The 72,089-nt window shown below is 39.6% G+C and overlaps 1 pseudogene; it reads right to left on the bottom strand.

Moving 5' to 3' along the window:
• Window positions 1-33,441: 33,441 nt before the first annotated feature.
• LOC145049727 (alcohol dehydrogenase-like 6) lies at window positions 33,442-55,791 on the bottom strand (annotated as a pseudogene).
• Between the last annotated feature and the right edge of the window lie 16,298 nt (window positions 55,792-72,089).

The raw sequence follows: 72,089 nt of genomic DNA, 5'->3' as shown, positions 1-72,089 counted from the left end.
CTGACGCGTGACAGTTGGCGTGGCCGATGATCACGCATGAGAGAGAATGTCAGTCCCTAATTACACGCCTTCCCATCAGGCGCCGTTTGGAGATGAAACGGTTCCTATTCACACGCTTTCCCTCTAGCGCCGTTTGAAGTCAAATCGATTGGACTCCCGCCTGAGTCATCATGCCGTCGTCTTATCCCTTTAAATTGAAACGACGTCTTTGAAAATTCTCCCACGTGGATTAAAATTCACCACAATCTTTTATAACAACCAAGCCAAGTAAAACTCCTTGAAATGAATGAAACCAGAATTTTGGAAAATCAAAAAGATTTTCGTGCTGAGTGTGTAAAAAATAAAAAGAAATAAAACAACACTTTTTGAGGGATTTTGTGATGTCAATAATGACACGAAACAAAAGATCCCGGACACGAATCTCTTCCTTCAAATTCAAGAGAGACTTTAAAGTGTTTGTGTGGTTTCCCTTTGAATAACGATCAGACACTTATTAAGAAGTGTTGAAAGGCTTCTTTTAATTTAGGCTTATGAGGGTGGCTTCCGCTTCGATTCAAAATTCCTAAGCTTGATATAAGACAGAAATCGAACGAAGTACTTGTGAGACCGGGGTAGTCTGTTGAACAAGTAGGTTGAAGATAATTTAATTTGGCTAGGGAATGTATAAAATCTCAACAAAAATTAAAACTGGATCCAAAGGGAAGAAATGTTATGGGTGTTAACAATTTCATAGGAATCACTCAAAAGAAAAATAGAGATTTCATGTTGTACGTTCGTCAATTCATTAGTGAAAGCTTGAGCAAATTAATTGTTCACCAACAATTCGTATTGGGTATTGAATTTTGGGTTTCACTTAGCGCGCAGTGGCATGACACTAAGATCATCAACGCAGAAATTGTGTAACCATAAACTTCAGTGGTAATTTCTGATAGTCTCAAGGGTTACATTTGTGAATCGAATGTGATGGAGAAATGCAATGTAGATGGTGTAAAGAAACCAAAGTACCTCTGCTGTAAAAATAGGACCAAGCAGAAAACTCTTATCTCATGTGAGAAGAGAGTTAGGTAGCTCATGATTAGAATAAATATGATAGCCTAATTGGGAAGACAAGGTTTGTTTATACCAGGTCAGTAAGGCTATTATTCAGAATCAGGTGAGGGTTTGGACACATACAACAACATGCTTCTAGGGACATTTAGCTTTGAGTGATAAGCGAAGATCAGATGATACAACCGAACCCGAGCATTCGGTTCATTTCGGTACATGAGCACAAGACCCGAACCCGAACATTCGGTCTATTTCGCTTCTTACTTTTGATCGTGAGAGGTAATTTTTGGTACTGACTTCGATTCCATCATACCTAGCCCTTGTAGTATTTTGTTAAAAGATGCTTCAGGAAGAGCTTTGGTGAAGATGTCAGCCAGTTGATCAATGGTTCGAACAAAGTGAATTTCGACATTCCCATCTTCCACATGATCCTTAATGAAGTGATACCTCAGTGCTATGTGCTTAGTCTTCGAGTGTTGCACTAGGTTATGACAGATCTTAATTGCACTTTCAGAGTCGCAATATAGTGGGATCTTTTTCATACTGAGTCCATAGTGCCGGAGTTGGCTTTGGATCCAAATCACTTGAGATGTACACGAGGCAGCTGCGATGTATTCTGCTTCAGTGGTAGACAGAGATACATAGGTCTGTTTCTTTGATTGCCAACTAACCAACTTCCCATCAAGGAATTGGCATCCTCCAGTGGTGCTTTTCCTGTCTAGTCCACAACCTCCAAGGTCTGCATCTGAATAGGCTTGAACGAAGAAACCTGAGTTGGATGGATACCATAAGCCGAGAGAGGTAGTTCGCTTGAGATACCAGAGTATGTTCTTCACTGCAAGCATGTGAGGTTCACAAGGATTTGCCTGAAATCTAGCACAGTAACAAACAGAAAACATTATATCAGGCCTGCTAGCAGTAAGCTACATTAAAGAACCGATCATTTGGCGATATAGCGTAATATCGACTGCTGGCTTATCCAAGGATGGAGTGAGCTTGGTGTCGAACGCCATTGGAACTTTAACCTTTGAGTCACCCATCATGCCGAATTTCGCAAGGAGAGTCTTGGTGTAAGCTTCCTGGTTAATAAAGATGCCTTCGGGTCCCTGTCTAATATTTAAACCAAGAAAAAAGTTAATCGGACCCATTGAGCTCATTTCAAATTTAGTCTCCATTAGCTTTCTGAATTCAGCCGTTAAGCTAGGATTCGTTGAGCCAAAGATGATATCATCGACATAGATTTGAACAATCATAAGGTGGTTACCTTCCTTCTTACGAAAGAAGGTTGGGTCAACTGAACCTTGTTTGAATTTGGACATCTTTAAAAACTTGGTTAGCGTTTCATACCAAGCCCTCAGTGCTTGTTTCAGTCCATATACCGCTTTGTCCAGAATATAACAGTGGTTGGGATATTTTTCATTGATGAATCCAGGAGGTTGCTCCACGTACACCGTTTCTTCGAGTTCTCCATTTAGAAATGCACACTTTATGTTCATTTGGTACACCTCAAAGTTCTTGTGTGCAGCATAGGTAAGAAATATTCGAACAGATTCCAGCCTAGCCACAGGAGCAAAAGTTTCCTCGTAGTTGATTCCTTCCTCCTGGCAGTATCCTTTCACCACTAGACGAGCTTTGCTTCTTATCACATTGCCTTCCTTGTCCATCTTATTTCTAAAGACCCATTTGAGACCAACAACCGAGGCATCTTGAGGAGTTGGAATGAGGCGCCAAACTTTATTTCTTTCGAATTCATTAAGTTCGTCTTGCATAGCTTGAACCCAATCGGAGTGATCAAGAGCAGTGTTAACTGTCTTTGGTTCAACTTTTGAGACGAAGGAGTTAAACATACAGAACTCTACTTTTGAAAATAAGGAAGTTTGCTTTGCCTTTAGTTGAGATCGGGTCTGGACCTTTTCAGAGACATTACCGACAACCTGTGAAACAGGATGATCTCTGGTCCATTTGACAAAAGGAGGGTAATTTGGATCATAGGATGGATCCAATTCAGTATTTACCATCTCTTCTAGTTCAGATTGACTATCATCATCATAAGACATATCGGCATTCTCCCCCTCGACAGATGAGCTTTCAGGTGTATCTTGACTTTCCGGAGCTACAGGAGTTTCGGGTGGTGTTGAGCTATCGGGTGTTGCAGTACCTTTGGGTGTTTTTGAGCTTTCGGGTACCACAGGACTTTCAGGTGCAGATAGGCTTTCGGGAGCAGCTGAAGAATAGTTCTCCCCCTCAACATGTGAGCCTGGCTGTGTTGAAGAAGGTGGATCCTCCCCCTCAACTGAAGCACCGTGTTGCAACGGGTCGTTTGGACTTGATCCTCCTTCATTCATTTGCTTGGAAGCATCTTCGATTAGTTGCTTTAGATGATCTACTTTGTTGTCTGCTGCACTGGCTTCCGAGAGAGTAGCCTTCTCTGGTTCATCGAATAACTCAACAAACTTCTCAAACAGATTTGCAATCGAGGCTGTGACTTGGCCTGTTTGAGAAAAAGTTTCTCCAACTGTGTCTTCACTGGCCTTCAACTTTTTGACACAGCTATCATCAAAAGTCACATAATAAGTTTCTTCTATCTTCCTCGAACGCTTGTTTAATACTCGATAGGCTTTCGAAGTGAGAGAATATCCCAGGAAAATTCCTTCATCGGCTTTGACGTCGAACTTGTTACGATGTTCTTTAGAATTGAAGATAAAGCATCGTGAGCCGAATACGTGGAAGAATTTGACGTTTGGCTTTCTGTTGTTGATGATCTCATAAGGAGTAAGAGTGAAACGCTTATTGAGATAGGACCTGTTCTGCATAAAACATGCTGCAGCAATAGCATCAGCCCAAAAGTATAAAGGTAAAGAAGCAAAACTTAGCATGGTTCGGGCCGCCTCACACAAAGATCGGTTTCGTCTTTCGACAATCTCGTTTTGTTGAGGGGTGTAGGGAGCTGAGAAGTTGTGACTGGTTCCTTTTTCTGCCAAGAAGTCTTCGAATTCTTTATTTTTGAACTCCATCCCATTGTCGCTCCTGATGTTGTGAACGATTTTCCTCAGCTGCACTTCAACCTGCTTGATAAACATCTTTAGCTTGAGAGTTGCTTCAGATTTGTGCTTCAGAAAGAACACCCATGTAAAACGTGAAAATTCATCAACAATGACAAGAATATACTTGCTGCCACCGATGCTTTCGATAGATGATGGACCACACAAGTCAATGTGAATTAACTCTAGTGGTTTAACAACTTTAGTGTTTACAATCGATGGGTGACTTTGACGACTCTACTTCCCCATTTCACACGCAGCACATAAATGTTCGCGATCGAACTTGAGCAACGGAAGACCTCTAACATGACCTCCTGTGACAAGTTTGTTGATATCCTTGAAGTTGAGATGAGAGAGCCTTCTGTGCCACAGCCAGCTTTCGTCAGATTGTGCTTTGGACAAAAGGCAGATAGCTGGATTTCCTTTGATAGGTTTGAGATTAAGAGGAAACATTTCGCCTTTGCGCTCCGATTTGAGAATCACTCTTTTTGTTTTCTTCTCTATTATTTCCGAACCCTCATCGTCGAATGAGACCTTGAGACGGGTACCTCCAATGAGCTGAGATACACTGATGAGGTTGTGCTGTAGTCCTTCAACGTATGCAACCTTTCTAATCGTGAAATCTCCATTTGTTATCATTCCATAACCTTTTATCGTGTAGAATGAGTTGTTCTCGAACTTGACATTTCCCCCGTTTGAAAGAGACCAAAATTCCCTCAGGTCTTCCTTCCTTCCTGTCATGTGACGTGAGCAGCCACTGTCAATATACCATTCTTCGTCAAACTGCTCGTCACTGATAACCTGTAAAATTCTTAGGTCCACGTGAGCCTTTCACAGGAACAGGAATAGTAAGAGAGATGTCAACAGGATATGTTCTTTTTATTAAAGTTGTTTCATCTTTCTTTTTAGTGGTGAAAACCTTAATTTTGTTGAGATTTTTTACATTCAGTTTGGATTCAGGTTTCGGCATTTGGACTTTGGAATGATTTTGATTAGTCTTGACTGAGGAAACCTTCGATTTTCCTTTCAAATCTGTTGAAGATTATGGATTTTGAGTATGAACAGAATTGGATTTAGAATGAGGTTGACAGGAATTAGAAGAATTAGAACGAGAGAAGTTAGACTGAGAAGTTTTATGGATTTGAGGTCCTGAGTGACACTTTTGTTTTTGGTTATTTGTGGGACCGAATCTCGAACTTTGGTCGCTTTTGCTCTTGGAACCGAACTTATGCTTTCGGTAGCTGGTGTTCTCTGAACCAAACCTTTCCCTTCGGTTGTGATGATCCTCAGAACCAAACCTTTCCTTTCGGTTATTATTACTTTCTTGCTGCCTAACATCACTTTTCTCTGACTTTGAATTTCTGTCATGATAAGAGAAATGGGCATTTTGAGATCGCCAAAAATGTTTTCGTTCAGAGAGATTTTTCTTGTATCTCTGATTCCTTTGCTGCTTCTGATCCTTTACTTGCTTCGGCTGTCGGTGGATGTTGGCTTTTTGCTTTTGCTTCTTGTCAGCTGGTTCACTTTGAACTGATGATGTTTCGCTTGAAGGAGTGACTTCTTCTGCAGGAACTCCTTTTTCTTCAGGAACTTCTTTTGTACCACTAGTACTTGGCACGTCAAAGTTGTCAGGTTTGTTTAGAGGCTCTGGCACATATCTGCCTTTGGGTTTCCAGGACGTCCGCTCCGACAGACCAACGGTTTCGTCAGCATTATCGATAGGGGCGGACCAGAAGAACTCATCACAACCATCAGCATTATCTTCATTTACAATGGCTGTGAGTTCGGCTGTCTGATGTTCGGTTACTCCTGTGACCTTATACACCTGATTTGGAGTCGTCGTTTCCTTTTGGTATACAACAACTTTTTCTTCAAGGATCGGGGACTTTTGTTGGGACAGACGAGCAAACTCCACAAAATTTTCTGAAATAAGATTTTTGTGGTTTTCGGGTTCGCTCTTGACAAACTCAGAACAGTCAACTTCATCCTCTACAGAAATTTCACTCATATCATCATCCTCATTAAGCTCAGATGCATTTTCAACATCAATTTTATTTTCTGAGCTCAAGTTGGCATTCAATGAGTCAAACTTTTGTATGGTTTCGGTCCTTAGTTTCATTTTATCATTTTCATCCAAAAGATTTTTCAGCATGTCCTTAAGGTCCTTGGACTTTATGAAAGATTCGATTTTGTCTAGACCATACATATAAGTCGGATTTACATCCTCAGACGAAACTACACTTTCGCAATTATATGCTTCAGCATCAATTTCATCTTCCTTAAACTTAAGGAAGGGTAAAATCATGCGATGAATTTTCTGTCCTATTTCACAGTTAAGATGAAGTTGAGTGATGTTAGAATAAAGACGCTTAGCAATCAAACAAAACACATTTCTTTGTTTCAAAAGTTTTAAATTGTCTCTTTGTAAATAAATGTTTTCGTCTTTGGATTTGATCAACTCCGACTCCTTCAGCTCTATCCACATCCTCCGTTCCTCACTCTTTGTAGACACCCTACTTATTTGGTCAGTTAGGTTAGAATTGGTGATCCGTATTTGAGTTAAACTGCTGTCTAGATGAGAGATTCTTGAATTTACATTTTTTAATTCTTTTTCATATGAACTTTGTGGGACTTTGAATGAAACAAAAATGGATTGTACCTTCTTGATTAATTCATCAAGCTCATTAAACTGCACGCTGAGAGGTTTTGCTGTGAAGCACAAGTCCTCTCGCTCCTTCGTGTCTTCATTCCCACCGTCTGTGTTGTATCCCCTCATTTGAGATACATCCGACACCATCAAACACTTTCCACCGCTTCCTTCACCTTTCACAACGTAAGCCTTTCCATGAGATGGCTTTCTGACTTCATCATCCTTAGAGTCGGTTGACCAGACCTCCACGCCACCGAACTCATCATCCGCTACCGAACCCTGCACAATTAAAGCATTCATAGAAGGGTTAGTAGTAGTTTTCTTTCTCTTGATCTCTTCCAGCTTTTTCATCAACACAACTTCTTCATCTTTTTCTTCATCCTTTTCTGCCATTTTCTTTAGGACACAGTCTTTGGCATAGTGGTTCTTTCCTCCACAGTAGTATCAGTTCACACCTGAATCTCCTTCAGCTTTCGGCTCTTTCTTTGGTTCTTCTGCCTTCGGTTCCTCCCTCACTTTTTCAGAACTATAGCTTCCCTGCCAATTTCTGTTCTTATTGGTAGGAAACCTTTTCTTAATAAACCTCTTTGGATTTAACACCATCATTGCATAATCTTTAGAGGTGAGGTCATAGTCTTCTAAGTTAAGATCTTCATCTTCTACCACACTTTTGCTTTTAGATAGAAGGGCCAAGGAACCCAAGCTTGAAACCACATTTTTCTCCTGCAAGACAATCTTTTCTTGGGATTTCAAAATCCCTACCAGTTTAGCCAATGAATATGATTTGAATTGCTCATGAGCTTTAACAGTGGACACAACCGCTCTCCACTCAGATCTAAGACCATTAAAAAACGTAACTTTTTGTTCAATCAACTTCCTTTCAATATCGTGTTTAATCATCTTACTGAGAAGATGATTGAAGCGATCGAATGTCTGAGTAACAGTTTCCTCGGGATTCTGCTTAAATTCGCTAAACTCAGATAAAAGTAAGGTCTGAATGGAATGCTCCAGATCCTCGTCTGTGGAATATAACTCTCGCAGCCTATCCCATATTTCTTTGGCAGTGCTGCATGAACTTACTAGCTTGAAAGTATCCGATTGAAGAGCGAATCTGATTAGTCTCAATGCTTTAATATTGCACTGAAACTTATCCTTTTCGTCTTGAGCAATATCTTTTACGTCCTTCAACAGATCATTATACTCTTTCTGAGTTTTAATGATTTTAGACGTTGCAGAATGAGCGAATGGTCCAGACACGATTGCTTCCCAAATAAGATATCCATTATCTTTAGATCCAATGACATAATCTTCAAAGTGATGTGCCCAGACTTCGTAATCCTGGGTGTAAAGGATGGGAATCTTCGTCGTTGATCCAATGATGTTTGAGATGTTTATGGGATTTGATTGTGACTCGTCCATGCTTGATCGTATAACCTGTTTGAAAGATCAGACTTGTAATATATAAGATTAGGGCAAAACAAATAAATGTTGAGTTACGTCAATTATGGGATGACGGCTCAATAAATATTAGTTAATGCGGAATAACCCTAATCGCAACCTTTTTCACAGAAAAGATGTGTATGAATTACACAGCCTCCTGCTCTGATACCAATTGATATGTTATTAATTAACTTGATGATCGATTAGATCTATGTAACAGGTAAGCGATGAATATATAAACAGTAAATAACCCAAGTATGAATCAAGATGTTCCGAATGATTAGATTACTCAATCCTCAGCAAAGCTCGACTAAGAACTTCCGTTGTAGAGGATTTGTAGGGTTACAAGAACGATAACAATAAACTTGCTGAATAATAACTCTCTGATCGTTCTATTCTATTGTTAATTTCTAGGAGCATGCAAGCACTTATATATAAACTAAACCCTACTAAACTCACGGATGGACAGGCCCATACAGGAGATACATAATGGACTAACTAACAAGCCCAATAAACGCAATACATAACACAAAACACAACCCAACAAGGGCTTTAGCTTTCTGTCAATTCTCACTTCTCAGTCCGTCTTCACGGTTCGAGTCTTCTCTTCGACTGGGCTTCCGACTTCAGCTTCCTTCCTGTTGGACCTATACTCCGAGTGCGACTTCTCTAAGCCTCCAATTCCCACCGGCGACAGGCGACCTGTATTTGACGTTTCCCGTCACCGCCGCCGACGCCCTTCTGCATTTGACCGTAATGTATTTAGAACTCCGACTACGACTTCTCCAAGTCTTAATTTCTCTCTTTCCTTCTATGATACAATTGACACTTGAGAGTGTTCTTCAATCTTGACAGTCGATTCTACCATTTAGCTAAATTGGCTCACGATTTGTGTTTCTCACTGTTTTCTCAAACATAAGTATGAATTAAGGTTTATTCAGTGAACAGATTTCGATTTCTCACAATGTACATATTTTGATTTATATGAGGTGTTTGTGTTGGAAAGAACTGAGATTCATAATCTCACAGTGTACGGATTTTGATTTATAACTTTGGTGATGTTCTATGTATGATCAATTTCACAAACTAGAACTATAATAGAAGTTTTGAACTTGATTCTGTGAATATTGTTAACTGTGATTCTGTGAATATAGCAAGAGAAACTCAAACTGGATGTTGATGGTGTCATTTTATAACTTTAGTGATGTTTTTTGTTTGATCAATTCTTGATTTATCAAGGGCTTACATGTTTGTTTATATACATATGTTGGACTTGTATAAACTATTTGTGGATCTAAATCAAATAAGTTTCCAATTGTTTGTGTTGCTTGATATGTTTCCGATTTGTGATAATTTAAGCCTATAAAACGGGGGAACGGGGGCGGGACCGGGGGTGATGGAGGTAACCGAGGGCGGGACCGGGGGCAGTGTAACCAGAGGATCTGGGGGCGGGGGAAAAACTAATTTCGGGGGCGGGGCGGGGGCAGCTATTTTCGCTCTCGTTTGCCCCCGTTGACATCCCTAGTTTGAAGGGGGAATGATGGCTGCTAAGGATAGTCCAAAGGGGATATAAGGTTGTTTAATAGGGAGCAACCCTTAAAATTAGGGTTTAGTGACAGAGCTAGTACGGCCGAAGTACCACACGTGTGCCCATCGTACTAACAGAACATCCGTGTTTCCACATTACATGAGTACGTTGTGCGTACCCTCAAGTACATGCAACATACAACCAAAATGCGAATTGTTTTTCCTCAAGGGACCAATAGTGAAGCTTTTGATAAAGTTAAGATCAATAATAATAATACATGATATTCAGATGTTACTATTCTTTTCAATTGATGATAACTTTTGCAAGTGATTCATAAAAACAGGTACATGTCTTAATGTATTCTCATTTTCTTCTTTAATCTTTAAAAAATTAATCTACTCTTTCTTATTGTATCTGTAAACAAATAACAATTTTTTAATTTAAACCAAATGGATGAAAATATGTTATGAAAACTTAGAAACATATAGCACTCAAAATTAGTATACCCATTCAAGAATAAAATAAGGTAGTAATTTTCTATGTAACTAAATCCCATTAAAATAGGTAATAATTTTCGAAATTTGCTACAAATTCATAGGTATTACTTTATCATATATTTTCTTTAATCGACGTTTTATGAGCATTACAAATACTATATTTCACATATTTATTTCAATCAATGATTATAATTTTACATAAATAAAAAAATATAAATCTCATAACTAATAATTTATTGAAAATAATCGATTAATAATTATTAGTTTTTACTATAAAAATTTAATTATTTTTGTAATCGTGGTTCCCACGGGCTATAACCTTGTGTGTGTATGTGTGTGTGTGTGTGTATATATATATATATATATATATATATATATATATATATTGTTAACGTTACCTAACAAAAACGTTAAATGTAACGGAAAATGTAACAGATACATTACTACCTTAGCTAAGACACGGTCTTGGTCTAAGCGAGCCAAGGCCATGGTAGCAGCTCATTTCTCATCACATGGTTAGAACATTCCATGTGATCTTCTCATTCACTCACAACCAATGAGAAGGCAACAAATAGCCTGGGTGAACCCCAGAATCCATTAGTAACAGGTACAAAAGGATCTCTTTCGCCTCAAGGAAGGGATCCATCTTCTCTCTTAGGAAAATTACCCCCGAATTTTCTCTCTCTCTCTCTTTCTCAGAAAACTAACTCGATTGTCGGAGTGAAATCCTGGGGGAACACCCGATCGTCCTTTAACGATTTTTTTGTGATTGTTTTCTCAGGAAATCACCCAAGTTGGATCCATCGTTCAACATCCAAACCATCTGCGAACATGTCACAACATTTGGCGCCATCCGAACTTATCCTCAAAGTGATACAACCAATAGATGACACTAGTTCTCTGTATAAGGGGGGGGGGGTCTAAGCCAAACAATATCTAGAATGGAAGTAGAAAATTTGTTCGAAACACACGAACAATCCCAGTTGATGATGATACAAATCCCATCAATCACGATAAGAACAGCAGAACCAGGGCTCCATAGTAGTTTCTAGCAATTGTCATCGGATATCTCACAAAATCAAATGACGATATCAAATCCCAATCTGTTGCGGACGAATCCATTTAACGACACTGAGGTATTCACTATCTCTAACTCCTGTAAGAGGAACGCACCTCACCATGCAAAAAGCGAGATTAAGGCACTCTCGAGAAACCAACTCAACATCAGTTTCTCGAGCAATGATCCTAGACCATCAAATTGGGATACATGAGACCCACTCCTTATATCAGGGTTCATTCGTAACACGAAGGTCCACCAAATATACATTGACAATGGTAGTTGCTCTGATATACTCTATGAACACCGTTTCCGGCAGCTAACTAATACGTGGAAGGAAGGGTCCAACCCCCAACCGGTGGACCATTAGTAGGATTCACCGGGAATAGCTTGTGGCCACTAGGTATCGTTCGGATGCCCTTAACGTTGGCCAGCCACGACGAAAGGGACCGAATCACAAGGACAATCGAATTCTCTGTGATCTGATACCTAGCAGAACACAACATTCTGCTTAGGCGATCAGCAATCGCATTTCTGCATCTCGTGCCATCGACGATACACGATATCATTAAATTCGAGATTAAGGCACTCTCGAGAAACCAACTCAACATCCGTTTCTCGAACAACGATCCTAGACCATCAAATTCGGATCCACAAGACCCACTCCTTATATCAGGGTTCATTCGTAGCACGAAGGTCCACCGAGTATACATTGACAATGGTAGTTGCTCTGATATATTCTATAAACACCATTTCTGACAGCTAACTAATACGTGGAAGGAAGGGCCTAACCCCCAACCAGTGGACCATTAGTAGGATTCACCGGGAATAGCTTGTGGCCACTAGGTACCGTTCGACAGCCCTTAACATTGGTCAGCCACGACGAAAGGGACGGAATCACAAGGACAATTGAATTCTCTGTGATCTGATACCCAGCAGAACACAACATTCTGCTTGGGCGATCAGCAATCGCATTTCTGCATCTCGTGCCATCGACGATACATGGCATCATTAAATTCGAGATTGAAGCACTCTCGAGAAACCAACTCTACATCATTTTCTCGAGCAACAATCCTAGACCATCAAATTGGGATCCACGAGACCCACTCCTTATATTAGGGTTTATTCGTAACACGAAGGTACACCAAATATATAGTGACAATGGTAGTTGCTCTGATATACTCTATGATCACCGTTTCTGGCATCTAACTGATACGTGGAAGGAAGGGCACAGACCCCAACAGGTGCACCATTATTAGGATTCACCGGGCATAGCTTGTGGCTACTAGGTACCGTTTGGTTGCCCTTAATGTTGGTCAACCACGACGAAAGGGACTGAATCACAAGGACAGTCGAATTCTTTGTGATGCGATACCCAGCATAACACAACATTCTGCTTGGGCGATCAGCAATCGCATTTCTGCATCTTATGCCATCGACAATACATGGCATCATTAAATTCAGCACACACCAAGGATCGTCGACAGTCCTCGCCACAAGCAGTAGAGCACAACATTGCCACCCAATCATAGCCTCCCCACAACTCGTGCGTAGGGTTATTCAAAAATAACTAAATCCGAAAAATCCGATCCGAAAATTAGATAATCCGATTCAAAATTACCCGAATTTCGGATATCCGGATTTTCAGATTCGGATTCGGATATCAATTTTGAAAAATTTCGGATATTTCGGATATCCAATATCCGAAAAATAAAATTTTCTAATTATTTTTTAATATCTTACTTATAATTTAAAATTGGATGACAGGGAAACTTTAGATATGAGGTGACTATTGATGTAGCTATTGTAATGTTAGTTCGTTTGCAAATTTAAATTGTTGTTAATTTATTTGTAAAGTTAATGGCGACGTTAATTTATTTCCAAAGTTAATGACTTATCAAACATATTGAATAGCTACAATCGTGAATAAACTAAGAAAATGACTTATAAACCCACTGTGAAGATAAATTAGGAAGAAAAATAGATAAATGCGTTCCTTATTACGTTATTTGTTAATTGATTTGCAAATTGAATCCGTTGTGTTGTTAATTTCATTTCAAATTACATACAAAATATCAATGACACGAATTTAATATTTGTAAAAGATGCGTTTCGGATATCCGATATAGATATCCGTATCCATATCCGAATTTTCGAATATCCGAATTTCGGATATCCGAAATTTCGGATACGGATTCGAATATTAAAATTAACTATCCAAATTTTCGGATATCCGGATTTTTGGATATCCGAATTTTCGGATATCCGGTTTTGAACACCCCTACTCGTGCGCACGCCAAAGAAGCCTAAGGAGGTATGTTTCACCGAGCAACACCAGATAAACATGGAGTATCCATAGCAGATTATGCGAATCGGCGCTCACTTAACAGACGAAACTAAGGCACAACTGGTGGCGTTCCTGAGGAAATACTCCACCGTCTTCGCCTGGAAGCCAACAAATTTGACAGGCGTCGATCGACAGTTCATAGAACACATCCTCAATATCGCACCTGGGAGTAACCCTATGAAGCAAAAGAAGCGAGGACGAGCGGAAGACCGCAATAAGGCTATTAACGCAGAAGTGCCCGACCAAGTGAGTGATGGCATACTTAGGGAAGTAATGTTCCCAACATGGATAGCAAACCTGGTCATGGTAAGGAAAGACAATGGGACATGGCGAATGTGTATAGATTATTCAGATCTCAACAATGCCTGCCTAAAGGATTGTTATCCTCTTCTGGTGATCAATTAGAAAGTCCAATCGCTTGAAGGTTTCTGTAAGTCCCCAAAATGCTATGTATCAATAGGATTGCACTATGATGGTGCGGAATCCCAATCTAGGATGCAAGTTATAATATGAATAAGAACAAGATGATTAATCATCAATGCACACTATAATAGATGAATAGTCGGGTACATAAGATTGTTGATTACACTTGGATTTCTCTCTTGTTTCTCTCCCAATCACGTTCTAAGCTTATGGCAGCCCCCAAAAACGTCCCACCCACATTACAAGACTAAAATAACACTATTTATACCTAGACCTAATAACTAAAGCCCAACCCACAACCCAAACAAAACAATATTAAGCCTAACCAAAATCACATGTGATTCTGGTCCAAACAACACCAAAACATTGTGTTTTCGGTCCTAGACCGAGAACTTTAATAGCTTATTAAAAGCAAAGTATAAACCACAATTTATGAACTAACAATCTCCCTCTTGGTTTATAGCTTTCTTTTCTTATGTCCTAACAATCTCCCATGGGTTTGTAGCTTTCTTTTCTTTTCAAGCTTCTCTTTGATCTTGAATTCTAGCTTTTATCTTCGATTTCTTCACAATTTCAAGATGAACATATGAATTTCTACATGAATGGATTTATCTTGAATAGTTGGACTTCCTTCAAATATTTGACCTTGAAAGCACATTGGGTGTAGATGCTTTTTGTAAAGGTTCTTGAAAATAAGCACTTGCAACTTTGAAATATTTCAGAGAAAATAACAGAGAGACCAATTCATCTGGATCACTTCAGCAAGTTCATATATATCATTAAATTGATTGAGGAGGCTTCAATCCAATATTCCATGCTTCTGGGTTTGAAAAATTAAATGTTGAAAAATAATTTTCACTTCTTGTTCCTTCGAATGAGTATTCATTAACGATCATCGTTGCGCCTTGAAAAGTTATCATGACTAAAAAGTCCCTGTGGATCACAGCATCATAAAGACCCTTCTCACCACATTTCTTCAAGGTCCCAACCTTGGCTCAGAAGGAGACTACTCGCAGTATCTGTGTGAACACCGAGGAACGCACTGCGATTTGTTGAGTATCAGAGAACTACTCATGGCCTTTTTGATGTTAGCCCCTGTATATCCTAGATCAAAGATCTCAATATGGTTTTTCAAGTTAAACAGGTTAACTAGGCCCTTGGCGAGACGTTCAGCGATAATTGTGCCTTGCGAGGTGCATCTCCCTGGTGCCATGAAATTTGTACAGTTTCAAATTTTTTATTCCATAAATACGACAGTTGTTAGAAAGTTACTGCCTAACTGACAATTTATATAGTTTCAATCCTTCAATTCCTTGTGAAAATGGAGTGAAGTGTAATGACCATCAACTTCTTTCCAAGTTTCTTCCCCTTGCTTAGAAAATTCTGATACAATCTCTTCTTGTTTTGAATTTCCGATACAGTCTCCTTCAGTCTCCTCTGATTTTTGAATTCGCTTTTTAAGGCAAACGAAACTTTGAGATAAAAAATAAAAATAAAAACAAACTTAGCACACAACAAAAATAACTAAGAAATAAAATAGTAATAAAATACACTCAAAAGTAACAATAAAATAGTTTTGGATTTTTGATTTTTCTAAAAAGAAATAAAACAAAAATAAGCATATTTTTGGATTTTTAAATTTTATGATCTTTCTATTTTTGTTTGATTTTTTTATTATCCCCCTAAATTTGTGCATAGAGGAAAATTAGGAACAAATTTAACAGAAACAAAAATAAGATACAAAATGTATAAAACATAAACTTTTGGGATCAAAGTTGTCAAGCAATTCAATATCATTTATCAGCACATACATCTGCATGTTTAGCTCTGGTCAATCACCACTATTGTGGTTCACTTAAACACAAAGGATATTGACAAGTTGGAGAAATTATAAGTGACGAGACATTGAACCTATATTCCAGTATAGACCCTTTTGCTGATGACGACCAAAGATATTGTTGTCCACTTAAATTCAGCAGTGAGATCTATAGTCAACCTTTGGTTATTACAATTTTAAGTTCACTAGAATGTGTTCCCCATTTGACGACATATGCTAGCAATCAAGGAATTCCAAAGAACTCTTTACATTAGGTGAGTGCTCAATTATTTTAGTGAGAAGATCGATGTAAAGATGCATATGTTTTGCCCTAGGTCGAATCTCTTCCAATCACGTAGAGGGGACAACATATGACTAACATATTGGGTTTTGAGCATTCTAACACTCCTAAGTGTACATGCAACCCTAAATACCTTGGATCTATGTTTTCTATACTATACATGCAAATATGAACATTCCAAGGTATTACCCTAACTAGCATACAATCTTTTGATACTTGGGTAATAAAATGGATAAAATACATACCTTGTTGATGTAGCTTGACTCCATGAAGCTCTGGAGCCTAGTGCCCTAAATTTAACACCTGAAATGGTTCACACAACATCACCAACACATGGAATAACCATGAGAAGATGACACATGAACTCTAGAAATTGGCTTGCCGTCTTGTGTATACACTAGTGCCATTTCACCAACCAATGGGATCTTTATATAGTGTGGCTATTAGGGTTACACCTTGTAACTCATGACTTTACCCCTTCCTTATGCTCCATAGGTTTTAACCTCCATAGAGTGTCCATGGGTCACCACATGGGTTAAACCCAACATAAGGAATCTTGGATCATAAGCTCACATATATAAGAATGAATGATTTACACAATCAATCCCCATATATTTAGTTAGTCTTTTTTGATCCATAAATTAAGTCCATATTAATTCTTGATCAATACTAATTAAATAACATGATTTCATATTAATATATGAGAACTTATAATATATTAATATGTTACAAATGTCCTCTTCTCACAAACGGGCTATCCAAATGTTTTGATGCCATGCAACCCAAATGGACCATGCCGAGTCGGGTCAAGTACATACCAATTATAGTTATGGACTTAGACACTAATCCAACATAACACAAATAGAGGGATAGAGAGATAGAAAGTTTCATATGTTGTGTCCTAGGTCGGATATTCTGATCACGCAGAGGGGACAACATATAACTGACATAGATAAATAGAGAGAAGCATAGATAGAGATGTATAGAAATAGATGTGCATATGTTGCATCCCAAGTCGGATCTTCCGATCACGCAAAGGGGGCAACATATGACTGACAGAGAGGATAAAAAGGAAAAACAATTTCACATAGACCTACTTTATCAGAACCCCCCCCCCCCCCGGTCACCCTATCAGCACCAAAATTAAGGACATAAGTCTGTACATAGAAGAAATGTTGATCCACAGTTCTAGATGATAAGTAACTTTAATGTATCTTGTAGGCTCCCTTGTTTATCTCACTGCTCAATCTATCCAAGCGTCGTATGGCCAGTTCAAATGAAACTATCTAAGTCCAGATGAGTCAACATTATCTAGTCCTTTAATTTTGAACCCTTCGTGCCTGCCAGCGTATTGAACACAAAGTCTAAACAATTCAGCTTCAGTGCATTACACGCATCTCATATTTCCCTTTAGCACTAAACTTCATATCACTTCCCAAAAATACTTATGAAAGAAAACATATTTTTGTATTTTTGATTTTTATAATTTTTTTTGTATATTGATTTATCCCCCTTAATTTGGGCATGAGGAAGAAAGAAAATAAAATAAACGCGCAAATTTAAAAAATTGTCTTCAAAACGAATCATTTTAAGAAAAACTTAGAAGTATCGAGAACAAAACTCAATCTGTAATTCAGCAATTGAAGTTGCATCCAGATGATCTGAGAACAGCACATATATGTAGCAACATGTTCAGCCTCAGGTGTGTTTCAACTCCGGAACAAGTTCAAAAATTCTTCACATCGTTAAGTTCGATCCCCATTTGGGATACTTTCCTTCTTCCTTCCCACAATGCAAAACATACCCTCAATTAAAATTATGAATGATGTGCAGTTGAGAGATGTCTCATGTCATGTGCCTGGAATAGCCACTATCAACAAACTGAAGTCTGATGATATTCCTCCATAGCTGCTCCGACACAGAGTGTAGGATTAGTTGGCTTGTGGAACCCAGTCCATTTTGAAGCTGGGTTGACCATTATCATTTACACAAGGTAATCTCTCCCATGACATATCATATTAATCACACACAGAAGATGAAGAAAAATTAGAATCATTAGATGATTTGGGAGTGTGAACCTTTGGTACCCATCTGTAGTCGGGTTTAACCCATTTCTTGTTTGATCGGATGGATGCCTCAGTACTCTTTGTAGAACTTGAAACCGACCGCCGAGATGACTTCGACCTAACTGATTTTTGTCTAACGGAACTATCTCTTGAATTTGGCTTATTGTCAAACATTCCCTTCTTGTCCTTAGGAACTTGATTATTGCCCCTCTTAGCATTTTAGTCACCATTGTGTGAACATGACCTCGAAGAGTTTCTTTTGTAAGACCTCCCTCTTGGCACGTTCTGCCAACGTTTTTTGTAGTAAGGAACATATAAACGACGTGGGAAATTTCTGGCAATGTGACCGGGAGTCCCACAATTAAAGAAAGTTTGTCTTTTCATATAAATTAGATTGTGACTTGGTCCTTGTCCAACAGAAGTTCGTTTTGAAGAACTTCCACAAGCACAAGCACAAGAACATTTGTTAGAATGCTTCACAGATTTTTGTGGATGGGATTTTTCAACAGTGGGAGTATGATCATCACAAGCTTTTGAAACAGGTAATTTTGTGAAGCTTGAGAGGAGGAAAAGGAGCTGGGGAGTTCAAGTGGGAGTTTGGATATCCGGAGATTGTGTTCCATTTCCAGCTCATTTAAGGTAAAAAGCTCCTATCTTGATCTTCCATGTAAATAATCATCTTTAGGGCTTGGATCTTGGTATATTTAGGGCTTTCTAAGCCATTTTCGGGTTATGAAGTGTAATATGAAGTTATGACTTCAGATATGGGGCCATTGGGGGTCTTTATGGCATAAAGATGCCAACTTTGTTGCCATAAACCCCCCATGCATCTTGTAGGCCATCTTTTATGGCTTCTTGAGCCAAAGATCCCATGCATGTGCACCAAGTTCATGACTTTACGTATAAAAGGGACCCTAGGAGGCCATATCTATGATTTGGATGCATTAAGTCCAACTAAAATCGACTATATAGTAATGGAAAAGGAGGGACTCGGCGAGTCACTTAGGTGACTCGGCGAGTCGAGACGCTTTTTCCCCAAAAACGTCTTCCAGAAATGGTTTTGGTTGAGTGGAAGGAATGCTCGGCCTGATAGGGGTTTGCCTTGGACCTGGAAATCATGGGACTCGATGAGTGCTAGAACAGACTCAGCGAGTCTAAGGCAATCTCCCAACTTATGAAGACGAACTCAGGGAGTTCGAGAGGAGCTCGACGAGTCATAGACTGAACATCTTCTTATGGATGAAGATGAACTCGACGAGTTCATGAACGAACTCGGCGATTCGGATGAAGATGGTCCCGATGGTTGAAAGAAGGAAAACCCGTCGAGTTCTTTCTAGACTTGACGAGTGGTGTCGGGGTTGGATCGGGTTAGTGGAGTATGGACTCCACGAGTTGGTAGACCAACTCAGCGAGTCAGGTCAACTGGGTGTTGACTTTGACCAATGTTGACTTCACCTGGTTTTGGTATTGACCCTGATTGGGTTGTATGTTCGGTTTGATGACTTGAAGGTTGTCATGTATGGATTAAGGAGTCGAGGAGAGCCAACCTTCACGTCGAGGATAGTTCAGACACTACACGACATCGAGGTGAGTTACCTTCCAGTAGAAGTGGGTCTAAGGCACCAAGGGCGGCCCACTTGTAATTGATAGTTGGGACGATTGTCTTTGTGATAATTATCTGGTCTGTTATTGATGGATATGTGAGTATGCTAGATTGCTAGATAAATGAGTATGCTAGATTGCTAGTTACTATGTTATGTGAGATAGTATCAGTAGTAAGGGACTAGTCCCCGATCCGGTCGCTAGGACCAATGGGTAGGTCGGACACCCCAGATATGTCTGACAACATGATTATGATATGATATTAGTGTTAGTAGTAGGGGTGAAAGAGTCCCTGTGTTCGGTTGAGATAGACTGGAGGGTAGGTCGGCACCCCAGAATGACTTGATATGGGTAGGTCAGCACCCCATAATAGCTTGGCATGGGTAGGTTAGCACCCCATAATGGCTTGACATGGTAGGTCAGCACCCTAAAATGGCTTGACATGGGTAGGACGGGTGCCCCAGAATTGCCTGGTAGTATGTATGCTATGTGATTGTATGGTATGTGGTCTGATGGGGGAACTCACTAAGCTTTGTGCTTACATTTTCAGTTTTGGTTTCAAATACCTCTTCGTCCAACAGGAAGGAGTCGGCGGTGTAGCAGCGCATCACACATACACACATGATTTCCGCTTAGTGTTTTCTGTGATTGTACTATGATATTTCGTTACTTCAAATGATTTGGTTTGAGACATGATATTATGGTTTTATGTGTTGACATAATCTTGGCAATGTTTTGATAAACTGATTTATAAACCACTTAATTAAAAACGAAATTTTTCGCCTCAAATTTTGGGATGTTACATAAACGGAGGTGGAACACTATGATACCCTAGACCCTTATTCTGATTATTTTAAAATTTTAATTGTTTCTCAATCATAGTCTCAACTTTCTTAATTGACACATCAAACTTTTTAAAATTAAAGTGTGCATTTTCAAGCTTATTTTTCAATGTGTTGAGCTCGACAGTTAGACTAGCAATCTTTACTTGAGCATAATCATAGTGTTCATATTTTATACTGTATTCTTCTTGAAGTTTTGTAATGTCCTTGGTATTGGCCTTTAATTGATTTTTAAGGGTTTATGAGCCTTTCTGAGAATGTATCCATCATATTTAAGGTCCTCAATTTCCCTAATTAATAGTTCATGTTGATCATGATAAAGTTTAATTTTAGCTTCACAGGACTGAGAACATGAAGCTTCATTGACCTTGGTGATTGAAGAACTCATTATTCACCAAAAAGGATAATTTACCATAAAACAGAACTGATTGTGAAACCAAGAAAAATTCCCTTCGACTTGAAACTTCGAAAGTCAAACATAAAAGTCAAAATTGAAAGTCAAAGTTGAAAGTCAAACTTGAAAGTCAAACATGAAAACTTGAAAGTCAAAAGTCAAATTTAAAAGTCAAAAATCAAACTTGAAAATCAAAAGTTAAATTTGAAATTCAAAAATGAAAATCCAACTTTTTATCCAAAAAAACTAACCTTGACTGAAAACAAAAGTTTCTAGATCGAAAACGAGGGTATTGGATCGAATATGTGCCTTTTTGAACAAATACGAAGTTTTAGGACCAAAAACGAAGCTTTAGTATTGAAAACGAGGCTTTAATACCGAAAACGAGGCTTTTATACCGAAAACTTGATTTTTAGACCGAAAATGCGAGGCTTCTCATCCTAACCAAGAAGTCTCGCACCGGAAACGCTTAATCCGAAGATGTGGGCCAAAAACAGCTTTACCGAGAATAGCTGACCGAAAACAGGCGAACTGAGAACAGCGGACCGAGAACTCCGAGGCTTCGGACCGAGAACGAGGCCGAGGACTTCGCAACCAAGAACCTGATGATCGAAATCGTTGCTGGCTTCGAGATCTTCTAGGGTTTGACTGAGATCCGAAGTCTGCCGCCGAGATCTTGCAAATCTTGACCAAAAACACCCAAAACTTGCCAATAACACGGGATTTTCAAATCGTTAACGCCAAACTCGATCAAAGACTTAAAAATATGAAGAACACGAAGAACAACAGCCAAAAAAATTTCAAAAATAAAATAAAAACACCAAGAAAGTCAAAGAAAAACTCTTAATAATATTTTGAAATTACCCGATTGCTACCAATCCTTGGCTCTGATACCAATTGTAAGCCCCTGAAATGCTACGTATCAATCAGATTTCACTATGATGGTGCGGAATCCCAATCTAGTGAATGATGCAAGATATAATGTGAATCAGAACAAGATGATTAATCTTCAATGCACACTATTATAGATGAATAGTCGGGTACGTAAGATTCTTGATTACACTAGGATTTCTCTCTTGTTTCTTTCCAAATCACGTTCTAAGCTTATGGCAGCCCCCAAAAACGTCCCACCCACATTACAAGACTAAAATAACATCGTGGAGATGCTCACAACTGCAACTTCCAAAGTCCTTGAAGACGCAACCAAGGCAATTCAAGCTTTTGAAAAGACCATTTCGGAAACGACCACAAAAGTTGAAAAACTATTTCAGGAGGTGACTAGTTTTATTGATGAATTCATAATCTCCTCTGATAATAATACCAAAGCCATGAATAAAGTAATCGTAGGATTTCACATTTCTTTGCAAGCTGAGAAGGAGGCTCTCTCACTTGTTCGTTCCAAAATCAAAGTGGAGAATGTTGAATTCACTTCCTCTGTCTTTTCCAAGATTGAAAAGCTACAAGCAGACTTGGCAGCAGAAAATAAGATAATGGATGATTTAGCTGAGAAAACTCAGAAGGCTAAGGTTCCTTCTGAAAAGTTGAAAAATGCTACCCAGTCCAAACCCAACCTTGAAGAAGAGTGTTCTTTAATCAAAGGGTGCATTTCTAAAGTCAACGACTACCTGATGAGGCTTGTTGAGACTCGTGACTCTTTGTTCACTGTCTCAGTTCGACAACAATTATCGGAAAAGTTTCAACCGGTTTTTATTAAGGTTAATCAGATTATAGGTGTTTCGGGAAGCGGGGCTTTTTCGTAACAATGGAGAGACAAAGGATCAACAGCCAAACACTGAAACAAAATAGAAGGGTAATGTAGCATCTAGTTTTGGAATAGACAAAGACAAAGGCAAAGGTATCTTGGAAGATAAAACTAAGGATAAATCCAAAAATGACTGAATCTGAAAGGATTGCCGTGGAAAAACGAGACAAAGAGCTAGATGATCTCCAAGCTCTTTGGAAGAAATTAGAGGCGGAGGAAGATGATGCTACGAATGCGAAGCTTATGCTTGAAACTCAGAAGTCATTATTTCCTCCTTGGACAATGGAACACATTCAGGAAGATGCAATTGACGATCCGAGCACCTACTGGATGGAGCCCTCGATCTCATTTGATCTTAAGAACGATGTGGAATCTCAATTTGATTTTTCCCATCACACCAAGGGCATTTCTCTTTCGGTGTTTTGAGAAAATTGAGAAGTCTTTGATTTCAGACAGTGCAGTTAATCGGATGCTCTTTTATTTGTAAATGAAGTATGCCAAACCACAATACAAGTCTTGGAGTTTATAGAAGATAAGTGTAGTAAAGGTTGGAACGCCTGTTCAGATTGAAGTGTAACGATCCAATTTTCCAAATAAGATTTTCATTTTTAAAATAATCAAATTATTCCTATAAACCCTAAAATCTTAAAGACAATTGATTTCAAATTCATAACATCAACATTTTATTTCAAATATCAGAGTGTCCCCATAAAAACGTGTGAGAGAGTGCATGTCGCGCCATCAAACCATGCCCTTGCCCTTAGGCTCTGAAGTACCTGAAAACAATCAACAAACCATAAGTTAATGCTTAGTGAGTTCCCCAGATCATACCCCACACAATCCACATAATCACACAATCCATAATAGCTATAAAAGCTACATATACGACAAGCCATGCATACAAACATATAAGGATGCCATGGGGTCCTCCTAGGGTCTTACTCCAGGATGCCATGGGCTCCTCCACATGGTCTTACACCTAGGTGTCATGGGCTTCCCCCATGATCTTTAATTGGAAAGCCATGGGATCCTCCACATGGTCTAACATCGAAGTGTCATGGGCTCCCCCACATGGTCTTACATCCAAGTGCCATGGGCTCGCCCCATGGTCTTTCATGCACATATACCACATATACAACTAGCATACCGCCTAGCATATAACCAAGTAACATGCCACATATCACTACATCAACTAGTGTACCATATATCATAAAATGGGTCGGCCTTGGTGCCTTCGACCCATTGGTGTGGTGAGGATAGTCACCTGTTGAAGAAATGTTGCGCCGATAAGATAAGTCGAAACTCGCAACTCCAACTCAATTGTATACAATCACCGTGTGATTAACTTGTCAAAATCCCGAAATACCAAAATACCGTCAAAGTCAAACTTGGTCAACCCTGGTCACACTCAAAGTCAATAGTCAAGGTCAACAGTCCATCTTGACCCCAACTTGTCGACTGCATCTAGCAACTCGTCGAGTTCCTTCAGAGTCCATAAAACCGGAATCTCGAGTCAACTCACCGAGTTACCTAAGTAACTCGTCGAGTCCTTTAGTGTCCAGGAGACCAAAAACTCTAGACCGAAAACTCGAGTCAAGAGACCGAAAAATATAATCAGCTCACCGAGATCACTCAGAATCCCGAAAACGGATAAACCGTGTCCGACTTATCGAGTTAGCTAAGTAACTCGTTGAGTTCCTTCAGCCCTTTTCATGTTCAGTCCTTTCCAGTTGAATCCAAGGCTCCAAACTACAGATCCAGCCTCCTAGGGTGTAGTTACCATGTAAAGTTACGAATTTTACGTGCATGCAAGGCTTTAAGAGGCTAAAACACTCAAAAACTAAGGTTCATACAATGTTTAAGGCATGAGAAAGGGCCAAGACTAGATAAATTGGGCAACTTTATGTCCATGGAGGCCTAGTGGTGTCGATATCTGAAACCATGTCCTCATGATAAATTCAAACCCCAGAATGACACCATTATGCATCAAAAGTGACAAAATACTTTCACAAGATGAGATCTAAGCAAATAGTGGTCAGCTTAGCAACTTTATACCATAAGATGGTTGCCAAACCAGAGTGGATGTCAGATCTACTGCCCCTCTCTTTACTCCAACCTTTTCAAGCTTCAACTTCTTTCACAACAACACCAAAATCACTCTCCAAGGCTCTCACACACACTCAAGAAGGTGTAAAGCTCGAACTAGGGTTTCTCTAGTTGTAAAGATGATGAGGAAGGCTACAAATGAGCCATAAGTTCTTTAAATAGTGATACAAATGCCTAAAAATTAGGGTTTACTTTAACAGTGTCTACACGTCGAGTTAGGGCCTTCCAACTCGTCAAGTAGACACCGAGTCCCGCATCCAAAACGATTTATGCTCAACGAGTTGGAGCTCCCCAACTTGTCGGGTTCCAGTCCAAAACCCTAAAATCTTAAAAAATAGATAATACGTGAAATAAGCGTTACAAATCTCCCCCACTTGAACTAGAATTCATCCCCAAAGTCCTCTGATGCAAACAGATCAGGGTAATGCTCCCGCATTTCATCCTCCGACTTCCATGTCCATCCGGAGCCTCTTCGGTGCTGCCATTGCACCTTGAAAAACTTCACCTCCTCGAAGAACTTTGGTCTTCCTATCTAGAATCGCAATGGGTCTCTCAATGTAGCTCAGGCTCTCATCAACCTGAATGTCGTCCAATAAAATATCTGCGGCCTCGTCAGTGATACACTTCCGGAGCTGAGACACATGGAAGGTGTTGTGAATCTAACTAAGCTCATCTGGCAGATCAAAACGGTAAGCCACCTTGCTTACCCGGGAGGTAATCCTGAACAGACCAATATACTGAGGCCTAAAATTGCCCGTCTTCCGAAACTGAATGACACCCTTCCACCTTGACACTTTCAGCAATATGAAGTCTCCCACCTGGAACTCAAGGTTTGAGCGGTGCCGGTCAACATAGCTCTTCTGACAGCACTGCGTGACCCACAATCGGTCGCACACCTGCTGGATCAACTCGTTAGTCTGATGCACAACTTCGATGCTTCCCATGAGTCGATGCCCTACCTCACCCCAGCAAACAGAAGTCCTTCACCTTCGACGATACAATATCTCAAACGGGGTTCGGTCGATACTAGTATGATGGCTATTGTTATATGAAAACTCTACTAGTGGGAGGTAGGTATCCCAACTCCCTCTAAAATCCAATACACATGCCCGCAACATATCCTCGAGCGTTTGAAAAATCCTCTCACTCTGTCCTTATGTATGGGGGTGGTAAGTTGTGCTGAAATGTAACTGAGTGCCCAGTTCCTTGTGGAACTTCCTCCAAAATCTGGATGTTAAACAAACATCCCGATCAGAGACTACTAACACTGGCACTCCGTGGCTAGCCACCACCTCTTGCATGTAAATATCTGCTAATTTCTCAGCAGAAATGCTCTCGTAGATCAGAATAAAGTAGACACTCTTTGTCAAACTATCCATAATAACCCATATGCATCCACACCGCTCGCTATCCTTGGTAACTTCATGATGAAGTCCATGGTGATCTCTTCTCAATTCCACATAGAAATGGGTAGCGACTGAACCTTGCCATGAGGCCGCTGATGTTCGGCCTTGACCTTTTTGTAGGTCATGCACCACTCCACAAACCAGGTGATCTCCCGTTTCATATAGGGCCACCAGGAGCTCAGCCTTAGATCTCTATACATTTTTATAGCTCCCGGATGTATAGAGAACTTGTACTTATATGCCTCCTCCAATATCTTCTGTCTCACTCCCCCAGTCACCGGTGCCTACACCCGGCCAAACTGTATCAGAAGACCTCGACTATCCCGAACAAACAAGGGATATTGACCCCGAATCTGCTTTATCTTCCAATTCTCTTTCTTCACACCCTCCACCTGAGCTTGCTTGATCATATCCAACAACAGAGAGATTACCGTCATCTTCAAACAAAAGTCCCTAATTGGAGCACTTTCCGCCTTGCGGCTCAAAGCATCGGCCACCATATTAGCCTTCCCTGGGTGGTATAAGATCTCGCAGTCATAATCTTTCTGTACATCCAACCACCTCCTCTATCACATGTTGAGGTTCTGCTGATCCATCAAATACTTCAAACTCTTTTGGTAATTATAGATGGTGCATCGCACCCCGTATAGGTAATGCCTCCAGATTTTGAGAGCGAACACCATCGCCCCTATCTCGAGATTGATGCATCACAATACACCACCAAATCACCCAACCCCTCAGGTAGTACTAGAATCGAGGCCTCACATAACCTCTGCATCAAGGTCTCAAATGCCAAATGTTGATCTAGGCCCCACCAAAATGTCACATTATTCTTGGTCAAGCGGGTCAAAGGCACTGCAATCTTTGAGAAATCCTGAATGAATCCCTGATAGTACCCCGCTAGACCCAAGAAGCTACAAATCTTAGATGCATTCTTTGCACTTCCTACCGCATCACTACCTCTCGCAACCAAAAGTCGCACTTTGAGAACATGGCATAAAGCCTTTCCGTCCTCAGTGTCTCCAATACCTCTCTCAAATACTGCTCATGCTGCTCCTTGGTCTTAGAATAGACCAAGATATCATCTATAAAAACGATTACAAAACGATCCAACAATGCCCTACAAACTATGTTCATGAGATCCATGAACATTGTTAGGGCATCGGTGAGCCCGAATAGCATCACCACAAACTCATAGTGCCTGTACCAAGTCCTGAAAGTTGTCTTCGGTATATCCTCATCTAATGATACATCGATCGAAGATCAATCTTGGAAAACCAAGACGCACCTTGCAGCTAATCGAACAAATCATCGATCCTTGGGAGCGGATAACGGTTTTTCACTGTTAGCTTGTTCCACTCCCTGTAATCGATACACATCTTATCTGACCTGTCCTTCTTTTCCACGAACAGGATCGGTGCTCCCCACGGGGAACTGCTCGGATGAATGGACCATCGGTCTAGCAGCTCCTAAAGCTATGTAGACAGCTCCTCCATCTCAGGCGGAGCTAGCCGGTACGGTGCCTTAGCTATCGGAGCGGTACCCAACACCAAATCAACGTAAAACTCAACTTGCCTCTCCGGAGGCACTCCAGGTAACTCCTCAGGAAAGACATCCTGGAACTCGTCTACAACTGGTACACTGCCCAAATCCGTCGGGGCCTCAACCCTTGTATCAAAGATATATGCCAAAAATTCCAAACAACCCTGCTGGAGAAGTCTCCTAGATTTCACAGTTGAACAGAGGGTTGGCTCCTGCGAGATCCTCTCTCCATGTAAAACCAATTCTCCCCCACTTAGGGTTCGAACCCTCACCATTTGGCACTCTCAAAAAATCATGGCCCCATTGGCCCCCAACTAGTCCATCTTGACGATCACCATCAGCCCTTGTAACAGTATCGGGACTAGATCAACATGTAACCTCTCTGCAAGCACATTCGGGGCACAGTCTGGATACACCCTCGCAGCACTCACAACGTGGCCATCCGCAATCTCAACCTCAAGCGGGGAATCCAAAGTGCCCGGCGCATCCCAAAACTTCTTATTAAGCACAAGAGATACAAACGATCGGGTAGCACCCCAATTGAATAAAACGTGAGCCGAAATACCATTGACCAAAAAGGTCTCTATACATGAGCGCATATATACACATAAGCAATACAAATCAATATCAAGTTGGAGAATAGAACACGGACCATCCACGATGTCTGGCGCATCCCGAGCCTCCTCGGTAGTCAACTGAAATGCGCGGTTGTTCACTGTTGGAGCATTCGCCTTAGCAGGGCGCCCATCAGTGATCCTCATTGTGGCAGGCACAGGCGCTGCCAGTGCTCCTCCTCCTCTCTCCAACCTTGGACAATCAGCCTGTTTATGGCCAGTATGTTGCAGTGGAAACAAATCAATCCCTTCTTGGGGAAATCCCTGCTCAAGTGGCCCGGCTGGCCACACATGTAACATCTCGAGCCTACCGCTCGACAAGCCCCACTGTGTGGTTTACCGCACTTGGCGCATCAGCCACAGCCCTGTTGGACCCTACTAGAAGAATCCGAGGTCTTAGGCTTTTTAGCCTGATCTACTGCTGTCTGTGCCTGCTTTGGCTTCCGCTTGGTATGGAAGTCCAACTCCATCTCCCGCTCACGGGCCTTCTCCACCATCTCATTCAGGATTTTCCACCTTGTAAAGTTCATAAACTCTCAGATATCATCCCTCAGCATGGAATGATACCTCGTCCTCCTCATGTCATCATCGGTAGTGTACTGTGGGATCAACAATGATCGTTCCCAAAACTTGGCGGTGATCTCTGCCACAGTCTCAGTGGTCTACTGGAGTTCCTGGAACTCCCTCACTAATCGTTGCACCTCAATGGGTGGTGAAAAATCCAGATTAAAGCGTCTGATAAACTCTTCCCATGTCATCTCAGCTACACCAGCTGTCCCCACCTGACAGTTCACCTCTTCCTACGAGTCTCGGGCTTGGTCCCTCAACATACATGAAGCAAATCCCACTTTTTCCGTGTCAGGGCAAGAGCTCGTGCGTTGGGTGTTGTCCATGTCTGCCACCCAGCGTTGGCTGACTATGGGGTCCCTGACCCTAAAGAACTTGTTGGATTAATGTCTAAGTCCATAACTATAATTGGTAAGACGTGACCCGACCCGGCATAGTCCATTTGGGTTGCATGGCTTCATGCATTTGGATAGACTATAATGAGAGAAATAACACTTAAGGTTGGTTAATATATTATAAGTTCTAATATATTAATAAGGTTATTTAATTAGTATTGATCAAGAATTAATTTGGAATTAATTAATTGATCAAAAGGAGACTAATTAAATATATGGGTTGATTCTGTAAATCATTCATTCTTATATATGTGGGCTTGTGATCCAAGATTCCTTATGTTGGACTAAGTCCATGGGGTGACCCATGGATACTCCATGGAGGTTAAAAACCATGGAGCATAAGGAATGGGTAAAGTTATGAGTTACATGGTGTAACCCTAATAGCCACCATATAAAAGAATCCCATGGCTCAAGAAATCGTGCACTAGTGTGTGTATGAGGGCTAGACGATTTCAAGGAGTGTTTCATTTCTCTCAAGTCATTCCATGTGCATTGGTGTTGTGTGAACCATTTGATGTGTCACACTTGGGGCACTAGGCACTCAAGCTTCATGAAGACAAGCTACATCAAACAAAGGTATGTATTCTATCCATTTGATTACCCAAGTATCAAGTATTGTATGCTAGATAGGGTAATACCTTGGAAAGTTCATATTTGCATGTATAATAGAGAAAACATAGATCCAAGGTATTTAGGTTTGCATGTACACTTAGGAGTGTTAGAATGCTCAAAACCCATTAGTCGTATCAGAGCCTAGGCTTGCTTTCTCTTATACTTGATGCAAATACATTTTTCGAAGCCAAGAAGCTGTCCAGACAGAAAACTCAACGAGTTTCTTCAATAAACTCGTTTCTTCAATAAACTCGAAGAGTTCATTGTTTAATGCATGAACTCGACGATTTCTCTATAGAACTCGACGAGTTTTGGCCCCTGACAGCTTGTCTTCGTGTTTTTTGGCTGGAATTGGACTAGGAAGATTACCCTAAGATGTTTTTGGACTTATAAACTTGTCCTTGGTATTGGCCTTTAATTGATTTTTAAGGGTTTATGAGCCTTTCTGAGAATGTATCCATCATATTTAAGGTCCTCAATTTCCCTAATTAATAGTTCATGTTGATCATGATAAAGTTTAATTTTAGCTTCACAGGACTGAGAACATGAAGCTTCATTGACCTTGGTGATTGAAGAACTCATTATTCACCAAAAAGGATAATTTACCATAAAACAGAACTGATTGTGAAACCAAGAAAAATTCCCTTCGACTTGAAACTTCGAAAGTCAAACATAAAAGTCAAAATTGAAAGTCAAAGTTGAAAGTCAAACTTGAAAGTCAAACATGAAAACTTGAAAGTCAAAAGTCAAATTTAAAAGTCAAAAATCAAACTTGAAAATCAAAAGTTAAATTTGAAATTCAAAAATGAAAATCCAACTTTTTATCCAAAAAAACTAACCTTGACTGAAAACAAAAGTTTCTAGATCGAAAACGAGGGTATTGGATCGAATATGTGCCTTTTTGAACAAATACGAAGTTTTAGGACCAAAAACGAAGCTTTAGTATTGAAAACGAGGCTTTAATACCGAAAACGAGGCTTTTATACCGAAAACTTGATTTTTAGACCGAAAATGCGAGGCTTCTCATCCTAACCAAGAAGTCTCGCACCGGAAACGCTTAATCCGAAGATGTGGGCCAAAAACAGCTTTACCGAGAATAGCTGACCGAAAACAGGCGAACTGAGAACAGCGGACCGAGAACTCCGAGGCTTCGGACCGAGAACGAGGCCGAGGACTTCGCAACCAAGAACCTGATGATCGAAATCGTTGCTGGCTTCGAGATCTTCTAGGGTTTGACTGAGATCCGAAGTCTGCCGCCGAGATCTTGCAAATCTTGACCAAAAACACCCAAAACTTGCCAATAACACGGGATTTTCAAATCGTTAACGCCAAACTCGATCAAAGACTTAAAAATATGAAGAACACGAAGAACAACAGCCAAAAAAATTTCAAAAATAAAATAAAAACACCAAGAAAGTCAAAGAAAAACTCTTAATAATATTTTGAAATTACCCGATTGCTACCAATCCTTGGCTCTGATACCAATTGTAAGCCCCTGAAATGCTACGTATCAATCAGATTTCACTATGATGGTGCGGAATCCCAATCTAGTGAATGATGCAAGATATAATGTGAATCAGAACAAGATGATTAATCTTCAATGCACACTATTATAGATGAATAGTCGGGTACGTAAGATTCTTGATTACACTAGGATTTCTCTCTTGTTTCTTTCCAAATCACGTTCTAAGCTTATGGCAGCCCCCAAAAACGTCCCACCCACATTACAAGACTAAAATAACATCGTGGAGATGCTCACAACTGCAACTTCCAAAGTCCTTGAAGACGCAACCAAGGCAATTCAAGCTTTTGAAAAGACCATTTCGGAAACGACCACAAAAGTTGAAAAACTATTTCAGGAGGTGACTAGTTTTATTGATGAATTCATAATCTCCTCTGATAAAAATACCAAAGCCATGAATAAAGTAATCGTAGGATTTCACATTTCTTTGCAAGCTGAGAAGGAGGCTCTCTCACTTGTTCGTTCCAAAATCAAAGTGGAGAATGTTGAATTCACTTCCTCTGTCTTTTCCAAGATTGAAAAGCTACAAGCAGACTTGGCAGCAGAAAATAAGATAATGGATGATTTAGCTGAGAAAACTCAGAAGGCTAAGGTTCCTTCTGAAAAGTTGAAAAATGCTACCCAGTCCAAACCCAACCTTGAAGAAGAGTGTTCTTTAATCAAAGGGTGCATTTCTAAAGTCAACGACTACCTGATGAGGCTTGTTGAGACTCGTGACTCTTTGTTCACTGTCTCAGTTCGACAACAATTATCGGAAAAGTTTCAACCGGTTTTTATTAAGGTTAATCAGATTATAGGTGTTTCGGGAAGCGGGGCTTTTTCGTAACAATGGAGAGACAAAGGATCAACAGCCAAACACTGAAACAAAATAGAAGGGTAATGTAGCATCTAGTTTTGGAATAGACAAAGACAAAGGCAAAGGTATCTTGGAAGATAAAACTAAGGATAAATCCAAAAATGACTGAATCTGAAAGGATTGCCGTGGAAAAACAAGACAAAGAGCTAGATGATCTCCAAGCTCTTTGGAAGAAATTAGAGGCGGAGGAAGATGATGCTACGAATGCGAAGCTTATGCTTGAAACTCAGAAGTCATTATTTCCTCCTTGGACAATGGAACACATTCAGGAAGATGCAATTGACGATCCGAGCACCTACTGGATGGAGCCCTCGATCTCATTTGATCTTAAGAACGATGTGGAATCTCAATTTGATTTTTCCCATCACACCAAGGGCATTTCTCTTTCGGTGTTTTGAGAAAATTGAGAAGTCTTTGATGTCAGACAGTGCAGTTAATCGGATGCTCTTTTATTTGTAAATGAAGTATGCCAAACCACAATACAAGTCTTGGAGTTTATAGAAGATAAGTGTAGTAAAGGTTGGAACGCCTGTTCAGATTGAAGTGTAACGATCCAATTTTCCAAATAAGATTTTCATTTTTAAAATAATCAAATTATTCCTATAAACCCTAAAATCTTAAAGACAATTGATTTCAAATTCATAACATCAACAACTATTCTTCAATAACGAGTTTATAAGGAGTATCAAGATTTTATGACTCTTTTCAGCATTTGTAAAAGGTTTCTCAATTTTAATAGCAGTACTTCTGTTGAATATGTAATCAGTGATATTCGCAGTTGTAACTATACCTTGTTCACCAAAGAAAAACAGAAGAACTAGGGGAGAAGAAAAGAGGGATTAGAACAGCAGAAACAAGAAAAAACAGAGGAAAAATATTGGTTGGTGCTATAGATAACTTAACTGAATAAAACTTGGTTCTTAACACATTAAAAGGACAACGGTTACATCTATATATGCTAAATAAGATAGCATCCAAGTATTACTTGAGGGGCAGACACAAGACTTTTCAACAACAGTGGCACCAAAGCCTGTAACAACAAAAAAGATAACATCAAGGCTTATCTCAATATCCATATTTGGGTTAAGGCTTCTCTAAATATCCAAAGCTTGTAACAACAAAAAAGATAAGATCAAGGCTAAGGGAAAATAAGTAATTTTAGCAAAATAAGATGTAATACTACTTCCAACCTATATCAAGCTATGGTATGATAATCCTGGGATAGCTGTGGTAGTACGGTAGTACGTTGCAGTATGAATAAACCTAACAGACACTGGATGAAATATGTATATTTTAGCATTATATGTATATTTTAATAGTATACGGGTTTATTAACCGTGTGATTCTACCATACCTTTAAATTAGATGAAAAGTTTGTAACTTCTTCCTTAAAGCATGGTGGTGCATGGTTCTGATAAGGTGGACACACGTATTATAAACATTTTTAATTATAAAATTATGATAAAATGTTGAAACTATTAATTTTATATAAATTGCAACGTAGGAGACTTACATCGTTTGAAATAAGTGTACTTATTACCTGGGAATATCTAATTTTGGTTTCCATCCTCTAAAAAGAGACCCTTTTAGTGTTCTTCCAGTAATAAATAATCCATAATGACATGCTACATTTGGGTTTGTCTTAGGAACCCCAAGAGTAACTGTCACACCCCACCCCTAATAATTAATGACAAAAATAATTATCTTTTTTACCTTTTAAAGATTAAGAGATTAAGAAAGGAGTTAGTTAGGTTACATCACAGCAAGAATGCAAAGCTGTATTTATCATCTCAGTGTCTCCAATGCATTCAAATGAATATTCTACACCACCGTCTGTAAGTCGCTTGATAGCCTGAAATCATAAATATAAGAAATCAACTATATTATCCTTATTAATCTTATTATTGGAGTATTTATTAACATAGTACTAGTGTACCTGTTGAACTGTCTCATCAATGTCATTTGGGTTGATGAAATCTGTTACTCCAAAAGCTTTTGCTGCACAAATAACAAAAATCATTATTAATAAACAATTTTTATACTAATCACACCAAGAAAGACTTGTTAGATTTAGCACTTGTTATGAAAATAAATAGTGTGTTATTACCTTTCTCTTTCATTTCAGGATTAGTGTCCACCCCAATTATTGTAGATGCGCCCCTTATTTTAGCACCTTGTGCAACCTAATCGATTGACATTTCAATTAACCAATAAAAATGATATAAAAATAGGTTTAGATACTTACAGACAGTTCCCAAACCAAAAATCGCAACTGTTGATACTTTAGAAACATCAGAAACACTCCAAGTTGCACCCAAACCTATAAAAACAATTCTATTTACAATATTTATTTTCAAAATTTTCTTATTTATGAAAAATGCAAAATTGGTCCCTGTGGTTTGCCTTTTTCTTTGGTTTTTGTCCTTCAAGTTTCAAAATTTCAAATTTGGTGTACTTTTGTTGCGGTTTTTGATCCTGTTCCAACTTGAAAAGACTATTTTGCCCTTACATAATTTCTTTTGGATTTTCTTTTCAAATGACTAAAAAGAGGGGTCCTTTATTTCAAATTATCTAGAAAAGAGATCAGAAGAGCAAAATAGTCTTTTTCAAGTTGAGGAGGGACCAAAATCACAACAAAAGTATGCCAAAAGGACCAAATTTGCAATTATATATATATATATATATATATATATATATATATATATATATATATATATATATATATATATATATATATAGATATATATCACAAGGGAAAAATAGTCTTTTTCATTTTGAGAAGGGACAAAAACCACAAAAAAGGACCAAATTTGCAACTTTGAAACTTGAGGGATCAATTATGCAAATTTATGTTTTACAAAGTTTGTTTACCTGCTGCTGTTCCACAACTGAGGAGGCAAACTTTTTCTAGAGGGGAGTTTTGGTCATTTTTACAGCACATCCAGAATTAACAACTGAATTATGATAAAAACAATGATAAAAATAATAATAATAATAAGCAAATAATGCAAATTTATGTTTTACAAAGTTTGTTTACATGCTGTTCCTGAATCCAACCAAATTATAATTGGTAATGTAAACAACTAATGATAATAATAATAATAACTTACATCACATGTGTCTACAAGAGCTAGAAAATTGTCAGGAAAGGCTAAAGCATATAAAATAAAAGCAGCTAATTCACTCTTATTAGTTTCACCAAAAACACCCATCAATATACTTAGCCTCTGAAACATATAAAAAAAATAGAGTTATTAAAAATATGACATATAATTATATAAATAATGAAAAATGAAAATTTCTTACCTTTATTTTGCTTAACTAGGTCTGAGAAGCACCAACATCAAAAAATAAAAAAAATGTAATAAGAACTTTTTAATTGAATAAAAAAACGTTATTTATAATACTAACCATAAATGAGCTAACAAAAGCCTGGGAATGTGTTCCACGAAGTGGTATTCCAAATATTTTTCCAGCTGCACAATTCCTAACATTTCACAATAAAAAATATATATATATATATATATATATATATATAAGCTACAATTCTACATTGTTATTTGTAGCAATATCTTGATGCCCCTATACCACCATATGGGCCCTACATATAAAAGAAACAAGGCATGGGATAATCACTTACCCCTTGTCGAATTTTCCTACAATAACAGTTATCACACGAGCATCAAGGCTGTCCCATTTGAAGCCCTCTACGGCCGGAAATGCAGATCCCTTCTGTGCTGGGCTGAAGTGGGTGACACCCAGTTGGCTAAGGGGCAAACTTCTGACAGTACTCTCACAGGCCCGGAAATCATTCGGGAAACGACGGAGAAGATCGTTCAGATCCGCGAACGATTGAAAGCCTCCAGAGACCGACAGAAAAGCTACGCCGATAAACGTAGAAAACCGTTGGAATTCCAGGTGGGTGACCGTGTCCTATTGAAGGTCTCACCCTGGAAGGGCTTGATACGCTTTGGAAAGCGTGGAAAGCTGAATCCAAGGTACATTGGGCCTTTCGAGATTCTCGCAAGAATCGGCCCAGTAGCTTACAAACTCAATCTACCGAACAAACTTCGTAACGTACATTCTACCTTCCACGTTTCTAACTTGAAAAAGTGTCTGTCCGACGAGACTCTTGTAATCCCACTCGACGAGATCGAGATCAACGAGAGCCTCAACTTCGTGGAAGAACCTGTAGAGGTCATGGACCGTGAAGTCAAACAGACGAAACAAAGTCACATCCTGATTATGAAGGTTCGCTAGAACGCCAAGCGAGGACCGGAATTTACATGGGAGCGAGAGGATCAGATGAAACTGAAATATCCTCATCTTTTTACTTAGTTATTTGTAATAATCTAGTAACTTAAACTCAAATTTCGGGACGAAATTCCCTCTAACGGGGGGATGATGTGACAACCCGAAAAACTTCTCGCATACACTCTTCAATTCTTTACAATATTAGACTTATTTTACTATATGGTAGTACCCTTTAGAGCCTAATGAAGTGTTCTAAATGTGTTATAATCAAGGTAGGAGTGTTAAAAAGGGTTAACTCGAAGTGTAGGAATCAAAACCGGGCCAAGCACTCCAACACATGGAGTGTGCGGCCACACACTTGAGTGTGCAGCCACACACTTGTGTTTGCGGCCTCACACCCTTCCCAACCACACACTCCACCTATATATACCATACTTAGTCATTTTTGAACACTTCTTTCACTTCTTCAAACATAGAACACGAAATCCTCTCAAGTATCATCCATTCTCCTTGAAGATCTTCATAAAAAGGTACCAAGAACACCAAGAACACCATGTTCTGGCAGCACACACCATCTGGCAGCACACATGGCCGCACACAGGGCCGCACACATGTGCTGGCCACACACCTGGCCGCAGACACACATATAGTGTGTATTTTGGCCATACACCCTCTTGTATAGCCTTATAAACCCTCATACAATCATATATGATTATAACACTTCATTATAAGTGTTTACTAGTCCCTAAGGTGGTCCCAAAATCATAAATTAGTCGTTCATAATACTAATTATAATCATATATGTATAATATATGCTTAATAGGATTCGCGTGTGTACTCAAGTCACCACTTGACACCTAGCATCAAATCCAACATTGTCATCAGAACCACTCACTACAGGTGAGTTCATACCCCTTTAATTAACCTTTGAAATACTTTTACATGTTCTAAATGCTTTTATAGGGGGGGGGGGAATACAAGTCGAATACTTATAGTTATTACATCAATCACATGTGATTAATAACTATAAAACCAATGATTTTATCACTGTCCAAACTGTTTATCATTACTTCAAAATGTTTTACAAACTCTTTTACTTATCAAATACTTTTATTTAAACTTTAATATACTTCTTATAATTTGCATGTCCATATATGTACAGATATATAAGAAATGTTTAAAAGGCTTAGGAAGGCCATCCGCCCTATTTCCTTTTCCTCGATTTGGATGTGGTCTGGTGGGATGTCGGGTAGCCGTCCGAAGATCGTTTCAATATTAATTATATATCATATGTGCATATATAGACATAAAAGTACTTCCATATTCATGCGTATCAGTTACATCATTAGTAAGTTACCATTGGGGTAACACAGGATTACACTTATACTATTACTAGATTAATGAGTCAGTTCATTTATGAGCCAGTACTTAGTACTATGAGAAACATATACATTACATTACTATGAGAAACATATACATTACATTACTATGATAACATATACAACTATACTAGAAGAAAAACATATACAACTATACTAGAAGGAGAACATATACAACAATACTAGAACAGGAACAATACATTACATATACATACACACACTTACATAAATGTGATCCACAGTATCGGAGCATGCCTTAAATGTCATGGCCCGAGTTGTAACTAGAGTCTCTTGGAGGGAGATCATGAGTTTGCGTATAGATCTATACTGGATTGACTATCCTACACCTTGCTGCTAGCTATAGCCGGACCTGCAGGTCTGCGGGTGCCAAACGTCATACCTTTTTACGACCTACATTTGTCGTTATTACTCAGTCGATAGTATGGTACAATTAATCACATGATACCTTATTATAAATCCGGTTTAAGGTAGATAGTACATCAATAGTTCCTATAATACAACACTACAGTACTACAATAATTTACCCATTACATATATTTAGTGATTATGTCACTTAAACATTAATGTACAAACTATATTTTGTTAATGATAGTTACATTTGGGAAATTACACACTTTTACAACAAACGAACCTACAAAACAGTTAAGCCTTGGTAGAAGGCTACTTTAATAGAAAATATAGGTTTTTCTGAGAGATTCAAACTTTTACAAACACTTACAAACATTTACATACATTTTACAAACTTACACTTGAGACCTTGTTCAAACGTTTTGATAACAAACACTGACACCAAAATACTTATGAACTCACCAGTTTAATGCTGATAAACTCTTTCAAAATAACTTGTATTCTCAGGTTCACAGTAGACAGGTACCGAGACCAGCTTTTGAGAAGATGGAGCGAAATCAGGACTCATCTCTTTATTTTGATTTACATTATTTTTGGTGTCTAGAACTGTACAGAACACACTTGTATTAAAATTATATATTTAATGCAATGGATGATGTTGTTTGCTTGTTTACTATTACTGTGTTGTGATACTTTACATGACGTCCTCCGCCCCAGAACGTTTCCGTCGTTCTCGGTTTTGGGGTGTGACAGATTGGTATCAGAGCATTGTTTATAGTGAATTGAGTATATCAACCCATAAAAGATATACTAACTATAAACCCATTTGGGATAAAAACACTCTGACCAAGAGTCTATACATTAAATACCAAAACATTTAATTAAGTATACTAGGCTGCGTTCATACTAAAATCAGTGTCGCAATGACAAGAACAAAAGTATTACGATTGTTAAATATCACAGGTAAGCTCGGGGATGTATAGTTGGTCTTGGGAATGGCATAGCCTGGTCAACTATGCTAGTCCGAGGAGTGATTAGTATATGCCCTAGAATGGTTGTGATATCTTAACAAGTCTAAAAACTTACCAACACTACTACGACAAGAACATTAGAACATAACATAAGTCTAAAATACTATAAGAGTATTTTGGGTTACTATAATTACATACCTGAGAATTAAAAAGATCTCTATCAAGTAGGTCAATAATTGTTAAGTGTATACGCTAAGGTTATATGAAATTTAGGTGTTATAGACTCAGAATCTGTGACCTTTGCCTCACTTCCTGTTCCTTGTTTGGTTGTGGATTTGGAGTTAGGGACACTTATTCGAATGGCTATCCTACTCTAATTTCATATAACTGGTATACACCACACAAGTATTGACATAACTGATGAAGATCATCTTATAATTATCTTAGTAGTACGTCAAATTTCATAAGATTCTTATATCCCCTTTCTCGTGTAGATATCATGGCTGGATTTCATCATGGCGACCCGTAGTTCCCCAACCACGGCAATGCAGGATGGCTGGAAGAGGAACCGGAAGATGATCACCCGATTCCTTTGGATGATCATGAAGGTGAAGGCTTTTCTGATGGTTCTGACTCGGAACCCGAAGTTAACAATCTACCTCCCATAGGTCAAGCCCCAAACAACGATCCCCAACAAGCTTTTCCAGGTCCCACTCCCTTGTGGGTAAACAACTTGAATCGCTGGAGCGATGAACAAGGTCAACCCTTACCTTACTTTGGGGACCGAATCTTTTACAACGTTAGCGAAGGTGGTTCTGCGGATAGAGCTCTGCCGTCATGGTCCGTAGAATTGCTCGAAACGTCGAATAAGGTCGAGCAGCCATCGACCGAGTCATGTAAATTGATGCCAACTCAGGCGTTAATACCGTCCGCATTCGACATCTGGAAGAAGCACTCAAAAGGACGAGGAGATCCAATGACGCACTGCAACATCAATTGACCACCGAAGTCGCAAAACTTCGAGTTCGCCAAAGAGCTCACGAACGACACCTCCGAGAAGTGGTTCGTCAATTGGCAGATATGAGAATTGACCCTAGGAATTCCCGTCGTCGTTAGAAGATGTCTAGTACATCTTTGTCTTTTGATTAAGGAATAGCCTTTAGTATCTGGGCTTTTAGTAACGCTTGTCTGTAAAATATTCCTAACTTTTAGTACGCTAACTAGGAATTTAGTAACTGTCAAACTTTTCCATATGGTATGATGTAAGACCTACTGTTAGGTCAATTTTTCCCTGAACACATTACATCAATAATACCAGTAATATTGACAGCTAACTAACCTGTGAGAAAATATTTACACTTGCGTTTTCCTACTATTCTTCCCTATTATGGATTCAATTCGTACACTCATTCAACTGTGGGACTATGGCTATTTAGTCCATGTGTCATTCTCAACTTGCTTACAATTGATTCTTACCATTGTATCTGTCTTTATACACTTATAGCTGAAAGATGCCTCCTCGTAAGTCAACAAGACGTAACCCTGCAACTCCTCCACCTCCACCTCCTCCGGTCATCGATACTGCGGCTCTGAATGCTGCAGTGGTTGCGGCAGTAGCAACTGCCATGGCTCAATATCACTCAACTAACAACAGCCAAGGTGGAACCCCTGTTGAATCTACTCATGCTGAGATCCATGTGCGCACGAGAGGATGCTCCTACAAGGATTTCACCAACTGTAAGCCGAAGTCCTTTTATGGAACCGGCGGAGTCATTGCCCTCTCGCAATGATTCGAGAAGACTGAATCGGTCTTCGAAATTTGTTCATGCCCTACGGCGAGCAAGGTTAAATATGCCGCTTGTACCTTTGAAGGAAAAGCCCTGACGTGGTGGAACAGCCACGTTAAAGCTCTAACCCTCGTCGGAGCCAACGATATGGGCTGGGAAACAATGAAAGACCTCATGATTGAGGAGTATTGCCCGAGAGGCGAAATCCAGAAATTGGAGCAAGAACTGTTGGGCCTAACCGTGAAGGGCTCCAACATAGTCGCTTATACCGCCAGGTTCAGTGAACTGGTGGCTCTCTGCCCCAATATGGTTCCCACTGAAGGGAAAAAGATCGAAAGGTACATCTGGGGGCTGGTGCCTCCGTACCAAGGAAATGTTCTATCATCAAACCCTACTACTTTCGACAATGCCAAGCGGCTGGCACAGCGACTCATCGACCATGGATCCAATCCCCAACAACGACAACAACCCAAGCCGTCCCAGAACCCTCCAAACCCGCTGACTCTAAGCAGAAGTCCTGGGATCACAAGAAGAAGCAGCAAGCTGCCAAAAAGCAACAAATTGTGGCTGTACATGCTGCGATAACCCCTACTACTGCTACTGCTCCGGTGAAGAAGTATGCTGGAAGTTTGCCTAAGTGCAACAAATGCAACTTCCAGCACAACGGCCCCTGCCGTGAAATGCAGTGTTCTAATTGCGACAAGAAAGGACACACTTTCCATTTCTGTAGGTCTCCGGCAAGACCGATCACTCAATTCCCTGGCTCAGGCGCGAGCCCAACCTGCTATGGATGTGGTGAAGCGGGCTACTACAAGAGGGACTGCCCCAGAGCAAAGAATACAAGTGGATCGGGGAGAGTACTGGCAATAAGCCATGGGGAAGCGGTTGCTGACTCGATGGTGGTGACTGGTACCTTCCTTCTCGATAACTCCTATGCATGTATTATGTTCGATAGTGGAGCGGAGCGAAGCTTCGTGAACCATAAATTTGCTCACATACTTAAACATCAACCGCACGCACTTAAAGAACAATTCACGGTAGAAATGGCTAATGGGAAAACTGAAAGCACTAGGAGCATATACTTAGGATGCAACCTAACTCTAGATAACCATTCATTTCCAATCGACCTCATGCCGGTTTCAACAAAAAGCTTCGATGTTATCATCAGCATGGATTGGTTGAGTCTTCATTGCGCCGACATCATGTGCTTCGAGAAAGCAGTCCGTCTAAACCTCCCGTCTAACGAAACTCTTATTGTCTACGGCGACAAACCCAGTACAAGTCTTCGTATTATCTCTAGTATTCAAGCACAGAAATATCTACGTAAGGAATATCGTGCATTCCTTGCTCACGTTGTCGATACGAGCCTCGAAACGAAAGAACTAAAGAACATTCCAGTAGTGAGCGACTTCCCCGACATTTTCCCAAAAGAGCTACCAGGATTACCTCCGCAACGGAAGGTCGAATTTAGAATCGACTTAGTCCCAGGAGCTACCCCAGTAGCCAAGTCGCCCTACCGATTAGCACCAGCAGAGATGCAGGAATTATCTGGGCAACTTAACGAACTTCTCAGCAAAGGCTTTATAAGACCGAGTTTCTCGCCTTGGGGAGCACTGGTCTTGTTCGTTAAGAAGAAATACAGATCATTCCGTATGTGTATCGACTACAGGGAACTCAACAAACTGACGGTCAAAAATCGTTACCCTCTGCCTCACATTGACGATTTATTCGACCAACTCCAAGGGGCGAATTATTTTACCAAAATTGATCTGAGATCCGGATATCACCAGTTACGAGTGCTAGAGGAGGATGTTCCGAAGACAGCCTTTCGAACTCGTTACGGACACTATGAGTTCGTGGTGATGCCATTCAGACTGACCAATGCGCCAGCAGTTTTCATGGATCTGATGAATCGAGTATGCCGACCCTACTTGGATCAGTTCGTAATTGTTTTCATCGATGACATTCTGATCTACTCCCGGAGTAAGGAAGAGCATGGCAATCACCTACGACAAATTTTAAGAACGTTACGAATGGAAAAACTCTATGCGAAGTTCTCGAAGTGCGAATTTTGGATCCGAAGAGTTGAATTCTTAGGACATGTGTTATGTGAAGAGGGAATCCACGTGGATCCATCCAAAATTAAAGCTATTGAGAATTGGTCAACACCAAAGACGCCTACATAAATTCGTCAATTTATAGGTCTAGCTGGCTACTACCGCAGATTCATACAGAACTTCTCCAGTATTGCAAAACCTCTTACAACACTGACCCAGAAGGGCGTGGCCATTGACTGGGAAGAGAAACAAGAGCGAGCATTTCAAACGCTCAAGCGAGCCTTGTGCACCGCACCAATACTATCCCTACCCGAAGGGATAGAAGACTTTGTGGTCTATTGCGATGCGTCGAATCAAGGGCTCGGTTGTGTCCTGATGCAACGAGGTAAAGTTATCGCCTATGCCTCGAGACAGCTGAAGACACACGAAGTCAACTACACCACACACGATCTTGAGCTGGGTGCAGTTGTGTTTTCCCTGAAGATCTGGAGACATTACTTGTATGGTACAAAAAGCATTATTTTTACTGACCACAAGAGTTTACAACACATATTCGATCAGAAGGAGCTCAACATGCATCAACGACGGTGGGTCGAGCTACTCAATGACTACGAATGCGACATTCGTTATCATCCGGGTAAAGCCAACGTAGTAGCGGACGCCCTAAGTCGGAAGGAATATTCTAGTCGAAGAGTCAAGTCGTTGACAATGACTATCCATTCGCACTTGTCTAAAAAAATTCAGGCGGCTCAACTTGAAGCTATGAAACCAGAACATATGGCGAATGAATCCCTCAGAGGAATGGATAAGAACTTAGAAGCCAAGGGTGACAGAGCCCTATATTTCATGGACCGCATCTGGACCCCGAAACACGGTGGGTTCCGAAACTTGGTCATGACCGAGGCACACAACACTCGATATTCCGTCCACCCAGGTTCAGATAAAATGTATCCGGATCTTAAGAAGTTATACTGGTGGCCTAACATGAAAGCAGAGATTGCTACCTTCGTAAGTAAATGCCTTACTTGTGCAAAGGTTAAGGTCGAGTACCAGAAACCTTCTGGTTTGCTGCAACAACCAGAGATCCCAGAATGGAAGTGGGAGCGGATCACTATGGACTTCATAACCAAGTTGCCCAAGACAACGGGTGGACTTGATACCATATGGGTCATCGTCGATAGATTGACCAAGTCTGCACACTTCCTACCTATCAAGGAAACTGATAAGATGGAGAAACTTACGAGAACATACATTAGGGAAATCGTGCGACTGCATGGTGTTCCTATATCCATTATCTCCGATAGAGATAGTAGATTTACCTCAAGATTCTGGCAATCGTTGCAACATTCAGACCGACGGGCAAAGTGAGAGGACCATTCAAACACTAGAAGATATGCTGAGAGCCTGTGTGATTGACTTTGGAAAGGCATGGGATACTCACTTACCCCTTGTCGAATTTTCCTACAATAATCGTTATCACACGAGCATCAAGGCTGCCCCATTTGAAGCCCTCTACGGCCAGAAATGCAGATCCCCTGTGTGTTGGGCTGAAGTGGGTGACACCCAGTTGCCTAAGCGGCAAACTTCTGACAGTACTCTCACAGGCCCGGAAATCATTCGGGAAACGAGAAAGAAGATCGTTCAGATCCGCGAACGATTGAAAGCCTCCAGAGACCGACAGAAAAGCTACGCCGATAAACATAGAAAACCGTTGGAATTCCAGGTGGGTGACCGTGTCCTATTGAAGGTCTCACCCTGGAAGGGCTTGATACGCTTCAGAAAGCGTGGAAAGCTGAATCCAAGGAACATTGGGCCTTTCGAGATTCTCGCAAGAATCGGCCCAATAGCTTACAAACTCAATCTACCGAACGAACTTCGTAACGTACATTCTACCTTCCACGTTTCTAGCATGAAAAAGTGTCTGTCCGACGAGACTCTTGTAATCCCACTCGATGAGATCGAGATCAACGAGAGCCTCAACTTCGTGGAAGAACCTGTAGAGGTCATGGACCGTGAAGTCAAACAGACGAAACAAATCCGCATCCCGATTGTGAAGGTTCGCTGGAACGCCAAGTGAGGACCGGAATTTACATGGGAGCGAGAGGATCAGATGAAACTGAAATATCCTCATCTTTTTACTTAGTTATTTGTAATAATCTAGTAACTTAAACTCAAATTTCGGGACGAAATTCCCACTAACGGGGGGATGATGTGACAACCCGAAAAACTTCTCGCATACACTCTTTAATTCTTTCAAATATTAGACTTATTTTACTATATGGTAGTACCCTTTAGAGCCTAATGAAGCGTTCTAAATTTGTTATAATCAAGGTAGGAGTGTTAAAAAGGGTAAACTCGAAGTGTAGGAATGAAAACCAAGCCAAACACTCCAACACATGGAGTGCGCGGCCTCACACCATCTGGCAGCACACATGGCCGCACACAGGGCCGCACACATGTGCTGGCCACACACCTGGCCGCACACACACATATAGTGTGTATTTTGGCCATACACCCTCTTGTATAGCCTTATAAACCCTCATACAATCATATATGATTATAACAATTCATTATAAGTGTTTACTAGTCCCTAAGGTGGTCCCAAAATCATAAATTAGTCGTTCATAATACTAATTATAATCATATATGTATAATAATATATGCTTAATAGGATTAGCGTGTGTACTCAAGTCACCACTTGACACCTAACATCAAATCCAACATTGTCATCAGAACCACTCACTACAGGTGAGTTCATACCCCTCTAATTAACCTTTGAAATACTTTTAAATGTTCTAAATGCTTTTATGAGGGGGAATATAAGTTGAATACTTATAATTATTACATCAATCACATGTGCTTAATAACTATAAAACCAATGATTTTATCACTGTCCAAACTGTTTATCATTACTTCAAAATGTTTTACAAACTCTTTTACTTATCAAATACTTTTATTTAAACTTTAATATACTTCTTATAATTTGCATGTCCATATATGTACAGATATATAAGAAATGTTTAAAAGGCTTAGGAAGGCCATCCGCCCTATTTCCTTTTCCTCGATTTGGATGTGGTCTGGTGGGATGTCGGGTAGCCGTCCGAAGGTCGTTTCAATATTAATTATATATCATATGTGCATATATAGACATAAAAGTACTTCCATGTTCATGCATATCAGTTACATCATTAGTAAGTTACCATTGGGGTAACACAGGATTACACTTATACTATTACTAGATTAATGAGTCAGTTCATTTATGAGCCAGTACTTAGTACTATGAGAAACATAGACATTACATTACTATGAGAACCATATACATTACATTACTATAAGAACATATACAATTATACTAGAAGGAAAACATATACAACTATACTAGAAAGAGAACATATACAACGATACTAGAACAGACACAATACATTACATATACACACATACACTTACATAAATGTGATCCACTGTATCGGAGCATGCCTTAAATGTCATGGCCCGAGTTGTAACTAGAGTCTCTTGGAGGGAGATCGTGAGTTTGCGTATAGATCTATACTGGATTGACTATCCTACACCTTGCTGCTAGCTACAACCGGACCTGCAGGTCTGCGGGTGCCAAACGTCATACCTTTTTACGACCTACATTTGTCGTTATTACTCAGTCGATAGTATGATACAATTAATCACATGATACCTTATTATAAATCCGGTTTAAGGTAGATAGTACAACAGTAGTTCCTATAATACAACACTACAGTACTACAATAATTTAGCCATTACATATATTTAGTGATTATGTCACTTAAACAATAATGTACAAACTATATTTTGTTAATGATAGTTACATTTGGGAAATTACACACTTTTACAACAAACGAACCTACAAAACAGTTAAGCCTTGGTAGAAGGCTACTTTAATAGAAAATATAGGTTTTTATGAGAGATTCAAACTTTTACAAACACTTACAAACATTTACATACATTTTACAAACTTACACTTGAGACCTTGTTCAAACGTTTTGATAACAAACACCGACACCAAAATACTTATGAACTCACCAGCTTAATGCTAATAAACTCTTTCAAAATAACTTGTATTCTCAGGTTCACAGTAGATAGGTACCGAGACCAGCTTTTGAGAAGATGGAGCAAAATCAGGACTCATCTCTTTATTTTGATTTACATTATTTTTGGTGTCTAGAACTGTACAGAACACACTTGTATTAAAATTATATATTTAATGCAATGGATGATGTTGTTTGCTTGTTTACTATTACTGTGTTGTGATACTTTACATGACGTCCTCCGCCCCAGAAAGTTTCCGTCGTTCTCGGTTTTGGGGTGAGACACACATGGAAAAACAACGATCACCTAAAAGGGATCATTAGGTTGCACTCCAACAATCTTCACTTGTTTAATAGATTCTAATGCTTGTTCTAAGTATCAATTATTGATGTAACCTGTTATCAATGAGCCCAATTAGATAACTTCCCTCTTAGGCATTTCATCAAACATATTGTCTGCAACATCTATCTGGCCAAACTTGATGAATCCAATGTCTAAAATTACCCTCTTAAGTGAAGTTGCCCTCATAGTGATAAAGAATTCACAGATGTACAACAACCTATGTCTTCTGAAAGATTAAAAGCTACATATAATATTATACTTAATTAAAAGAACAAAAGAATTCAAGAAAAGTATGTATGAATGACTATCTTCAAATTACCTCAACGGAAAAGGGATAACTTCATATAATTAGAGGTTGATATACAAGAACTTAGGGTTCACCAAATCAAATAGTAGGTATATGTGTAGAAGAAAGAACCGAAGTTGGAATCGAGTTCTGGTATAGAAGTCGATGGCAAGGAGTTGTTATGAGAAGGGAAACAAGAGTTATCAGCTGACCTGGATGACAACCATGGCAGATTGAAAGGGGAAGTTGTTCTCCTTCATTCTCATTACGAGTACCTCCATTAAGCATCGATGGAAGAGGATTAACAATGAAGACCATCATTTCAATGGTATCAAATTAGAACAATCCAAATAAAGTCAGCTGTCCCGACAGGCGGCGACGTTAGATGGCCCAATTGGAGGCGACGAAAGCCGACCGGAAAGATGTAAATACGGTACAATTTTTAAACTGTTTTTTTATTTAAAGCATGGGGAGGAGAAATAAAGAACCGGAAATTGTAAGATAAACAAACATTACCTTAATCTACTTTGAAAGAAGCGTATCGCGGTGCATAGAAAGCTACCCGCAGAACAATTGCCCTGTTGAGAGAATTTCCACGTGTAACCACCGAATCAATAAATTCAATCATACCAGTTGCTTCAATCAAATCCTAATATACAAGGAAAAAAATCAATAGCAAAACTGGTAGATTTTGAGACCAGTTAGACAAAACGGTGGCAATAGGGTACCAAATCAGCATTCCAAAAACACAAAATTGGCGACCCAAACACCAAAATTGGCAATCCTAATCACATATTGGACCAATTCCGATCTCTAAAAACACGTTCCAGCAATCAATTTTGCCATCCAGTGGGATCGTGGAGTTTCCGTACCAAAGTACGTTTCCGCCAAGGATCGGAACGATAACGTACCGTTATTGGGAACGAAACGTTCAGAACATGGATTGTGGCTGATAGAGGGAGAAGAAGTTAGCGAATATTTAAGTTATAATTCATCAAGGGAGAAGAGGTTACGGTTTGGGGGAAGAAAAGAAGAAGAAGCTAATGATCCAAGAATAAAAGGGGTGGAGAAGCAGTTAGCGTTCTTTATCCCTATGACTATGATATTAGCGCATATTGAAGTTATAATTCATCAAGGGAGAAGAAGTTAGGGTTTGGGGGAAGAAAGGAAGAAGAAGGTCATTACCTCGATAATTAAAGAACTGAAGCGGGTCAAAACTTAGATTTCCGATGACTCCCATCGTTATCTCTCTAATTGTTCTTATCTAAGCAGTCTGAAATCAAGACGTAAACATAAGTATCAAAGATACAGATTTGACCCCTTTAAACCTCATTTTTAATACCAAGAATAAAAAGGGTGGATTTGATTCCTTGTTGCTAAGGATTTACATATGTACGTCGACACCACCATCGAAATTGACAACGCCATCTCCGAAATTGACCAGAAAGCACCTCCGTTCATCATCACCAACGGATCCATCCCAGTCTCCCTTCTTTCCATCACTTCTCACAATAGAGAAAAAAGAGGGAGAGTCGATTGCGAAGATGAAAGATAGAAAGAAGCTAGAAAAGAACAAGGCGGGTTTTCAAAATTTTGGGGATTTCGTTTCCCCTTGTCTACTAAATGCACATTTCAATAAAAATTATAAAGCGACAGTTATGGAGGACGCGCATGTGCCCTCCGTGTTTTTAATTTTTTTTTACATTAGACACTAATTTAAGCGCATGCAATTATGCGTGACTTAAATCCTTAAATTTTTTGAAGAGATGATACTTTTTTAATGTCACTCTCTTTTGCGTAACATAAATCAATGAGTGTCATGGTTTGCGCGTCGTAAAAGGGTCTTTTTCTTGTAGTGAGTAGGACAAGGCCTAGAATTCTCCCTTCATTAAAAGTATTAATGATAAATACTAAGTAACTAAACTCTAATTAATACCCAATCTTAGTTACTTAGGAAAATGTGAATTTGATGCTAACCCATGAAATTACACTTTGCACTTTGTTTAAGTCGTTAGTGGAGCATGTGTGGTTAACCGGTACACTAACCTGAACTTAACAAGGTAGGAAAACGGTAACTTAATATTTATGATAGTATCGGTGGAGCGTGTGTGGTTAACTGGCACATCGATTAAGGGGTAAATAATTAAGGGTACCAAGTATATTTGCATGGTTACTTCACACCTTGTTTTGTGATCCTCGTCATCCCAGTCACAAAACCTGAAGGGCACACTCGAGATTGAAACATGCCATTGAAAAGTTCAATGAATCTCAAAAGAATCTAGCAGTTTCAAAACCAATTAAAACCTAATAATACATTTCGTTTATCTTGGTGGAAATTGGAGAATCGTCATTCACCTACCTTCAAATATTTTATAGCTTGGATTACGGCATCCCTCTTCCGAGTTATAAAATAGTTTGTAGGGTCCTAGCCTTAATATTTCATATTTGGTGTTATATTAAGGACTTTTAATCAACTATCTTGAATGTCTCCCAAAAGATGTCTAGTTCAGACATTTATGATCCTCCCAAATCTCTTAGAACTTCACTTCCTCCACCTCCTCCAATTATTCCCCCTAACCCACAAAGTTCAAGGTCACTCAGGCCCTATTGGCAAGGCAAGGTCTAGGTGTGATCACATCTTGGAGATGAAGTCACATATTGAAAAGCCGAGAGAGTTGGGAGTCAAAGTCTTGAGAAAGTTGGATGTCCAATCACTTTCTAAGTCACATAGTGAGTTCCTTTAGGACTCCTATGAAACAGACTATGACAAGACCCTTAATGATCTTATCTATTTGCTAAGATCAACTTCCTAAAACTTTATGGACATTGACAATGAAGACACTGGAAATCCAGAAAAAGCATTCTCTTCCCAATGGAAAGGGATCAGCCATAGTCAACTCCGTTGACCGAATGGTAAAGAGAAAAGCTAAGTCTGTGATAGTACCGGTACCATTACCAAGGTGTCCATATGTTTATATTGCCAAAGGAAGGGGCATTAGTTGCGAAGCTGCCAATTTTACCTAAGGATGTTAAAGACAATAAGTTTGACCCTACGTCAGGTAAAATCCACTATCTAACTCTGCTAAGTTTCTATACTAAGATTCTTGATACATTATGTGACTGGGTCACATGTTGATGTTTGTAAGAATCAAAGTAAAGTGAAGAAACTTAAAGAAAGAATATGCTGAATCTGATTGCGTAAACGGATTTCTATCGCATAGTTTGAAGATCGAATTCTTGAGCTTCTTCTTAGGAGTTATGATATATTGCTTAGGAATAGATAACAACAAAGTTTTCATGCTCTTTTGCATTGTAAGGATAGTTTTTCCGCAAAGTTTTTAAAATAAAAAGAAAAATCATGTTTTTATTTATTTTAAAATATCCCTACAATGGCATTTGAGGAAAAATTGTTGCTTATATGATTCCATTAATAACAAGAGTGGAAATATGAAATTGATTCTTTCATTTATGGTAATGTCTAAATTTACCAAATAAGGAAAGATCCTCATCACTCAAGTTTCAATTGGACCGAAACTTGGAATCATTCAAGTTGTATAGCATGATGAATGAGAATTTTTCATCTTTGGAAAATTAAGACTAGTTCCTTGTTCACATGTATATGTGAGTCAAGTGAAGGACTAAGGGATCGAGTACACATTCTTGTGCACTGATTAAGTCCACCACAAAAGATCGATAAGACTATTCGTCATGATTTACTAAAGCTCAGTAAATATGGTTATACTTACAAGCTTTAGTGTAATTTTGAGACATTGGAAAAGGTTCCAATGTAGGGCAGAATGAATAAGAAGAATCAAATTAGGCAGGAGGATAAAAGTTTCTCAAATCTGAAAAGATGGGAGAGTAATTTAGTATCATGTCATATGATCATCTTAATGATTAAGAGACCTTATCGCAATTCATCCTCTAAGTGCATTCTGATAGCTAAGAAGAGGAGCTATGAATTGTTGAAGTGTTCAAATCAAGAAGATGAGTCATACTTCGTTCCAAAACAAGTCTTAGAGTCATACTACAAGACTGTAAGTTGAGTGACATATCTTAAAGTAAGGTTTCTTAACACTAGTCAAATGTAAGAGTAAAAGTTTTCTACTCTTATACATTTGAAATTGGTAAGTTGTGATAAAACAAAGACCAACTAAGGCCAATTGTGTGAAGTCTTTGTCTTGATTAGAATCCACACTATCTCTTGAATATCTGAAAAGAAAGTCTTATATGTCAAGAGGATAGTGGGAGTCTTAAAGGTCTTGAAAGCCTCAAGAACTAATTAAGAATAAAACCTGAAGTTCTTCACTAGCACACGACTTGAGGTTTATAACCTATCGTGTTAACATATTTTGTGTCTATTCCAATTAAAGTAGGCTTTGGATATGAGTTTTTAGAGCTCTCAATTGGTTGCATAACAATTTGGAAGCAATGGCAGGCCCTTGTGCTGCCAGGTGGCAAGAAAGTTAAGATTGCACAAGTTCAATCCATATGAATTTGGATTTGTCATTATCCTTGTCTTGTGACTATGGTTTTGACAATTCACATGGATAAAAACACATACACCATTAAATCTAAGTGTCACAAGGTTTCTCTCTGATTCATGAAAATGATGGTGAGGAAACACTTTCAATAAGTAGATTTTAACTAGATAGCAATTGTGATATTTGTATTCTCAAAGTCTTTAGTGGAGCATGTGTGGTTAACCAGCACACTAACCTGGACTTGTGAGAAGTGGCAAAGGTCTAAACAATTGAGACTATGATTACGAAAACCCTTTTCATAGTTCTTAAAATTGTTTAGACACACCTGTGAGCTATCTAAGATAAGGTGTATGATTATGATAAAGTTTTATCAAAGCAATCTAGTAACAAAAATATGAACTTTGGTAAGAAAGTCAATAAAATATTGATTTCTAGAAGTCCAGCTGATTTCTGAGTACATATCAAAGCTAGTGGGAGCATAAGTGTTATGCTAATAATCATCATGTTAGTGGGAGCATGATAATTATGATAAGTATTGCAAGTTAGCAATGTTAATTATAGAAAACAAAAGTTCAACTTGTGAGGTTGCAAGGGTTGAAAAGTTGTTTTGCTATAATTAAGGGAGAGGAAATTATACTTCATTTCAATTCTAAAAGCTTAGAGTGAGATTTTAATAAAATTTAGTCAAGGAAATATATATGAATTTCATGTTGGAATGGCTCAACATAAGAAAATTCTATATATGGGTTCATTATTTGCGTTCTAAAATGTGATTATGATTACGGCATCCCTTTTCATAATCTGAATTATGAGAACTTGGTAAATAGAAATGAAAATATTATAGCAAAAGACTGGTTTAGTCTTTATGAAAGACATGATGAATCATGTCCCATATGCTTCGTATATAGGATCGATTACATGTGCTATATTCATCCTTTCTAAAATTTTCCAAATGCCTGGGGCATTAAGAAAGTAAAAGGTCTAGAACTGGATATGACTAAAACGATTAAGCAATCGTCGAGGACAATCTAAGGTTTACCAAAGACTGGTTGCTCAGGGACAGTTGGAAGTATAGTGTTAATTGTTGGAAGGACCATATTGACATATTCTGAAAACGGCAAATCTTGTTTAGAAGTGATAGTCAAAAAGGGAATGTGGAAATGATCCCATTGGTGGAAGTTGTTCAATAAATCTGTGTAAGATTAGGAAACTTAATGCAAGAAGGATGTTTCCAAGGAGTTGATCTCCTTTGGAATGCTATGTAATGTTTTTTGTCAAGTCTTTGTGACTTTGTGCATAATCATTACAAGAGAATCATTGCATAAAAGTTGAGAATCTAACAGATTTCGGTAAAATGGCATGAATTTGGAATTCCTGCACTTGCCATAAGAATTAGGGAGTGTGAAATTAGAATCATTGAATGTTTGGTCAATTGGTTTATTTCACCAAGTAAGGATCATAGACAAACATAGAATGCATATTTGGTGTATGGTAAAGCTATTGTTTAGAAAAAAGCATAGTGTACATGCTCGGAGCATGGAACAACTATTGTTTAATTCAAGAATAAAGTTGATAGCTGAAACAGTATGCAATAAATAATGTGTAATCGTATGGTCATAAATAAAAGGTGTTTCACTTCCAGAATAACTAGGTTATTCTTCCGGAATGACAGAGTTATTCAAACCATCCACAGTCGGTCATATGTTGGAAGTAGATATGAATCAAGACTGTCATGGGTTGGCTTGTAGAGGTCCAAGTTGGTGGACAAAGTTGTGCTACAACACTCATGAGTGCTCATAAGTTCTGAGTATTGGATTCAACCTGCGCTCATTGGAATCACTTGATGGATTTTATCACGAGTGATCATGAGACGATAATATCTTATATTCTTCAAACCTAGAGATATGAGTTGTTACTATGAGTTGGTTGTACATTGATTGCACGAAAACGCATTCAGTAACTCGATGTTATAAAACGTGCATTTATGTATGATTCAACAAGTAGTAGAACAAGCCATATGAGTCGAAGTTTATCCATTCCTTTTACCTTCGGGATAAAAGCGATATATGTGGGCCCCTCGATGATTTAATGATGATACATGTGAGTGCTTGGCCAAGCCAGGACTGATTTGATCTGTTCAATCAGTCAGTCATTATGAATCGAAAATCGGGAAACAACAGATGGACAGAGAGAATGATTATAATCCATGTCTCAGTCCATATGATATCTAGAATGGAGAAATATATGATCACTTATCTAATGGACAAGTCATTGACAAAGGTCAGAGATCATCGACAAGGTCAGAGTTCGACAGAAGCTTTTAAGAGCTACGATTTCTAGTCGGTTCTTGAAGTCATACGCAATAATAGTTTTAGACTTATCCAAGTGGGAGACTATTGGACTAATGTCTAAGTCCATAACTATAATTGGTAAGACTTGACCCGACCCGGCATGGTCCATTTGGGTTGCATGGCATCATGCATTTGGATAGACTATAATGAGAGAAATAACACTTAAGGTTGGTTAACATATTATAACTTCTAATATATTAATAAGGTTATCAAATTAGTATTTATCAAGAATTAATTTGGAATTAAATAAGTGATCAAAAGGAGACTAATTAAATATATGGGTTGATTGTGTAAATCATTCATTCTTATATATGTGGGCTTGTGATCCAAGATTCCTTATGTTGGACTAAGTCCATGAGGTGATCCATGGATACTCCATGGAGGTTAAAAACCATGGAGCATAAGGAATGGGTAAATTTATGAGTTACATGGTGTAACCCTAATAGCCACCATATAAAAGAATCCCATGGCTCAAGAAATTGTGCACTATTGTGTGTATGAGGGTTAGACGATTTCAAGGAGTGTTTCATTTCTCTCAAGTCATTCCATGTGCATTTGGTGTTGTGTGAACCATTTGAGGTGTCACACTTGGGGTACTAGGCACTCAAGCTTCATGAAGACAAGCTACATCAAACAAAGGTATGTATTCTATCCATTTGATTACCCAAGTATCAAGTATTGTATGCTAGATAGGGTAATACCTTGGAAAGTTCATATTTTCATGTATAATAGAGAAAACATAGATCCAAGGTATTTAGGGTTGCATGTACACTTAGGAGTGTTAGAATGCTCAAAACCCATCAGAAATCTGGTGCCCCACATTCCTTGAACTCCCAAAATGAGGGAGTTCGGGCCCCTACCTGGCCCGCAACAATCTTGGCTCTGAATGACCTGAGCCGCTCCTCCATGATCTCCATCATCCCTTCCTTGTATGTCCCAAAGATCATTGGGGTAGCGTCAAGGATGCCCCTCGTAACCTTGGCTGCTTTGAGCTCGCGCAGCCTCTCATCAATGGCCATTGGACCGTCGCCCAACCCAAATCCTGATCCTAACCCCCTGCTCCAAATTGTGTCACCACCATCCAAATACGACAAATTGATCAAGATAATCAAAAAGGAGTCCTCCCACACCGGTTCTCCTTAGAGCTTCCAGATCTAGCATCCGTTCGGGTATAGGTTCTGTGCTTTCAGTAGTACGGGCCCAATACTACCTTCCCCAAGGCTCTACCTGATAACTCCAATTCATCCCAGAACAACATATATCTCATAGGCTACCGTATAGCTCAAATCCTTGGTTATCCTAAGATCTGTTCCATCCATATCAAACCAAAACTAAAATCAGTTATAACAGGTTGCCTTGCATGCAAATTATACACAGATCAGGATCAAATAGACTTCTAAATAACAGACTTGTTGGGTTGAAGATTCGTCTATGTGTTGCGTCATTCGGCTCGACTGTTAGTCCATTTATTTTGTGCTCCGGTTTGGGCCTGTCTAACCGTGAGCTCGTGAGGTTTACTATATAAGAATATGCTTGCATGCATATTAGGTTAATGATTTGAGAAGTTTTGATAGATCGATTGATAGCATTACGATAGTATTACAGATTTCTTTCATCGTTCTTGTAAACCTCCAACCCTCTACAGTTGATGTTCTTAATCGATCTCTTCTGAGGGTTATTTTACAATCATTCGACACGTTTGATTCATTCTTGACTTGTTCTTTATTTTCGTGTTCTTACTGTTTAATCATTATTTACCTGTTTAAGATCTAATCGATCTTCAAGATTAAGTTTTAATCACATCAATTGGTATCAGAGTAGGAGGCTGTGTAATCGATACACTTATTTTCTGTGAAAAGGTTTCAATTAGGGTTTTTCCGCAATTACTGATATTTATTGAGTCTTCATCTCATTATTGACGTATCTTGATATTTATTGTTTTGCCCTAATCTGATTTATTACAAGTCTGATCTTTAAACAGGTTATTCGATCATTATGGACGAGGCGCAATCGAATCCCATCAATATTTCCAACAGCATTGGTTCAACCACGAAGATTCCCATCCTATATACCCATGATTATGAAGTCTGGGCGCATCACTTCGAAGACTATGTTATAGGATCTTAGGATAATGGATACCTCATATGGGAAGCAATTATCAATGGACCGTTTTCTCACTCTGCAACGTCGAGGATTATCAAAACTCAAAAGGAGTACAATGATCTGCTGAAGGATGTTAAAGATATTGCGCAAGATGAAAATGATAAATTCCAGTGCAATATCAAGGCGTTAAGATTGATCAGATTCGCCCTTCAGTCCGACACTTTCAGGTTGGTAAGCTCATGCACGACGGCAAAGGAAGTCTGGGATAGGCTTCGTGATTTGAGAAGTTTTGATAGATCGATTGATAGCATTACAATAGTATTACAGATTTCTTTCATCGTTCTTGTAAACCTCCAACCCTCTACAGTTGATGTTCTTAATTGAGCTCTTCTGAGGGTTATTTTACAATCATTCGACACGTTTGATTCATTCTTGACTTGTTCTTTATTTTCGTGTTCTTACTGTTTAATCATTATTTACCTGTTTAAGATCTAATCGATCTTCAAGATTAAGTTTTAATCACATCAATTGGTATCAGAGTAGGAGGCTGTGTAATCGATACACTTCTTTTCTGTGAAAAGGTTTCAATTAGGGTTTTTCCGCAATTACTGATATTTATTGAGCCGTCATCTCATTATTGACGTATCTTGATATTTATTGTTTTGCCCTAATCTGATTTATTACAAGTCTGATCTTTAAACAGGTTATTCGATCATTATGGACGAGACGCAATCGAATCCCATCAATATTTCCAACAGCATTGGTTCAACCACGAAGATTCCCATTCTATATACCCATGATTATGAAGTCTGGGCGCATCACTTCGAAGACTATGTTATAGGATCTGAGGATAATGGATACCTCATATGGGAAGCAATTATCAATGGACCGTTTTCTCACTCTGCAACGTCGAGGATTATCAAAACTCAAAAGGAGTACAATGATCTGCTGAAGGATGTTAAAGATATTGCGCAAGATGAAAATGATAAATTCCAGTGCAATATCAAGGCGTTAAGATTGATCAGATTCGCCCTTCAGTCCGACACTTTTAGGTTGGTAAGCTCATGCACGACAGCAAAGGAAGTCTGGGATAGGCTTCGTGAATTGTACTCTACAGACAAGGATCTTGAACACTCTATCCAAACCTTGCTCTTATCTGAGTTTGGAGAATTCAGGCAAGGAGCCGAAGAAACTGTGACCCAAACGTTCGATCGCTTCAATCATCTTCTCAGCAAGATGATCAAACATGACATCGAAACGAAGCTTATTGAGCAGAAGGTTACGTTTCTAAATGGTCTAAGGTCAGAGTGGAGAGCAGTGGTGTCTACAGTTAAAGCCCATGAGCAGTGTAAATCATATTCTTTGGCGAAACTGGTGGGTATTCTCAAGTCTCAGGAGAAGATTGTGCTACAGGAAAAGAATGTTGACTCAAGTCTTGGTTCGCTGGCCCTCCTGTCAAAAAGTAAAGCTGTGATGGAGGACGAAGACCTCAACTTGGAGGAGCATGACCTCACGTCTGAGGATTATGCTATGATGGTGTCTAACCCCAAGAGGTTCATTAAGAAGAGATTCCCCAGCAATAAAAACCGAAACTGGCAGGGGAGTTATAGTTCAGAAAAGGTTAACAATGAACCGAAGGTTGAAGAGTCCAAGAAGGAAGTTGTTACTACTGTGGAGGGAAAAACCACTATGCTAAGGATTGTGTCCTCAAAAAGGTGGCTGAAAAGGATGAGGAAGCTTTGCTGCAGAAAAAGCTTGATGAGATGAGGAAGAAGAAATCTACCGCTAACCCTTCCATGAATGCTCTAATTGTGTAGGGTTCGGTTGCTGATGACGAGTTCGGTGGAGTGGAAGTTTGGTCAACCGACTCAGAAGACGATGAAGTGAGGAAGGCTTCCCATGGAAAGGCTTGTGTGGCAAAAGAGGAGAGCAGTGGAGGACGGTGCTTCATGGTGTCCGATGTATCTCAGATGAGGGGATACAACACTGATGGTGGAAGCAATGAACCAAAGGAGCAACAGGATATGTGCTTTACAGCCAAACCGCTCAGCATGCAGTTCAACGAACTTGATGAACTAATCAAGAAGGTACAATCGGTTTTTGTTTCGTTTAAAGTACCACAATCCTCATATGAAAAAGAACTAAAAAGTGTTAATTCATGAATTTCTTATCTAGATAGTAGTTTAACTCAAACTCGAGTCACCAATTCTAACCTAATTGATCAATTAAGCAGGGTGTCTTCGAAGAGTGAGGAGCGGCGCATGTGGATCGAGTTGAAGGAGTCTGAATTAGTTAAAATAAAAGATGAAAACATTTACTTACAAAGAGACAATTTAAAGTTGTTAAAACAACGTAATGTTTTTTGTTTGATTGCAAAACGTCTTTACACTAATATTACTCAGCTTCACTTGGACTGTGAAATAGGCCAAAAGATTCATCGCATGATTTTTCCCTTCCTTGAGTTTAAGGAGGATGAAATTGATGCCGAAGCTTATAATTGTGAGAGTGTGATATCATCTGATGACGTCAATCCGACCTATATGTATGGACTAGACAAAATAGAATCTTTCATTAAATCCAAGGACCATAAGGACATGCTTAAAAACCTTTTGGATGAAAATGATAGACTTAAACTACGAACCGAAACCATACAAAAATATGACTCTTTAAATGCCAACTTGAGCTCGGAAAACAAAATTGATGTTGAAAATGCATCTGAGCTTAATGAGGATGAAAATATGAGTGAAATTTCTGTAGAGGACACGGTTGACTGCTCAGAATTTGTGGAAAGCGAACCTGAAAACCACAAGAATCTAATTTCAGAAAATTCAGTGGAGTTCGCTCCATTGTCCCAACAAAAGTCCCCGATCTTAGCAGAGAAAGCGGTTGTATATCAAAAGGTTAGGACCACTCCAAATCAAGTGTACAAGGTCACAGGAGTAACCGAACATCAGACTGCTGAACTCACAGCTATTGTAAACGAAGACAATGTTGATGGCTGCGATGAATACTTCTGGTCAGCTCCAATCGATAATGCAAATGAAACGGTAGGCTTATCAAAAAGAACCTCATGGATGAGTAAAGGTAGATACATACTAGAACCCTTGAACAAGCCAGATAATTTCGATGAGCCAAGCACCAGTGGTACGAAAGACATTCCTCAAGAAAATGGAAGTTCGGCAAAAGAAGACATTCCTTCTAGTTCCTCAGTTCAAAGTGAAACTCCCACAGTTCAAAGTGAACCAGCCAAAGAGAAACCGAAAATGAAAGCCAATATCCATCATCAACCGAAGCAGATGAGGAATCAGAAACGTGAAAGGAACCAGAGATACAGGAAGAATCTCTCTGAAAGGAAACAATTCTGGCAATCCCAGAATGCATATTTCTCACATCAAGACAAGAATCTAAAGTTTGAGAATAATCCTGTTAAAAAGCACGAGAGCCACAACAATCGAAAGCCAAGGTTCGGTTCAGAGAACGAATCCAACCGAAAGCCAAGGTTCGGTTCAGAGAACGAATCCAACCGAAAACCAACGTTCGGTTCAGAAGATGACACCAACCAAAAGCAAAGGTTCGGTTCTGAAGTCAAAAGAGATCAAAACTCTAAGGTCAGTCCCACCAATGATCAAAAGCAAAAGGGTCACCTAGAGTCTCCAGCCAAGAAGTTATCTCAATCTAAGCCCTCTCATTCTCACTCATCTAATTCTTCTAATTCTTCCAATTCATCTCCATCTCACTCAAAAGTTCATTCTGTTCGTTCTCAAAAATCTCATTCGTCAGCTGAACAAAAAGGCATACAGAAGGATTCAACATTCAAACCAGACTCTAAACCGAATGCACCTAATCCTAATAAAATCAAAGTTTTTACCATTAAAAGGAAAGATGAAACAACACTAATAAAATGAACATATCTTGCTGACATCTCTCTTACTATTCCTATACATGTGAAAGGCTCACGAGGACCCAAGAAACTTTGGGTTCCTAAATCTGCTTAATTTTTGCAGGTTATAAGTGACGAGCAGTTTGACGAAGAATGGTACATCGATAGTGGCTGCTCGCGTCACATGACAGGGAGGAAAGAAGAGCTCAGGGAATACATGTCTCTTTCAAATGGTGGCAACGTCAAGTTTGGGAATAACTCTTTCGGCACCATAAAGGGATACAGAATGATTACCAATGGTGATTTCACTATAAGGAAAGTGGCATATGTAGAAGGGCTACAACACAACCTCATCAGTGTATCTCAGCTTGTTGGAGGTACAGGTCTCAAAGTCTCATTCGACGATGAAGGTTCAGAAATTATTGAGAAGAAGACAAAGAAAGTAATTCTCAAGTCGGAGCGTAAGGGTGAAATGTTTCCTCTAAACCTTAAACCCATCAAAGGAAACCCAACTATATGCCTGTTATCAAAAGCACAATCTGACGAAAGCTGGTTGTGGCACCGAAGACTCTCTCATCTCAACTTTAAAGATATCAACAAACTTGTCACTGGAGGTCATGTTCGAGGTCTTCCATCGCTCAAGTTCGACAGAGATCATTTGTGTGCTGCATGCGAAATGGGGAAGCAGAGTCGTCAAAGTCATCCATCTATAATCAACACGAAAGTTGTTGAACCACTCGAATTACTTCATATTGATTTGTGTGGTCCATCATCTATCGAAAGCATCGGTGGTAGCAAGTATATTCTTGTTATTGTTGATGACTTTTCGCGATTTACATGGGTGTTCTTTCTAAAGCTCAAATCTGAAGCGACTCATAAGCTGAAAGTGTTCATCAAGCAAATTGAAGTACAACTCAAAAAGGTCGTTCGCAACATCAGGAGCGAAAATGGTCTGGAATTCAAAAACAGAGAATTTGAAGAATTTCTGGCAGAAAAGGGAATAAGTCACAACTTCTCAGCTCCCTACACACCTCAACAGAACGGAATTGTCGAAAGACGAAACCGATCTTTGTGTGATGCTGCCCGAACAATGCTAAGTTTCGCTTCCTTACCTCTTTATTTTTGGGCTGATGCTATTTCTGCTGCTTGTTTTACACAGAACAGGTCTTATCTCAACAAGCGATTCACGCACACACCTTATGAGATTCTCAACAACAGAAAGCCCAATGTGAAAGTTTTCCACGTGTTCGGCTCACGGTGTTTCATCTTTAACTCTAAAGAACACCGCAACAAGTTTGATGTCAAAGCCGACGAGGGAATCTTTCTGGGCTACTCTCTCACTTCCAAAGCATACAGAGTTCTAAACAAGCGTTCGAGAAAAATCGAAGAGACTTACTATGTGACTTTCGACGATAGCTATGTCAAAAAGCTACATGCCAAAGAAGACACAGCTAGGGAAATCTTTCCTCAAACTAGCCAAGTCACAGTCTCGATCGCTAATCTATTCGAGAAGTTTATGGAGCTATTTGACGAACCAGAGAAAGCTACTCTCTCAGAAGCAGGAGCAGCAGACAACAAGGTAGACCATATGAAGCAAATTGTTGAGGAAGCTGCCAGGAGAATGAACGAAGGAGGATCGAATTCTGACAAACCTCCATCAAACGATGCTTCAGTCGAGGGGGAGGATCAACCGTCATCAACTCAGCCGACCTCACATGTTGAGGGGGAGCGAAGCTCTCCAACTGCAACTGAAAGTTCTTCTCCAACCGAAAGAACTTCTTTAACCGAAAGTGGTTCACCATCCGAAGGTGCATCAACGCCTAAAAGCCCAGCACCACAAGAATCCTCTGAACCTCAAGTTTCTCAAAGCATTCCAGAAAGCCCATCTATCGAGGGGGAGCAAGCTGATATGTCACTCGACTATGAAAGCCAATCCGAGCCAGAAGAAATGATCATTGCTGAACTGGACCCAACCTTTGATCCAAACTACCCTCCTCTTACCAAATGGACCAGAGATCATCCTATCTCTCAAGTTGTTGGCAATGTTTTTGAAAAGGTTCTAACCCGATCACAACTCAAGGCAAAACAGACATCCTTATTTTCCAAAGTTGAATTTTGCATGTTTAACTCATTCGTATCAAAAGTTGAACCGAAGACAGTTAACACTGCTCTCGATCACTCCGATTGGGTTCAAGCGATGCAAGACGAACTAAACAAATTTGAAAGGAACAAAGTTTGGCGCCTCATTCCAACTCCTCCAGATGCCTCGGTTGTTGGTCTCAAATGGGTCTTTAGAAATAAAATGGACAAGGAAGGGAACGTTATAAGGAACAAAGCTTGTCTGGTAGTAAAAGGATATTGCCAGGAGGAAGGGATTGATTATGAAGAGACTTTCGCTCCTGTAGCTAGGTTGGAATCTGTACGAATATTTCTAGCTTATGCTGCCCACAAAAACTTTGAAGTTTTCCAAATGGACGTCAAGCGTGCATTTCTTAATGGAGAACTCGAAGAAACAATGTATGTGGAGCAACCTCCTGGGTTCGTAAATGAAAAATATCCAAATCATTGCTATATTCTGGATAAAGCTGTGTATGGACTCAAACAAGCTCCGAGAGCCTGGTATGAAACGCTAACTAAATTCTTAAAGATGTCCAAATTCAAACAAGGTTTGGTTGACCCAACCTTCTTTCGCAAAAAGGAAGGTAACCACCTTATGATCGTTCAAATTTACGTCGATGATATCATCTTTGGCTCAACGAATCCCAGCCTAACAGCTGAATTCAGAAAGCTGATGGAGACTAAATTTGAAATGAGCTCAATGGGTCCTATTAACTTTTTCGTTGGTTTAAATATTAGACAGGGACCCGAAGGCATCTTTATCAATCAGGAAGCTTACACGAAGACTCTTCTAGCAAAGTTTGGAATGATGGGAGACTCCAAAGTCAAAATCCCAATGGCAATGGGCACCAAACTAACTCCATCCCTAGACAAACCGGCTATTGATATCACGCTCTATCGTCAAATGATAGGCTCACTAATGTATCTTACTGCTAGCAGACCTGACATCATGTTTTCTGTGTGTTATTGTGCTCGATTTCAGGCAAACCCACGTGAACCTCACATGCTTGCAGTAAAGAACATTCTATGCTATCTGAAGCGAACCACCTCCTTAGGTCTATGGTATCCTTCCAACTCAGGCTTCTTCGTTCAAGCCTACTCAGATGCAGACCTTGGAGGATGTGGACTCGACAGAAAAAGCACCACTGACGGCTGTCAATTCCTTGACGGGAAGTTGGTTAGATGGCAATCAAAGAAACAAACGTGCGTGTCGCTGTCCACTGCCGAAGCTGAATACATAGCTGCGGCATCCTGCACCTCTCAAGTGATTTGGATCCAGAGTCAACTTTGAGACTATGGACTCAATATGAAGAAGATCCCACTATATATAGACTCTGAAAGTGCAATTAGGATCTGTCATAACCCAGTGCAACACTCCAAAACCAAACACATAGCACTGAGGTATCACTTCATCAAAGATCATCTGGAAGATGGAAACGTTGAAGTACACTTTGTAAGAACCACTGATCAACTGGCTGACGTCTTTACCAAAGCTCTTCCTGAAGCATCATTCAACAGAATTTTACAAGTGCTAGGTATGATGGAATCAGATGCAGTACCTCAAACTACCTCTCAACCTCAAACGTAAGAAGCGAAATTGACCGAACGTTCAGGTTCGGTTAAATCATCTGACTCGCTCATCACCACATAGGTAGATTTCTTGGTTGTATATTTCTTGTACAAAGTTGTTTATCTTATTGTCAAAAGTATTGCAAGCCTAAATTCCTTGGTTTCTTAAAATTTTCCAAAACCGAAACCTACCGAGGGTTCCGGTTCGGTTTTTCAAAATTTTCTTTAACCGAAACCAACCGAACGCTCGGGTTCGGTTTTTCAAAATTTTCTTTAACCGAAACCAACCGAACGCTTGGGTTCGGTTTTTCAAAATTTTCCCAAACCGAAACCAACCGAACGCTCGGGTTCGGTTTTTCACATTTTTCTCAACCGAGACCAACCGAACGTTCGGGTTCGGTTACCAAATTTTTCCAAAGTTTTTTTTCTCTTTCTAAGTCTTATTCTTTTCTTTCTTGCTTAATTTTTTTATTTTCTTTTTTATTTTATATATCAAAAAATCCAAAAATATTTTCTTCTTTTATTTAAGTGTTCGTTCGTTTATAGGGATATAATTGTTGGATTACTTAAATGTCCCTAGAAGCATGCTGTTGTATGTGTCTCAAGCCTCATAAGATTCTGAATAAAAGCCTTAATGACTTGGTATAAACAAACCTTGTCTTCCCAATTAGGCTGTCACATTTATTCTAATCAAGAGCTACCTCACTCTCTTCTCACATGAGATAAGAGTTTTCTGCTTGGTCCTTATTTTCGCAGCAGAGGTACTTTAATTTCTTACACCATCTCCATCACATTTCTCCATTACATTCGTTTCATCAATGTACCCCTTGAGACTCTCAGAAATTACCACTAAGGTTTATGGTTACACAACATCTGTGTTTATGATCTTAGTTTCGTGCCACTATGAGCTGAGTGAAACCCAAAATTCAACACCTAATCTGAATTGACGGTGAACAATTAATTTGCTCAAGTTTTCACCAAAAGAATTGACGGATGTACCTAGCTGAAATCTCAAATTTTATTTTGTGTGATTCCTATGAAATTGTTAAACACCATAACATTTCTTCCCTTGGGATCCAGTTTTCATTTTTTTTTGTTGAGATTTTATATTTTCCAAGCTATTTAAAATTTATTCCTACCTACTTGTTCAACAGACTACACCGGTCTCACAAGTACTTTGATCACTTTCTTTCTTATATCAAGATTAGAATTGTTGCATCAAAGCGAAAGCCACCCTTACATAGCCTAATTAAAAGTAACCTTTCAACATTTATTAATAAGTGTTTGATCGTCATTCAACGGGAATCCACATAAACACTTTAAGGTCTCTCTTGATCTTGAAGGAAGAGATTCGTGCCCGGGATCATTTGGTTCGTGTCATTATTGACATCACATTTATTCCTAAAAGAGTTGCTTTATTTCTTTTCTTTTTTACACTCTTAGCACGAAAATCATTGATTTTCCAAAATTCCGTTACTAATAATTACAGGCTGTATTTTTGCTTTGGTGGTTAATTATCAAGATGTGCTCAAAAAAAAAAAAAAAAAAAACCATTTACAAGATAAGACGAAGGGTTGCTGACTCAGGCGGGAGATCAAAGGATTAAAATTTCAAACAACGGTTAAAAAGGGGATGCGTGTGAATTTGAAACGCCCATTCTTTTACTGACATCATGGACGCATGTGCGAATTTCAAGCGGCTCCTCTCTGGCACTCAAGGCGCGTGTGGAATTGAAACGGTTTGTTTTGAAACGGCGCTCGTTGGGCGGCGTGTTCCTAGGAATCTGACACTCTCTCTCCTACGTGATCATCGCATGCCTTAACTGTCACGCATCTGTCATTCCGGAAACCTTTTCGTATTTCCATAGAAGATTTGAACAGATATTTCTCTCTCCTTTCACCCACTATAAAAGGCAGTCTCCACTCCCATTTACCTCTTTACTGCATCCGAATTTCCAAGAGAGCAAAAACTCCCAAAAGCTTTACTGTTCATCTTCTTCTTCCTACCTTCAACAATGGCAGACTCATCTTCAGTCCATGCGACCTCACACATTCTTCCTATTTGCCCTCAACAATGCTTGGTGATCGACCTAAACCCTCTGGCGTACGACTCTTATATGTCGCCGATCATCGAGTGCCTGAAGTACTCACAAATCGCTCCAGCTCTTTCTAGGGTTGAGTCTGTGCCCATGGAGATTCTATCGCAGGTGTATGCGACTGCACATTACGACAAAACAGTCGAGAGGGTGTTCTTCGAGGTTGCTGATCACAAAACCTCCATTTCTAGACAGCAATTTTGCACATTGCTAGGGTTGGCTGCTGATCCTACAAGAATCAATCCGGAGACGATTCCGATTGGGCATCTTTACAACATGTTTTATAATATGGGGTACACGGAGGCGCTCACCTTTGTCGCGAAGTTCAAGAAATCCTGCTTGCCGCCACAGTGGAACGGCATGTTCACAGTCCTCTTCAAGGGCTTATCTGAACGGAGCTCAGGATCCGATGGTTCTAGTCGACTGTTCTTGTCGATTATGTATGGCATCTACAATGGGCTCAATCTTGACTATGGGTATGTTCTCTGGAAACAGCTCATCCAGAGCCTTTCTTCTTCATCACGACATTCTAAGGTGTCGTATGCCCGGTTCTGGATTCTCATTACCAAATGGGCGATGGAAAAATTTGATGTCCCCACTGCTGCTGGTGCATCGATGTCTTCGATCGGTACTTTTCATACCACGAAGATCATCGTCTCTGATGCATCCAAGTTTTCTTTCATTGGCTCTATTCCGGAGACAATGTACGGCGATGTTCCGTCTGACAGCAGACTCATCCGGACAATTAAGGAGTTCAGGGCAACTAGACCTAGGGAACTCACACAGGAAATGCTAAAGTCCATCAATGATGCTGACAAACCAGTTTACAGGGGTAAAAAGGCGGATAAAGGGAAGCAAGCTACCAAAGCTGCTAAAGGTCCTTCTCCTAGGAAGAGGAAACCAACCAAACATGCACAATGCCCGCAGCCAAAGAGAAGGAAGACTCAACCGAAGCGCAAGCTTGTCATCCATTCCTCTTCAAGTGACTCAAAAGGCGAGCGTTCGGGTTCGGACGACTCTCAAAGAGGCGAAACCCCTCCAAGTGGCAACACCCCACCCCAATCACCTACCCCAAACATGGAAATTCATGTCTCACCCATTCCTTCTCCTACTCAAACAATCCCTACTTCCATTCCCACCATAACCCCCACTACCACCATTCCTCAAACCTCTTTCCCTATACCACCACCCATTTTCACAGATACAACTACAACAACTGCAAAGGTTACAACCAATGTATCTGATACGGGGGTTCATACCGATGCAACCGAAACACCACCTGTAACCGAACCACCACCTCAAACCGAAACCCAACATACAACCGAACCTACCCACACTCAACCACCACCCGAAACTACCCCCACCAACACTCAACCTGAACCTACCCAAACCACCACACCCCCAGCATCCCCACCCCCACCATCTCCAGATCATGCCTCTGATGGAGATAATCCTTTCCTTGGAGGGGAAAATATGGCCTTTGATTCGGTCTACTTTAGAACATTTCAGGTTCAAAGCGACGATGAGGACGATGCTCCGGTAACGAAGAAGCATCTTAAGGAGCTAAACGAGAAGGTTGACTTACTTCTTGCTTCATCTTCCAACACTCAGTCCTCTCTCTCTAAGGCCGCTCTTTAGAAGATTGTTGATGCCTTCTCCAGGGCTCAGCATGATTTTGTCGCTTCAGCCACTGCAGCAATAGACGCCTCCACAAAAGCATGTGAGGCAGCGACCGCAAAAGTCGATAAACTATTCACTGACGCCTCTTCCCTGTTGAAGTCCTTACAGGAGAGCGCTGATTCTACCAAGACAACTTTGGAACCAATCGTTCAGCAATTGGCCAAGTTCTTCTCAACGGAGTTACAGTCGTTCGCTACCCTTCGCCAATCTATCAGCGACGAAAACTCGGCCCTTCGTGCCTCCATTGACGAGCGTCTCGCTAAACTTCAAGCGGATCTTGCTGCCGAGAATTCGTTAATGGACGTTCTGGCAAGTAAAACCACCGCCCTAAAGGTCAAGAGCTCTCAACTTTCAAACTCTCAGCAACAGATTGAAGCTCTTCGATCCGAACGGGAGGTTATAAAGTCTTGTGTTTCGGATGTACACGCTGCCCTATCCAACATCCTGGAAGCACATGATCCGATTCTCAATCATTCGGTGAGGCGAACCCTTGCTGAAAAACTTGCTCCTGCCCTGGACCTTCTCAGCAAAATTGAAGGCTTACCTAGTTTCGTGTCCGATCCGAAACAAGGGGGAGAAGTGAAGTCCGGATCGAAACCACCTCCTTCCTCCAAAGCTACTCACACAACCGAACCACCTCCGACTGGTCAAACTTCGGGTTCGGGTGTGAAGGATAAAGGAAAGAACATAGCTGAGGAAGAAGATGAAGATGAAGATAAAGAAACCATTGCGGACATGTTGAAGCGCAAAAACAGTCGCAATGTTGATGATGACTACATTCGTGTGGCGCGAGAGGCTGAAGAAGCCGAACGCAAGAAGAAAGAAGCCCACGATCTCCTTGAGAGCAGGAAGACTCTCTTCCCTGCCTGGACTCGGGAGAGAATGGTAAATGAGGCCATAGATACTCCTAGCATCCTATGGCTCGAGCCGGTGATCTCCTTCGACTGCTATAATTCTGTCGATTCGCAGTTCGACATGCCGTTGACTCGAAAGGCGTTTATCTTCCACGCCTTCTCCAATATTTTTGAAGTCCCTCATCCTAATCCTGAGGTTGATAGGGAGCTGATCGAATTCTATCTGAAGGCTGCTCAACCTCAGTATCAAACATGGAGCGCTCAGAAGATAGTGAATGTTCGGGTTTTGAAGCCTTATACCGAAGGAAGATTCATCAATGTTCGGTTCAGGGTGATTCGAGGGTCTGCAAGAACTGAACATCTTATATCCTTGGCAAATCTACCGAACCTAAATCCTCATGATTGGATTGTTTTGCATAACATCCTTTTGACGAATGAAGCCGAATATGGTCCAATTATAGACCATCTCAAAAGGATGTTAGTCTGTTACATCATGGAGGTAGCCCTAATGGATCAGGAGGTAGCCACAGTCTTCAAGAAGAAACCAAAGATATCTCCTGTGGGATCGGCCAGTGATCTCAATCAAATGCAGATGGGCAAGATCGACCCGAAGCGCAATTCGGTCATGTTCACTAGAGCAGAAGGACAGAAATGTCTCTTTGCTTTAGCAGAAAAACATCTTTACACCACTGCTTGTCTAGAGCACGTGCTGTCGATCATCCGAAGGTGTAAAGAGAATGCAGCGGACGATGTCAAGTACTTCAACGATATGATCCAATGGTACATCAGGTTTAGACAGATGATACTGGCTCTTATCTCTCGTCTGTTCCAGACCGTGAAGAAGAAAGTACCTGCTGCCGGTGCTGGCCCAAGTAACAAGTAAAGATCTCGCTCCAATTGACGCAAAGGGGGAGATTGTTGGGTTGAAGATTCGTCTATGTGTTGCGTCATTGGGCTCGGCTGTTAGTCCATTTATTTTGTGCTCCGGTTTGGGCCTGTCCAACCGTGAGCTCGTGAGGTTTACTATATAAGAATATGCTTGCATGCATATTAGGTTAATGATTTGAGAAGTTTTGATAGATCGATTGATAGCATTACGATAGTATTACAAATTTCTTTCATCGTTCTTGTAAACCTCCAACCCTCTACAGTTGATGTTCTTAATCGAGCTCTTCTGAGGGTTATTTTACAATCATTCGACACGTTTGATTCATTCTTGACTTGTTCTTTATTTTCGTGTTCTTATTGTTTAATCATTATTTACCTGTTTAAGATCTAATCGATCTTCAAGATTAAGTTTTAATCACATCAAGACTACAGCCAGACAAGGAGCAGGAAATAAGGCCAAATCAATTATTCTGAGGCTATAAGACCCAAACCGTATACAATTTTTGAAGCATACACATAGCAAAATCCTTTCGACTATCACAATCCAAATATCAGTATAACATGGCTAACAAATTTGGGGAACCACGTACTTGAGCTCGGCCGATCACGCGCATTACACTCTTCCCTTTTATCCATTTTAAGAAGTCTTTAACTTTTGATTTTATAAAACAATTTTATCATTTCGTTAGTTTGAGTCCTGACACACCCAAGAGTGTTCCCGAATCCCTCAAACCAAGGCTTTGATACCAACTTGTAACGACCCAATTTTCCAAAAAAAAAAATTCATTTTTAAAATAATCAAAACATTCCCATAAACAATAAAATCTTAATTACAATTGTTTTCAAATTCATAACATCAACATTTTATTTCAAATATCATAGTGTCCCCATAAAAATGCGTGAGAGAGTGCATGCCGTGCCATCAAACCTTGTCCTTTCCCTTAGTCTCCGAAGTACCTAAAAACAATCAACAAACTGTAAGCTAATGCTTAGTGAGTTCCCCAAAGCATACCCCACACAATCCACATAATCACATAATCCATATTAGCTATAAAAGTTACATATACCACAAGCCATGCATACAAACATATAAGGATTTCATGGGCTCCTCCCACGGTCTTACTCCACGATGTCATGGGCTCCTCCATATGGTCTTACACCTAGGTGCCATGGGCTCCCCTGTGACATCCCCAAAATCTCGACCAGAAAAGACCGGTTTCATTTATGCTTTTTAAACATTTTCAGAGTAAATCCTTTTGATTTTAAAAGAGATGCGGAATTTGTTCCCAAAAACAAAACATGATGAAATAGATATTTATCAAAACATTTCATGAAGAAATATAATTTCATTTCATAATCAAAACCCAGGATGTCATGTTCCGATACAGACCATAAAGCATAAACGATAACATTACAAGTCATTCAACAAATATATACATATACAGACTTGTAAACAAAACAACTTGATGATTATCCATCTTATGCCCTCGCGCCACTTTGTATAATACAAAGAAAATAAGTTGGTCAGGCTTGGGAGCCTGGTGATCATATAGGGTTTTCAACCCACAATAAATAATTAAATTAATATTCATCAACCAACAATAACCCAATTACCTATTCCCGTTATTCTCACTTTATGTCCTTAAAATAACTAACACAAGGGACCTAGTCTAAGAATATTTCATCGGGGCGACAACACATGCTTTCGAGGGTTTCCCGGCAATATATGTCAAATAAGGCAACCATGGAGGGGGGGGGGGGATGGAGTACAGCGAATGAACACCCAAGTTCATTAACACCTACAGGTGGCGAGCCTGCTAGTGTTCCACAAAACTGTCTAGAAAAGTATGTGGTCATCATCTAAACTCTGTTAGATGACTAAATCAAAACAACATCGAGGCCTCTCATCTGTTTATTACAAAACGACTATCTACCCATGTTCTAGCCAACATATTAGTAGATAAAAATATTTATTTTTATACATAGTTTAAAACCTGTATAGCATGCTTTAATCACTACATATTCCACATAATAGATGAGGCACACACACATAACATGTATTTCATAGAGAATAAATCATATCTATGAGATAGAAGAGAGTGAATATACATTCACACATATAATAACAAA

Source organism: Lactuca serriola, chromosome 5 (genome assembly GCF_051521515.1).
Source record: "Lactuca serriola cultivar US96UC23 chromosome 5, Lser_US96UC23_V15, whole genome shotgun sequence".
Taxonomy (NCBI): Eukaryota; Viridiplantae; Streptophyta; class Magnoliopsida; order Asterales; family Asteraceae; genus Lactuca; species Lactuca serriola.
Note: the sequence above shows the minus strand (reverse complement) of the source record. Positions and strands in the feature narration are given on the sequence as shown.